General features: G+C 35.2%; 4 protein-coding genes, 2 long non-coding RNA genes and 1 pseudogene across 19 annotated transcripts in view; 2 read left to right on the top strand and 5 right to left on the bottom strand.

The window, feature by feature from the left end:
* The first annotated feature begins 305 nt into the window (after positions 1–305).
* LOC137709347 (cinnamoyl-CoA reductase 1) lies at positions 306–2843 on the top strand. Its single transcript, XM_088688665.1, has 4 exons — positions 306–572; positions 852–1006; positions 1668–1853; positions 2487–2843. The coding sequence occupies exons 1-4, from the start codon at positions 434–436 to the stop codon at positions 2841–2843; spliced, it is 837 nt and encodes a 278-aa protein (XP_088544791.1). The 5' UTR covers positions 306–433.
* Positions 2844–15309: 12466 nt separating this feature from the next.
* Positions 15310–25341, top strand: LOC137709348 (cinnamoyl-CoA reductase 1-like). Of its 2 annotated transcripts, XM_068448434.2 has the most exons (5): positions 15310–15667; positions 15947–16101; positions 16326–16511; positions 17204–17556; positions 25040–25341. In XM_068448434.2, exons 1-5 carry the CDS (start codon positions 15529–15531, stop codon positions 25230–25232), a joined length of 1026 nt encoding a protein of 341 aa, XP_068304535.2. In that variant the 5' UTR covers positions 15310–15528; the 3' UTR covers positions 25233–25341. The 2 variants fall into 2 exon arrangements, with proteins under 2 accessions (XP_068304535.2, XP_088544788.1); XM_088688662.1 differs by lacking the exon at positions 25040–25341 and having other exon boundaries at positions 15388–15667; positions 17204–17560.
* An 845-nt stretch (positions 25342–26186) lies between these two features.
* Positions 26187–27476, bottom strand: LOC137708348 (uncharacterized). Its single transcript, XR_015958346.1, has 3 exons — positions 27321–27476; positions 26558–26709; positions 26187–26308 (listed from the first exon to the last, which is right to left on the bottom strand). It is a non-coding gene; the product is annotated as an uncharacterized LOC137708348 (long non-coding RNA).
* A 1250-nt stretch (positions 27477–28726) lies between these two features.
* Positions 28727–35432, bottom strand: LOC137708604 (metal transporter Nramp1). Of its 5 annotated transcripts, none has more exons than XM_068447722.2 (14): positions 35296–35432; positions 34867–35012; positions 33752–33830; positions 33623–33663; positions 33241–33319; positions 33048–33152; positions 32247–32356; positions 31969–32150; positions 31814–31883; positions 31374–31547; positions 31170–31274; positions 30648–30779; positions 29478–29573; positions 28727–29232 (listed from the first exon to the last, which is right to left on the bottom strand). In XM_068447722.2, the coding sequence occupies exons 2-14, from the start codon at positions 34984–34986 to the stop codon at positions 28888–28890; spliced, it is 1638 nt and encodes a 545-aa protein (XP_068303823.2). In that variant the 5' UTR covers positions 34987–35012; positions 35296–35432; the 3' UTR covers positions 28727–28887. The 5 variants fall into 5 exon arrangements, with proteins under 5 accessions (XP_068303823.2, XP_068303820.2, XP_068303824.2 ...); XM_068447719.2 differs by having other exon boundaries at positions 35270–35428; XM_068447723.2 differs by having other exon boundaries at positions 34867–35009; positions 35270–35393.
* A 6982-nt stretch (positions 35433–42414) lies between these two features.
* On the bottom strand, positions 42415–50459 carry LOC148689639 (uncharacterized). The gene is made up of 4 exons (XR_015958167.1): positions 50338–50459; positions 45236–45328; positions 43692–43742; positions 42415–43012 (listed from the first exon to the last, which is right to left on the bottom strand). It is a non-coding gene; the product is annotated as an uncharacterized LOC148689639 (long non-coding RNA).
* An 11450-nt stretch (positions 50460–61909) lies between these two features.
* Positions 61910–63930, bottom strand: LOC137709392 (CBL-interacting serine/threonine-protein kinase 5 pseudogene; annotated as a pseudogene). Its single transcript, XR_015958498.1, has one exon. The product of XR_015958498.1 is annotated as a CBL-interacting serine/threonine-protein kinase 5 pseudogene (transcript).
* Positions 63931–65334: 1404 nt separating this feature from the next.
* Positions 65335–72089, bottom strand: part of LOC137734893 (uncharacterized) — an 8703-nt gene continuing 1948 nt past the window's right edge. For 5 of the 8 annotated variants that reach the window (XM_088689290.1, XM_088689286.1, XM_088689287.1 and 2 more), the window contains 11 exons: positions 72020–72083; positions 71594–71772; positions 71349–71472; positions 71133–71205; positions 69948–70142; positions 69245–69323; positions 69061–69135; positions 68914–68994; positions 66571–68719; positions 66272–66386; positions 65335–65992 (listed from right to left, as the gene is read on the bottom strand). In XM_088689290.1, the coding sequence (XP_088545416.1) occupies positions 69132–69135; positions 69245–69323; positions 69948–70142; positions 71133–71178 (324 nt within the window). In that variant the 5' untranslated portion in view covers positions 71179–71205; positions 71349–71472; positions 71594–71772; positions 72020–72083 and the 3' untranslated portion in view covers positions 65335–65992; positions 66272–66386; positions 66571–68719; positions 68914–68994; positions 69061–69131. The remainder of the gene's footprint in view (positions 65993–66271; positions 66387–66570; positions 68720–68913; positions 68995–69060; positions 69136–69244; positions 69324–69947; positions 70143–71132; positions 71206–71348; positions 71473–71593; positions 71773–72019; positions 72084–72089) is intronic. The other 3 variants (XM_088689291.1, XM_088689292.1, XR_015958499.1) reach the window with 3 other exon arrangements.

Here is a 72089-nt window from a genome sequence, read left to right on the forward strand (position 1 = left end):
GAAATTACCGAACATAAAACATTGGTTTTTCAACTTTAAATTATTAATTATATGCATTATCCAACTTGTTCTTGTACAGTCCACAAACGCAGCACGATATCAAGGTGAATGATGCAATTTGTTCCATAAATTTCTAAACAAGTAATAGACAAGGACAAATGACATGTCCAATAGGCCAAGATGGAAAAGCTTCAACTTCTTACTCATGTCACATTTTTCCTTCGATCCGTTCCACTTGTAACGTAGTGCAAATGGTTAAATGCCATACAGGTGTGGTGAGTCTGGTGGGCTTTCTTCTCCTTATAAAACCACATTAATTAGCCGCTGTTCTTGTTTTTTGCCTCCCCTTATAAAATTATCTCTTTCGCTCCCAACAACCCCAAAAAAGAAAATCTGTATCGTATCTCATCCGGACACAAAGCTAATAACCAAGATGCGTGCCGATAGCTCATCAGTTTCCGGCCACGACCAAACTATTTGTGTCACTGGAGCTGGAGGCTTCATTGCTTCTTGGATGGTGAAGCTATTGCTCGAAAGAGGCTACACTGTTAGAGGAACCTTGAGAAACCCACGTAGTTCAAATCATTAACATCTTCTAGGCTTGCATTCACAATTTCACAGATAATTCGACATGTTATGCTGTTACGTTGTTATCAGACCGAATTATAATTATTGGTTACTTAATTATGTTTGCACGTGCAGTTCTTGTTTCAAAATATTCAGTAGATATAATTCGGAATTTGACAGCGTAACATGCCATCCATGTTGCAAGACGTGTGCATCAGTCATTGTTCTTTGTGCGTTTATCCTTTATTTTTTGTGTGGTTTTCTTATTTTGGTTTTGGTTATAGATGACCCAAAGAATGCTCATTTGAGAGAGCTTGAAGGAGCTGCAGAAAGACTAACTTTGTGCGGAGCTGATCTCCTTGATTATGAGAGCCTCAAAGAAGCCATTAACGGCTGTGATGGAGTTTTTCACACAGCATCACCTATCACGGATGATCCAGTGAGTTTTCTTTTCCCTTGACTTTCTCTTCTGCTTTTCTGTTTTTCTGTTTTTCTGTGTATAATAACAAGTACAAGAATTGTCTGCTCTCTCATTTTCGATGCCCTTCCGTGTTTTTCTGTTTGTGTGGTCACGGTTAAGTCATATCAACATTTTATATTACTATTTATTTTTGTCTTATTATCTCTATAAAAAAAATAATATAAAATATTGACGTGGCTTAACTGTGATCACATAAAACAGGAGGGCATCGGAAGTGGGAGGGCAGACAATCCTTGTCCTAATAACAAGGTGTTGAACTTGGACAAGGATTGTCTGCCCTTCCAATTTCGCTGCCCTTCCGTGCCCTCCTGTTTGTATGGTCACGATTAAGCCACGTCAACATTTTATATTACTATTCATTTTTGTCTTATTATCTATATAAAAATAATAATATAAAATGTTAACGTAGTTTAACCGTGATCACACAAAATAGAAGGGCACGGAAGGACTGGCAATCCTTGTCTGTTGAACTTAGACGTAACCCACAAAAGAAAGAAATCACTGTACTTTTTACTAGAAATAGAAAAATTTGACCTATTTTATTTTCTTTAGAAATAATATATGATTATGCAATCCCAAAAATAGTACTATTCAATTCTAGCCTAATATGTATGTACAGGAACAAATGGTGGAGCCCGCGGTGAACGGAACCAAGAATGTGATTCACGTAGCGGCGGAAGCCAGGGTGAAACGGGTGGTTTTCACGTCGTCAATCGGTGCGGTGTACATGGACCCCGCCAGGGGTCCTGATGTGGTGGTTGATGAGTCTTGTTGGAGTGATCTTGAATTTTGCAAGAACACCAAGGTTAGCAGAGCCATAATTATATATAATTTATTTTCTCATTAACAAAATAAAAAATCACTTATTAATATGAAGTAGTTATGTTTATCTACCAATAAAATACTTATTATATATTAGATAGAACACAACAGAGAATCATTGAAAAAAAAAAAAAAAAAAAAAAGAAGAAGAAGAAGAAGAAACAAATACTCTATTTACTATTATTAGAATAACAATGATGCTATAAATAAAAAATGGTGACAAAATATATATAACGCATTAGTCATCATTTTGATGTAACTACAACCTATTTTTTTGTCTCTTGTCACCATTTTCTCATTGGTGACATCATTATCCAACAAAAGCTACCAAAATAAACCAAAATAATTACTAAATGTAATAGTTGTTACTCACTTTTTTTGTAGTGAATGAAAATATACATATGCGTTGTGATCAAAAGCTGGAGAAAAATCTACTAGTTAAAAATAATTTTTTTGGTCAATTGGGATGCATGAGTATAGACTTGGTTGAACATGCAAAATCAATATAAAAGAAACAATTTGGAAAGAAAAATCAATATAGAAAAAAACCCAACATATAATTTATATTACTTTTGATAATTTGACAATGAATTAACAAATAAAAATTAAATTGCAGAACTGGTACTGCTATGGGAAAGCAGTGGCAGAGCAGGCAGCATGGGTTGAGGCCAAAGAGAAAGGGGTGGACTTGGTGGTGGTGAATCCAGTGCTGGTGCTCGAACCACTTCTGCAATCAACTGTCAATGCTAGCACCATTCACATCCTCAAGTACCTGACGGGCTCAACCCAGACATATGCCAATTCAGTTCAAGGCTACGTGCATGTTAGGGACGTCGCATTGGCTCACATTCTGGTCTATGAGACACCCTCTGCCTCTGGTAGATATATTTGTGTTGAGAGTGTGCTCCACCGTGGCGACGTGGTGGAAATCCTGGCCAAATTCTTCCCGAAATACCCTATTCCCAACAAGTAAGTGCAACATCATTATCCTTGTCAATTTTGGCACAAACCCTTTTACTGAGTAGTTGAGTATCCATAGTAAATTTTCTTGTTTTCACCACTGATATTAATGTTGTTATTAGGTTAGTTTTGTGACTTTTGTTTCTTATAAAGATAAAGATGTGGTTAGATTTTGGTAAAATGGAATGTTAATTACAGTCGTTCATGCATGCGTAGACAATTTCAAAACATTGATTTTTTTGTTTATGCATGCGTAGATGACTCTTAAGTCTTAAGTCATTGATCTAATGTAGGACGGGTGGACGTCCATAGAATTGGCCATGCAAGATCACAAATGTTTAGGCTTTATTTTCTGAGCATACTACAAATAGACATTCAACTTCAGAATTTTAGGGTTTTTAATTGTTAGTAAGACTTGTTGGGCTACTCTTATTTATATGTGTGTGTATATATATATATATATATATATATATATATATATATATATATATATATATATATAATCCAACGCATGTCGATATGAATATTTCTCCATTTCTAAATTTAAAATCTTAGGATTTATTTTATGATTCGACACCTGATTATGGAAGACGTGTAAGCTTTTGATTGCATGAGCTTTGTTGCGGTGTGGGCAGTTGTAGTTGTACCAGCTTTGACATGTCTACACAAAACAAAAGGCTCCACAAATTGAAAATTGAGCACCAAAAAAGTTGAAATAGTGATGTATAAATATACTTGTGGAGCTCATGAGTCCTTGCCTACCTCACCCTGACATTATCTTTAGTATTTATTATCCTTTGCAATATGTCGCTCTCCTTACCAACCAATATGTCCTTTGCAATATGTCGCTCTCTTTACATTATCTTTAGTGTTTATTATAGCTGCGGAATATTTGTAATTTGTACTTGTCATAAAAACTCCCCTTGACCAAAAAAAAAAAAAAAAAATTATCCCCTTTGATGGGCCACCATGCAAGTTCAATGATTTAGTGCTCTGAATGATCTTAGGAATATATACGATGCCAATATTTCACCATTACTAGGTCCCACTTCAGGAAATGAGGTCAACAAAAGTGGGTCAACAAAAATTCAGGAAATAATGTTGTCTTCTGCATGAAGACTAATTGGTGTTCTTAAACTATATTTCGGCGTTCAAAAAAAAAAAAAAAAAAAAAAAAACTATATTTCAATAAAAAGAAATAAATATTTGCTAATAATTGGTTTACTTCTTTTGTATATTTTGTTGAGCATATCTAAAACAGTGATTAGTGTCGTACTAATTGATAGCTTCTTCTGATATGTATTTGCATTTCGTTAGTTTACTTGGTGTTTTTGATTTTGTGTGATTAAATTAATATGTCAAATATATACTTTGCAGGTGTAAAGATAATGGAAAACCCAGAGCAGAACCATACAAGTTCACTAACCAGAAGCTACGAGACTTAGACCTGATTTGGTACTGAGGTGATTCTGAAAAAAGCTGCTATAAAAAAAAGCTGGGAGCTGTTTTTGTGTTTGGTAAACACTCAGCTTCAGCTTTTTTTCACAGTTTTGGATGAAAAAAAGCCAAAAACAAGAAGCTGCAAAACCTAGCTTTGAAAAACCAGCTTTTTTTCACATCTGTTTTACATAAAAGTTTACCAAACACTCTAATACTGTTTTTCTTTTCAAAAGCACTTTTACAAAAAAGTTTACCAAACACTCTGCTGCTTTATTTCACAGCTGCTTATTCTCACAGCACAGCAGAAGCAGCTTTTTTTCAAAGCACAGCAATACCAAACCAGCCCTTAGGGTTAGAGTTCACCCCAGTCAAACATACCCTGTATGAAACTGTCAAGAGCTTGCAGGAGAAGGGCCACCTTCCAGTCCCTACAAAACAAGAACAAGATTCCATTAAAATTCAATCTTAAACTTATAATTATATAAAAAGAAAAGAAGCATGAATATGTTCAAGTCCTTACTTGTTTGTTTGTTAAATACTTATCTTATTTTGGTCCCTATAATAAAGCTGCAATGGTATTTTTAATACTAGCTTCTAGGAAGGGCACGGTTTTCAGGAAAGATGTTGTTTGCAGTCCCATTTCTGAATTCTGAGAACCAAAGAAATTTTTGTAATGAAGTCAATAACTCTTAAGCCAAAGTATCTTTTATCTTTGGAAACGGTTAATTTTCTGACTTCTGTTCGTAATTTCCAACTAATTCTAGATTTGCATGGTATAAGTTGAGGAAAACATCCCCATGATAAGGAAAGATTTTTAGTGTATCAGGAACATACCTTCATATATCAAGTGTTATTATACACGTAGATAAATACTTGAAAAAATAATAATTTCTCACTTATTTTATAACACTTGAGTACCGAGTCGTATTCACAGTACACTGCAAAATCTCTTCATATAAGCAAATGGATAAAAAGAAATTTAAAAGGAAAGCAAATCCTATTGTGGAAAATTGTTTTAACAGTTTGGAATTTTCAATGTACTATTAATACGAAGGTGTGATCTTTTATCTCAAAATACTTCAATACAATTTAGGAATTTACCACTTAATATGTAATATTATAGAACGACAATTACTTTTTCTGACGTGCGACAATTGTATTTGATTCACAATTCCTAACAACGTTCTCTCTATCACATAAGTGAGAATATTTGTTCAGTTTAGACGGAATCGGATCCCCTCCGGATCCCAATAATTTGAGCCTAAGGATCAAATGATCTGGACCGTTGAAATTTGATTCAACGGTTACAAACAGGGAGTCTCTCTAAAGTTATAATAATTGTAACAGTTTGATTAAATTTCAATGGCCTAGATCAAATGATTATTGAGCTCAAATTATTGGAATCCGATGAGGCAACGTGCCAACTCTAACTACAACTTCATTTAAGAGTTTAATTATTTGAACTGGTTTAGGACTTTGAGGCCTCAAATTCCTCCTAATATGGAATTGGATGCCATTGTAGGGCGGCTAATTGGATGACTCAAAAAGGGGTGGAATGATAGAAGGGAAAGATATATACAAGGAACCTGCCGACCAAGGAACAATTGGTTGGTTACTTGGCGAAGCACGTGCGGCGCGAATTAAGTTGGTCGATTATGTTGTTAAACAGTCACAAATATTCAATTGTAATGCTGACCCTTTCAAAGGAAACTCCACTATATGAGGACCAAACAAAACCCATGATGCCATGCGTACGTATTTCGTAAGCCTGCATGAGCATTATACCATATAAATATTAATATGGAAAGAGTTTTCAGTCACTTTTGCGTTACACACTTCTCTGGTTAATACTAACTCTTTATTTCATTTTATTATTTAATTCGATGATCAAAAATTCAGAAAGTTGTGTTAAAAGTTAAAATAAGTATATGAAAATTACTTTCCTATATATATATATATATGTATATATGTATGTGTGTGTGTGTGTGTGTGTGTGTGTGTGTGTGTGTGTGTAATAAATATAGGTAAAGGCAGTGACAAATCCAAGATTTAAACCTTGGGGATCCTAGTGTTAAATACAAGTTTTTTAGATAGGAAAAGAGAGTGAAGCACTCCCAATAAAAAATAAAAAATAAAAATCAATTTATTCACTTGGTGGACTTGTTATGCATATGTCAACAAATATCGGCATGCATCGAAGCAATCTGATGAGTAATATAGAGAGAACTTGTCGAGTATTGTCAACGCAACATGTCAAAATATGCCTAGCATGCATTGCACTGAACATTTAATAGGCACAAATGAACCCGTAATAAGGTTCGGAAGGTCATCGGAAAACCTTCACATGTATATTTTTCAAACTCGGATGGTCCTGGGACCACTTTGGTCCCTACTTCCATCCACCCCAGGGTATAGGGAAGAACATATTATAAATAGTGTGCATATTTGACCGTATGTATTGGCCATATAGGAAGGGTTGAAAAGGTACCATAATGTCGCTGCTGTTAAACAAACATCCCATACTGCCATTAAAAAAGGGGGTATTTTTTCTTCGAAGTTTCACCCATGTAATGTACGTACTCAAGTTCAATTCTAACCCCCACCAACTGTATTTAATTTTATAGTTGCGTAGACTCGTAAGTCCAATCTCCAATATTACAAGCAATTTTCTCCTCCGTCTCTAGACTTTCCTTTATATTTTCCCCCCTTTTCTGCAGTATGCATTGTGATGAAGAAAAGTTAGCCATTTATGCCGAATGGAAAGCTTTTGTAGAACAATACCAATTTGAAATATCTTTCTTTGATTTCATCGAAAACCATTATGAAACCAAAAACAAACTTACGGTTGTTACCAAAGAGAATTGGGTTAAGGAAGACAAAACTTTGGTCTCTTCCAATCATCCTCCCAAAGAAACTATTTTAATTTCCACTGGCAATACCAATATTTCAGCAACTCCTTTCAAAATTCCAAAAGAAGATGCAGGTTTTAAATCTGTCATTGAACAGAACAATTTTACAAACCAGAGTCTTCATACTATTGGAAAACAGTTAGACAAAATTGAAACCAAAATTGACAAATTGTCTCAGCCAAAATCTTTTCAAAAAGAAAAACCATTAGTGAAATTCACTGATACTTCTTCAAGTTCTACTTCTTTAAAGTCTATGACTACTATGCAAAAAATAGATCAAATGCTCAATGAGCTCAAAAAAGAGAAAGTTGTTAATGTTTTGCAAAATCATGATGTTTCTGTCGAAGAAGAAAAAACATCTATTTCAGACTCTTCTCAGGACACAGAAACTGATAGCTTTATTCAAAAAATTGCAAATGCTTTTCAAAACATTGATCTTCACTCAACTTTTGATCTTAAGCGTATTCGCACTCATCCAGTCAATCCCACTTCTCTTACCAAAAACTGGTATCCTAGACCAACACCCCCAGATCTTCAATTTGAAGAAATAAACATCCAAAATCAATTTTCAGTCTCTGCTGACAAACTCTATGAATGGAATGTAGATGGATTGACAGAACAGGAACTCATCAACAAACTCCAACACATGTCTATGGTTGCTAATAGCTACATTTCTAATCACAGTTTTACACAAACACAAATCGTTGACCTCTTAGTCACTGGTTTCACGGGAATGCTTCATTCCTGGTGGGAGAAGCACTTAACTTCTCAATCCAGAGACGAGATACGCCATGCGGTTAAGAAAGATGAGGAAGGGCTTCCCATCTTTGACGAAACAATAGGACAAGGAATACCTGACAGAGTAAACACATTACTCTACACAATCATAGAACACTTCATAGGAACACCTAGCAACGTCACTACTCGAATCCACGACCAACTGAGTAATTTAAGGTGTCCAACCTTAAGTGAATTCAGATGGTATAAAGATGTTTTTCTATCCAGAGTTATGCTTTGCGAAGATAGTAATCAATCGTTTTGGAAAGAAAAGTTTATCAATGGTTTACCAAATCTTTTTGCTCACAAAATTCGAAATGTTTTAGTAAACGAAGAAGGTGTCATACCTTATCATACCCTTACTTATGGGAACATAGTTAATGTTATCCAGAAGGAAGGATTGAAAATGTGTATTGACATGAAGATTTCAAAACAAGTCAACAAAGACAAATCTATTGCCAAATATGAACTTGGAACGTTTTGTGAACAATATGGTTTACCTCCCATAGCCCCTTCGCACAAGAAAAAGAAAGCTCAGCACACGAGCAAGTTTTCCAAACCCCATTCCAAGTTTTACAAAAACAAAAGGTCTTCCACCAAACCTTTTCAAGCCAACAAATTTTATGAAAAACCTTTTCGAAACCCCAAAAAGAAAAGTTTTCAAAAAACTGACAAAAATTTTCAAAATAAAAAAGGAAAATGCTACAAGTGTGGCAAATTTGGTCATTTTGCAAATGAATGTAAGGTTAAGAAAGCGATTAATCAGCTGAAAATCTCTGATGAAGAGAAAGTACAGCTTATCCAGGTTTTAGAACTCAGAAACACCGACTCTAGTCAATCAGCTAAGGATTTGGAATTATCCTCTTCTGACCATAGCAATTCTAGTGAAGTTTCTTCACCAAACATTAAGTTTGGATGCACAGACACCTGTTGTAACAAAATTTCAGTGCTTAATAAGCAAGAAGAACAAGAAGAGTTTTTAATGGAATTAATAAGTAAAGTTGATGATCCCGATTTGAAATCTTTTTATTTAAAAAAACTCAAAAATTTGATTTATCTTCAAGAACCCGGCACTAGCCAAACTCCACCCCAAAAGATTTCTCTCAGTACCACTTTGGAAAGGTTCAATAAATCTAAAAAGGAAATCACCATTAAAGATTTGCAAAAAGAAGTCAATCAGATCAAATCGGAAATTAGGTTTCTCAAGTCCGAAAACACGAAAATTCGTTCACAGCCCAGTAGAATCCGTACTCAAACTCTTGTGGAAGAACAAGATAGTTCTTCTTCAGGACACGATTCTGATGCTCAATCGAGCAAAGCTTCTTCAAAAGATTTAGTTTTAAGTCTTTTAGATAAGATAAGAATTAGAAAATGGTATTCTAAAATCAAGATAATAATCGAAGATTTTCATTTAGAAACTATAACATTAATTGATTCGGGTGCAGACTTGAATTGCATTCAAGAAGGGTTAATTCCTACTAGGTATTATCACAAGTCTACTGAAATACTTAGTGCTGCAAATCAATCCCCGATGAAGTTAAAATACGAAATTCCCAAAGCCCATGTTTGTCAACAAAATGTTTGTTTTAAAACTCCATTTGTTTTAATCAAAAATATTTCTGATCCAGTTATATTGGGACTCCCTTTTATTACTTTGATTTATCCTTTTAAAGTTCATCATAATTGTATTACAACCAAGGATTTTGGCCAAAAAATTACTTTTGAATTTTGCATGGAAACAGATCTCGAAAAATTAAAACAACTCCAAAAAGACAGTGTTTCCAAAACCTTCAACCAGATCAACGCAAAATCTCAACAGATTAATTTCTTACAAGAAGAAATTAAACACAAAAGAGTTGAAGAACAACTAACAAATAAGTCTTTGTTAGAATCTATTAGCCAGTTTTCTAATAAACTTGCTAAGGAAATCTGTTCAGATCTCCCCAATGTTTTTTGGCATCGAAAACAACATATTGTTAAACTCCCTTATATTAAAGGTTTTATTGAGTTACAAATTCCCACAAAAGCACAACCTATTCAGATGAATCAGGAAGTTTTAGAGTTTTGTAAAACAGAAATCAACCAGCTTTTACAAAAGGGAATTATCCGAAAAAGTAAATCTCCATAGTCTTGCCCTGCTTTTTATGTTAAAAAAAAATGCTGAATTGGAACGAGGTGTTCCAAGATTAGTTATTAACTATAAACCTTTGAATGATGTTTTGGAATGGATTCGATATCCAATCCCCAACAAAAGAGATTTGATAAAGAGAGTTTCTCAAGCAACTTTTTTTTCTAAATTTGATATGAAATCAGGTTTTTGGCAGATTCAAATTCATGAATCTGATAAATACAAAACTGCTTTTGTAACTCCTTTCGGACACTATGAATGGAATGTAATGCCTTTCGGCTTGAAAAATGCACCAAGTGAATTTCAAAACATTATGAATGAGATTTTTAATCAATATAGTCATTTTTCAATTGTTTACATTGATGATGTGTTAATTTTTTCAAAATCAATAGATGAACATTGGAAGCATTTGCATTCATTTGCTAGAATCATTAAGAACAATGGGTTAGTTGTCTCAGCTACCAAAATTAAGTTGTTCCAAACCAAGGTTAGATTTTTAGGTTATCATATCTATAGATCTACCATTCAACCAATAGATTGAGTCATCCAATTTGCTGATAAATTCCTAGATCAAATTATTGATAAAACCCAACTTCAGCGATTTCTTGGATCTCTCAACTATGTTTCTGAATTTTATCCTCATCTTTGTCAACAATGCAAACCTTTGTTTGATCGTCTTAAGGAATCCTCCATCATGGTCTCAAAATCATACTTCAATTGTAAAACAGATCAAAAATCATGTCAAGACATTGCCTTGCCTTGGCATTCCAACTCCCGACTCATTCAAAATAGTCGAAACCGATGCATTCGATATCAGTTATGGAGGTATCCTCAAGCAGAAAACTTCTTCCGAAGCTCCTGAACAAATTGTTCGTTTCCATTCAGGAGTTTGGAATCCGGCTCAACATAATTACAGTACTATTAAAAAAGAGATATTATCTATTGTATTATGCATTAGCAAATTTCAAGATGATTTATTAAATCAAAAATTTTTAGTTCGAGTTGATTGCAAATCTGCAAAACATGTTTTACAAAAAGATGTTCAAAACATTGCATCAAAACAGATTTTTGCACGCTGGCAAGCCATATTAAGTATTTTTGATTTTGAAATTGAATACATTAAAGACAGCCAAAATTGCATCCCAGATTTTCTAACAAGAGAATTTTTGTAGGGGAAGAATGGGTACTAATCAACAACGAAGGCTTCCAACCACTCTTACCCAAACCCCAGCACCAGTAAAACAGAAATCTATTCCTGATTCCTCATCGGCCTTAGTCATCACAAACAGATTCACTCCCCTAGGATCAACTATAGGAAATATCCGCCCAAACTACCAAACAACATTAGCTACCCCATATGATCCTTACTCATCAATTCGATCTCCATCCCCTTCAGTTCCAAAAACACCTAGTTATGCTAAATCATCACCCTATGTCCAGATTCCCAATCCTGAAAAGCTTTTTAGCATCCCTCTTCACATTGATAAAAACCAACCCCCAGCACGCATTGCCAAACTTCTCATTCCTCCAAATTTCCACTTTCTCCCAACATAATCCTACAAAAGCCTCAAATATTACCAGGCCATTCTCTCTGAGACCGAAAGTATTGCTATTAAGCCCATTTACAACACCACTCACCAGAACAAAATATTGTACCATTCCCTTCATATTGGAAAATTTCTCACTGAGCAAGAATGGGGAATTCCCCTTTACCACACCAAACCACTTCATACCCAACATGTTCTCATCCCGAACAACCATTATAATTATTATGACTATATCCAGGCTTGGACTAATATTTTTCTCCATCAAACAGATGATTTTAGTCACTCATGGTTTGTAACCTTTGAAAAAAGTTTCAAGTTAAGATTTCCAGCTTGGTTTCCAGATTGGTGGGCTACTCATGGCCCAAATATCTCTCTTATCCCAGATGACCTTCGTCAGATATTAAGCAATAGCTTCAAGAACAGTTTTGATCGTAGTCGCTTCAACAGCAGGGTTTCCCTCTTTTCTTTGTTCATGGCCAAGCACAAGGTCCCGTGGATATTAAAATGGAACTTCGAAGCAGACAATGGTGGAATTTACAGAACCGGATGGGTGAAATGGTGGGACAAATTCAACCACCAAAAGATCATTGATTTAGTTACTTCAGAGTTTCCCCATAGTCCAACTCCATCAATTCCTGCACCTTCTTCACAGGCTTTGCCAGATGCCCAGCAATTTCCTGAATTACCAAAAGCTCAGGAACCAGTTCAGTCTCTATCGGACATTAGTCCATCGTCCTCTCTCAAAGGAAAATCCAAGACTTCTAGGTCAACCAGTTTGAAGAAAGAAAAATCTTCAAAGACTTCATAACTCCTAGATTTGGCCCAACAGCTTATGGCAGAAGCAGCAATGCTGCAGAAAAAAAGAAGTTCATATTCAGATGCTTCGTCTCAGCTTCCCGCCAAATGGGTAGATATCCCAGAACCAGATGCCCAAAATCCATTTGATTTTTGAATTTCCGTAGCGCATTATTTGCCCATGTGATCGTGTCCAGAACAACATCATCAGCAGTAGCTGTCATCATTTCAATCTTCAGACAAGTCACTATTCTCCAACAGTGAAAAACAAACAAATCACTATTCATTCAGCTTTTGTAAAAGAAACAGCGTGATTCCACAGTAAAAATCCATAATTTGCCAGCTTTCCCAGCCTTTAGCATGTGCAAGCGGGATTCCCGGATCTAGGTTCCCAGCCTCAATCATTCTCTCAGCAGCTTAAAAGAAGAGCTCGTTCTCAGATGAGGGGGACTTCGAGTCGAAAACATTTCTCTGCGTATTCAAAAGAACAGAGAACATTTTCAGTGAAATATCAAACACTTGTAATACATATTAGAATCAAGGATGCCTGCGAGCTCCACTATGTTCATGTTCATCATCTGCCATTAGGCATAACAATTTGTAATCTGCATTGCAGTAAGTTTTAATAAAACCTATTTTCAAAATCTAGCTGCATCATTAATTTTAATTCATTATCTTCATGAATATATCACCTATGTTTAACTTGATCTTATGTCTTCATGTTATTATTGATCATCCATGGATATTCCGTTTCAATCAGCCTCAGCTCTTCCTGATATATTATATTGAAATGCTACTCTGTTTATGTCACATCTCGGCCCGGGACGGATCACTTCCCGGGCCCGCTCCACCACCGTAGCACGATATTGTCCGCTTTGGGTTTACCATTCCCTCATGGTTTTGTTTTTTGGGAACTCACGAGCAACTTCCCAGTGGGTCACCCATCATGGGATTGCTCTAGCCCCCTTCTCGCTTAACTTCGGAGTTCCTATGGAACCTGAAGCCAGTGAGCTCCCAAAAGGCCTCGTGCTAGGTAGGGATGGGAATATACATTTAAGGATCACTCCCCTGGGCGATGTGGGATGTCACAATCCACCCCCCTTAGGGGCCCGACGTCCTCGTCGGCACACACGCTACCAGGGTTAGGCTCTGATACCAAATTGTCACATCCCGGCCCGGGACGGATCACTTCCCGGGCCCGCTCCACCACCGTAGCACGATATTGTCCGTTTTGGGCTTACCATTCCCTCACGGTTTTGTTTTTTGGGAACTCACGAGCAACTTCCCAATGGGTCACCCATCATGGGATTGCTCTAGCCCCCTTCTCGCTTAACTTCGGAGTTCCTACGGAACCCGAAGCCAGTGAGCTCCCAAAAGGCCTCGTACTAGGTAGGGATGGGAATATACATTTAAGGATCACTCCCCTGGGCGATGTGGGATGTCACAGTTTATATGTATTTTACTTCCGCACTCTTGATTCTATGGAAGGTTTTACCTCCTACCAGTAGTTCCGCCCCATTTGGTGTATATATATATATATATATAATAGAAGATGAAAAGCACAATGAACATACATATAACAATGCACCCATACAGAGTACACATCCATTATATATAAAAAAAAAAATCAAAAAAATAAATAAATAAATAAATAAAAGGCAGAGAGACGATAGTGCAAGGAAGAGGTATGAGGCAATTAAAACCCTACAAAAAATTTGGGTTTGGGAGTTGAAAAAAGAAAAAGAAAAAGAAAAAGAAGCAGCCAAACAGAGACGCTTGGATGCCCTGAGGCGCGCCTCCGCCGCCTAGGCGGCTTCAGCAACGCCTACCGACCACTCCCTCAAAACAGAGGCTGCAATCCTCACGCCCAACCTCAGAGGCCTCCTAGGCGCGCCCTGAGGTGAGCCTTTTAAAACATTGGACAATAGTAAAGAAACAAAAGATAGAGAAGAGGGGAGGGGTATTGGTTTATGGACATGAAAATATATGTTTATTCTTTCATTTTAATTGATTTTGACGGAGTTTTACTTATGCACTAAATTGCTAACGGTCTTTGATCACAAGGGTGTAAGTTTTAATTTTTTTACAACGGAGGCCATTATCTGACTATCTTATAACTACGAGAACTGTTTTTCCACTTAAGCCAAAATACATTAAATACAATATGAGTGTAGAGTGAGATAATGTGTGTTCAAAAATTTTCCTTAGATAAATGGTGATATAATTTCCAACAAAAGAAAAACAGATCTATTTAATTTTGGGTGCACACCAAAATTAATTGGAATAAATCAAACATAGAACCTAATCCTAAGTGACTTAACCAAACCATCGAACCAATTTGATATCGAAAAATTCTCCCTACGAACAAAACCATAACACATTCTATGTCATGTTATGGAATTTCTTGATGTGCGACAGTAATATTACATGTCATGTTTACACTTATAATAAAGATCTGATATTATGTATGTATTTATGTAAATGAAGAGTAATTGTTAGGATATCACTTCTTCTTTTTTTACCACAGTAGTATAGCACAAATGAGAGTAAGTCCTTTGCTTTGTATGTAAATAGTAATTAACATGACATGTACATCATTTACCATATTAAACAGTACCACTACTGGTTTTAAAATGTGACGACCTCTTAACATTTTTCATAAATAAAATATTAAAAAAAAATTATGATTGCATTCATACGTAAGAATTCTAAAACTAGTCATTTTCAACCCCTATGATTGCATTCATACGTAAGAATTCTAAAACCAGTCATTTAAAACCCCACTAATAACACCAATTAAAATATAATTTTTCTACAAATTAAAGAAAAAAAATAAAAGGTCATGTTACTCATGTCACATTTTTGCTTCGATCAGTCCCACTTGTAACATAGTGGCGGTAGGTGAGTCTGGTGGGCTCTCTCCTCCTTATAAAACTACATCAATTAGTCGCTGTTCTTGTTTTTAGCCTCCCCATTCTTCCAGCACAAACGCACTTCAAACTTTCCTTTTCGTCTCTTCTCTTCTTATCTCTTTCGCTCCCAACAACCCCAAAAAAGAAAGTCTGTATCGTATCTCGTCCGGAAACAAAGCTAATAACCAAGATGCCTGCCGATAGCTCATCAATTTCCGGCCACGGCCAAACTATTTGTGTCACTGGAGCTGGAGGCTTCATTGCTTCTTGGATGGTGAAGCTATTACTCGAAAGCGGCTACACTGTTCGAGGAACCTTGAGAAACCCACGTAGTTCAAATCATTTACATCTTCTAGGCCTGCATTCACAATTTCACAGATAATTCGACATATTATATCGTTACGTTATTATCAGACCGAATTATAATTATTGGTTACTTAGTTATGTTTGCACGTGCAATTCTTGTTTCAAAATATTCGGTAGATATAATTCAGAATTTGACAGCGTAACATGCCATCCATGTTGCAAGACGTGTGCATCAGTCATTGTTCTTTGTGCTTTTATCCTTTATTTTTTGTGTGGTTTTCTTACTTTGGTTTTGGTTATAGATGACCCAAAGAATGCTTATTTGAGAGAGCTTGAAGGAGCTGCAGAGAGACTAACTTTGTGCAGAGCTGATCTCCTCGATTATGAGAGCCTCAAAGAAGCCATTAACGGCTGTGATGGAGTTTTTCACACAGCATCACCTGTCACGGATGATCCAGTGAGTTTTCCTTTCCCTTGACTTTCTCTTCTGCTTTTCTGCTTTTCTGTGTATAATAACATGGTGTTGAACATAGAGGTAACCCACGAAAGAAAGAAATCACTGTACTTTTTACTAGAAATAGAAAAATTTTGACCTATTTTATTTTCTTTAGAAATAATTATATATGATTATGCAATCCCAAAAATAGTACTATTCAATTCTAGCCTAATATGTATATACAGGAACAAATGGTGGAGCCCGCAGGGAACGGAACCAAGAATGTGATTCAGGCAGCGGCGGAAGCAAAGGTGAAACGGGTGGTTTTCACGTCGTCAATCGGTGCGGTGTACATGGACCCCACCAGGGATCCTGATGTGGTGGTTGATGAATCTTGTTGGAGTGATCTTGAATTTTGCAAGAACACCAAGGTTAGCAGAGCCATAATTATATATAATTTATTTTCTCATTAACCAAAAAAAAAATATCACTTACTAATATGAAGGAGTTATGTTTATCTACCGATAAAATACTTATTATATATTAGATAGAACACAGCAGAGAATCATTGCCGAAAAAAAAAAAGAAAAAGAAAAGAAGAAGCAACAAGTACTCTATTTAGTAACTATTTTTGTAACTATTATTAGAATAACAATAATTCTGTAAATAAAAAATGGTGACAATATATATATATATATATATATATATATATATATATATATATATATATATAACGCATTAGTCATCATTTTGATGTAACTATAACCTATTTTTTGGCTTTTGTCACTATTTTCTCATTGGCAACATCATTATCCAACAAAAGCTACAAAAATAATTACTAAATGTAATAGTTGTTGCTCACTTTTTTTGTGGTGAATGAAAATATACATATGCATTGTGATCAAAAGTTGGTGAAAAATCTACTAGTTAAAAATAAATTTTTTGGTCAATTGGGATGCATGATTATAGACTTGGTTGAACATGCAAAATCAATATAAAAGAAACAATTTGGAAAGAAAAACAATTTGGAAAGAAAAATCAATATAGAAAAAAAACCCAACATATAATTTATATTACTTTTGATAATTTGATAATGAATTAACAAATAAAAATTAAATTGCAGAACTGGTACTGCTACGGGAAAGCAGTGGCAGAGCAGGCAGCATGGGCTGAGGCCAAAGAGAAAGGGGTGGACTTGGTGGTGGTGAACCCAGTGCTGGTGCTCGGACCACTTCTGCAACCAACTGTCAACGCTAGCATCATTCATATCCTCAAGTACTTGAAGGGCTCAACCCAAACATATGCCAATTCAGTTCAGGCCTACGTGCATGTTAGGGACGTCGCACTAGCTCACATTCTGGTCTATGAGACACCCTCTGCCTCTGGCAGATATATTTGTGCTGAGAGTGTGCTCCATCGTGGCGATGTGGTGGAAATCCTGGCCAAATTCTTCCCGGAATACCCTATTCCCAACAAGTAAGTGCAACATCATTATCCTTGTCAATTTTGGTACAAACCCTTTTACTGAGTAGTTGAGTGTATATGGTAAATTTTCTTGTTTTTGTTAGATTAAAATGTAGAAATATAGAGAATAATCCAAATGATGACTTTGAGGTACGATTGAATCGTTTCCTTAAAGTGTTATTTGCCCCCACTCGAATGAGTTTGCTAGAGTGTTCTTGGCAAATCACTTGCAGGATACAACAAAGTATGAAATATTCGATTAGCAAAACCGAACTATATTCCCTTATAAATAACTAGAAAGAAATTGTATGAATGCGATGGAGAGAGAAGAGAGCAAGGAATGTAGAAACAAATTTTTGAAATTGTGTGTGAAACATTATGCCACAATAGGTATTTATAGGCATTAAGGTACCCATTCATCGAGTCATTTCATTTTAGTTGAAGATATACAACTCTTCTTAAAAGTGTTGATCCAAAAGACATGTCTTCTATTTAATATTTTCAGAAAATAAATATTGACTAATTACATGTTTTAATTCTACTCATACAATTTGAGTAAGCATCATGTCATTTAACCAAAAATTGCAATCATTCAACAAAATATACAACCGTAAAAGGTTGAATAAAACACAACCCTTTGTAAGGTTGTTGCACTTTCTGCGCGCACACACATGCTGCAGCTAAGTCATATATATATATATATATATATATATATATATATATATATATAATAATTTATATATTTATTATTGAAATCTCTAACAATCCTTCCCAATTTCAATAATATAATAACATTTCTCTCTTTATAATTAACCACAAACATATTGATATAATCATGTGTACAATAAAGGTGTCTTTCAAATTAAACATTTAATCAGTGTAAGTAATTCAAAGTTATAACGAATGCGATGGTGACCTAAGTTTAAACTGCCTATTCTTATGTTAAAACCGGAATCACTACATACGTGATTATGTCTTATTTCCTTAAAGAAATTTCTGAACTAATTAAGTACTATTATGGCCTTGTGCTTCATCCTACTTTCATGAACATTTACAAGAGAAAACCCAACTCTTGGTAGAAGCGGCACCACTTCTTATGTTCATATATGTGAGGTTCCTTCCCATGTCCCTGTTACTATAGACATAATTGCAAATAATCTCATTAAGTGATAAAACTCATCCTCCTAAACGTAGCAATCTTGCACTGATCATCTTGGAATGAGCTATATATTAATTTTCAGTGATTTCACAACCACTTAACAATAACTTGTTATTACCCATTAAACTTTTAAACTAGTGATGTTCTAGACAAAGTCTGGTTACCATTATTGGTGGCTAATTTTCAGTAAAGGGTTTTAGCCCCATTCCACTAGATGTACTAACTACCAAAGCTCTTGAAAGTGCTTTCGTTAACGGATCCGCCAAGTTATTACTTGATTTAACATAAATAATATTAATAACTCCATCAGTTATTAATTGCTTGACATATTCATGTCTCAAGCTAATATGTCTAGACTTTTCATTGTATACCTTATTGTATGCTCTAGACAAAGTAGGCTCACTATCACAGTATAAGGAAATGGATGGTATTGGTTGTGGCCACAACTCTATTTCCAATAACAAATTTCTAATCCATTTCGCTTCTTTACCTGCTACCGCTAATGCTATAAATTCAGATTCCATAGTTGAATGTGTTATACATGTTTGCTTCTTTGAAGCCCAAGAAATTGCTCATTTGGCAATTGTAAAAATCCACCATGATGTAGACTTATTATTATTAGCACTTATTATCCAACTTGCATCTGAATATCCTTCAAGTACTGCTAGAAACTCATAGTAAGTTAAATTCAGGTTCATAGTTCTTTTAAGATAACCAAAAATTCTATTTGTTGCTTTCCAATGAGCAGTACCTGGATGACTAGTGTATCTAGAAAGTTTGCTTACTGCAAATGCGATATCTAGCCTAGTACAATGCATGACATACATTAAACTTCCGATTACACTAGCATATTCAAGTTGTGCAACGGACCTACTAGAATTATTAAGCAAAGTTTCACTAGGGTCATAAGGGGTATTTGCTTCTTTTATTTGTAGATACTTAAACTTAAGAAGCAATTTTTCTATATAATGTGACTGACACAAAGCGTAACCCCTACTATGCTTCTTTACTTTAATTCCCAAGATAGTATCTACTTCATTCAAGTCCTTCATCTTAAATTTTGAATTTAGATACTTTTTAGTTTCAGATACACCTTTCATATTTGTACCAAAAATTAGCAAGTCATCGACATATAAACATATAACAACACCATAATCATTTGTGGATTTAGAGTATATGCATTTATCAGCACTGTTATGTCTAAATCGATATGATAAAATGACAAAATCAAACTTTTCATGCCATTATTTTGGTGCTTGCTTCAATCCATATAACGACTTGACTAATTTACAAACCTTCTTTTCATTCCCGGGGAGAACAAACCCTTCTGGTTGTTCCCTGCAGACTTCTTCATCCAAATCACCATTTAAAAATGTTGTTTTCACATCCATTTGATGCACATGTAAATTATATAAAGATGCCAACGCAAACAATATTCTAACTGATGTGAGCCTAGCTACTGGTGCAGATGTATCGAAATAGCCTATTCCCTTTTTTTGTTTAAAACCTTTGGCAACCAACCTGACTTTAAATGTCCGAATAGACCCATCTGTATTGTATTTTCTTCTAAATACCCACTTACAACCTATTGCTTTTGATTCTTGAGGCAAGTTTACTAAAACCCATGTCTGATTAAATATTAATGATTCAAATTCATCATATATAGCCTCTTTCTAAAAGGTTGCATCTCTTGAAGTTGCTTCGCTTAGACTTTTAGGATCATCCTCAACATTCAACAATATGGGTATCTTTTAATAACCTTTTTTCTATTTCCTTCGACTAAAAATACAATAGATTGAGACAAAATAAAATCAAAGCCTAGAGTCTTTTCTTTTCTTACCCTTTGGCTTTTCCTTTGTTCATTAACAATTTTAGACTGTTTTCTTTTCTCACCTTGAGAATGACTAGTAGCTGGATTAGAGAAAGGTGTTTAATCATTCTCTTTTCCAAACATTGAGTAGTCATTATAAAATTTATATCCAAACATTGAGTAGTCATTATAAAATTTATTTTCTATAAATTTGACATCTCTAGACTCAACTACTGGATTTGAGTTTAAATTAAGCAACTTATATGCCTTTGAATATTCTGCATATCCTACAAATATGCTTTTAATTCCTCTTGGACTCAACTTGGATCTCTTAGGGTCCAGTGCCTTGTAAAAGAATGCATAACCCCATATTCTCAAATATGACAAATTTGGTTTTCTTCATTTCCAAATTTCATATGGTGACACATGTGTCTTCGTAGATATAATTGTGTATATGACATGCAGTTAACAATGCTTCACCTCATAAATATTTAGGAGTATTAGCATTAATCATCATAGAGTTAATCATTTCAGTGAGTGTTCTATTTTTTCTTTCTACCAAACCATTTTGTTGTGGTGTATATGGTGCAGTTCTTTGATGTACAACACCATGCTCTTCACAAAAAATATCAAAATCATGTGAAAAATATTCACCACCTCTATCACTACGAAGGCATTTAATTTTCCTTCCTTTTTGGTTTTCAACTTCAGCCTTATAGCGCTTAAAACACTTAAAAGTTTCATCATTATTAGACAATAAATAAATATAAGTGAACTTAGAACAATTATCTATAAATGTGATAAAATATCTTTTTCCTCCTCTTGTTAAAACACCATTAAATTCACATATGTCAGAATGTATTAAGTCTAATAAATTTGTATTTCTTTCGGCAGTTGGAAAAGGTTTCTTAGTCATTTTTGCTTGAGTACATGTTTCACATTTATTATTGTCATCATCATTGCAAGCAATTAAACCAAGTATGCGCATGTATTTTAAAGATCTAAAATTTACTTGTGCTAAAAGTAAATGTCATAAATGAGAGGAAGATTCAACAATATAAGCAGAAGAATTCAATTTATTATTAATATTTAGTTTGAACATCCCATCACAAGAATACCCCTTCTCAACAAACATCTCATTTTTCAACATTATTAACTTGTCAGACTCTAGAACAGTCTTTATACCGTTTTTACAAAATAAATTTGCAGACACAAGATTCTTTCTAATTTATGGAACATGTAGTACATTAAGCAACATCAATTTCTTCCCTGAAGTAAATTGAAGTTCAACGGTTCCTTTTCCTAGAACTTTGGCAGAATTATGATTCTTCATTAAAACCTTTTGATTGTCCATTGATGCTTCATATGTCTTGAATTGTACCTTATCATTGTACATATGTACAATAGCCCCTGAGTCAAGCCACCAATCAGATAATTTTATTGCCGCTGCCATACTCAATTCGGTAATCATGCTAATATGCATCATTGATACCATTGCAACAATGTTATGAACTCTAGAATTTTCCACCATATTTGCCCTTTTGGTCTTATTGGCATACTCCTGACTTTCTTTTTTGTGTCTACAATCACGAATGTAATGGCCTTTCTTTCCACAATGGTAGCAAACAGCATTTGCATTCTTTTGATTGTTGTTGGAATTGGTCTTCTTAAACTTCATTTTGTCAATTTTGACTTTAAAGTTCTTTTTATATTTGTTTCCTTCGACAATGTGAACTTTAGAGTAATCTTGATTTGCAAAATTCTTATCATGATTTCGAGTTTCCTCTTCAATCTGAATACCCTTTTGTAAATCCTTCAAACTAATATCTTCTATCATGTGTAGAAGTTTCTTTCTATAGTTATTCCATGTTTGGGGTAATTTTACCATAATAGCCTCAACTATCATAGGATCCAAAAAAACTATTTTAAGTTCATGAAGCTTTGAGACCAAGACCAATAATTCATGAACTTGGTCTATGATGGGTTTTATCAAACATAGTGAATTCATAATATTTGAACATCAAAAATTTATCGGTACCTCTTTTCTCAGTTGTGTACTTGTGTTCAAGCGCTTCCCAAATTTCTTTTGGAGATTGAATGTGTGCGTATAAGTCATATAATCGATCAGATAATGTGCCCAAGATGTGTCCTCGACATACCAATTCATCTTCTTCCCGCTTCTTTCGATCAGCAATTATTTTGTCTGAGCTTTCGTCAGAGTTTTTGTCACTTGGTTCACAAATAGACTCCAATTTTGAGTTCATCACATATATGACATTTAGAACAATAATCATGAAACGCATCTTGTCATTCAATCGGGTGAAATTTGATCCATCAAATTTGTCTAGCTTGTAGACATCTTGATTGATAATCTTCAAAGTCATGTTATCAGATTTGTTCTCCATGAAGAAAATAACACTTTAAGATTGTTGGATTAAAATGTAGAAATATAGGGAATAATCCGAATGATGACTTGGAGGTACGACTTGAATCGTTTCCTTAAAGTGTTATTTGCCCCCACTCGAATGAGTTTGCTAAAATGTTCTTGGAAAATCACTTACAGGATACAACAAAATATGGAATATTCGATTAGCAAAACCAAACTATATTCCCTTAGAAATAACTAGAAAAAAATTGTATGAATGTGATGGAGAGAGAAGAGAGCAAGGAATGTAGAAACAAATTTATGAAATTATGTGTGAAACATTATGCCACAATAGGTATTTATAGGCATTAAGGCACATGTTCATCGAGTCCTTTCATTTTAGTTGAAAATATACAACTCTTCTTAAAAGTGTTGATCCAAAAGACATGTCTTCTATTTAATATTTTCAAAAAATAAATATTGACTAATTACATTTTTTAATTCTACTCATACAATTTGAGTAAGTATCATGTCTTTTAACCAAAAGTTGCAATTATTCAACAAAATATACAATCGTAAAAGGTTGAATAAAACACAACCCTTTATAAGGTTGCTGCCCTTTCTACGCGCGCACACATGCTGCACAATGCAGCCAAGTCATATATATATATATATAATAATAATAATAATAATAATTTATATATTTATTATTGAAATCTCTAACCGTTTTTACCACTGTTATTAATGTTGTTATTAGGTTAGTTTTGTGACTTTTGTTTCTTATAAAGATAAAGATGTCTGATTAGATTTTGGTAAAATGAAATATTAATTACGGTCGTTCATGAATGCGTAAACAATTTCAAAACATTGATTTTTTTGTTTATGCATACATAGATGACTCGGTCTTAAGTCATTGATCTAATGTAGACGGGTGGACGTCCATAGAATTGGCCATGCAAGATCACAAATGTTTAGGCTTCATTTTCTTGAGTAACTTCTGAGCATACTACAAATAGACATTCAACTTTAGAATTTTAGGGTTTTTCATTGTTAGTAAGACTTGTTGGGCTACTCTTATATATATATATATATATATATATATATATATATATATATATATATATATATATATATAATCCAACGCATGTCGATATGAATATTTCTCCACTTCTAAATTTAAAATCTGAGGATTTATTTTATGATTCGACACCTGATTATGGAAGACATGTGTAAGCTTTTGATCGCATGAGCTTTGTTGCGGTGTGGGGCAGTTGTGGTTGTACCAGCTTTGACATGTCTACACAAAACAAAAGACTCCCCAAATTGAAAATTGAGCACCAAAAAAGAGTTGAAATAGTGATGTATAAATATACTTGTGGAGCTAATGAGTCCTTACCTACTACAAGACTCCACCTCACCCTGACATTATCTTTAGCGTTTATTATCCTTTGCAATATGTCACTCTCTTTACCTACCAATATGTCATGTCTGTACCGATATTTTTTGGGGGGCTGTTTTATGGAATAGGATTTTCTTCTTTTTTTTTTTTTCTTTTTTTTTTCTTTTTATTTGAACGGTCACAATTAAATCACGTCAACATCTTATATTAATTTTTAATAACAAAAAAAAGACAAAATAAGATAATGTGAGAGGAGAGAATGGAAGGGATGAGAAGAGGAAGGAAAAGAATCATAATTCCTGTTTTATTTCTTGCTTTTAGCTATGGAATCTTTGTAATTTGTACTTGTTATAAAAATTCCCTTTGACCAAAAAAAAAATAAAAAATTATCCCCTTTGTTAGGCGGTGCAAGTTCAATGATATAGTGCTCTCAATGATCTTAGGAATATATACGATGCCAATATTTCACCATTACTAGGTCCCACTTCAGGAAATGAAATGGGTCAACAAAAATTCAGGAAATAATACTGTCTTCTGCATGAAGAATAATTGGTGTTCTTAAACTATATTTCAATAAGAATAAATAAATATTTGCGAATCATTGGTTTACTTCTTTTGTATATTTTGTTGAGCATATCTAAAAGAGTGATTAGCATCATACTAATTGATAGCTTCTTCTGATATGTATTTGCATTTTGTTAGTTTACTTGGTGTTTTTTATTTTGCGTGATTAAACTAATATGTCAAATATATACTTTGCAGGTGTAAAGATAATGGGAAACCCAGAGCAGAATCATACAAGTTCACAAACCAGAAGCTACGAGATTTAGGGTTGGAGTTCACCCCAGTCAAACATACCCTGTATGAAACTGTCAAGAGCTTGCAGGAGAAGGGCCACCTTCCAGTCCCTACAAAACAAGAACAAGATTCCATTAAAATTCGATCTTGCTTATAATTGTATAAACAGAAAAGAAGCATGAATATGTTCAAGTCCTTGATTGTTTGTTCGTTTAAATACTTATCTTATTTTGGTCCCTATAATAAAGCTGCAACGGTATTTTTAATACTAGCTTCTAGTGGAGGAGGGCACAGTTTTCAGGAAAGATGTTGTTTGCAGTCCCATTTCTGAATTCTGAGAACCAAAGAAATTTTTGTAGAGTCAATAACTCTTAAGCCAAAGTATCTTATATTTTTGGAAACGGTTAATTTTCTGACTTCTGTTCGTAATTTCCAACTAATTATTTGCATGGTATAAGATTAGGAAAACATCCCCATGATAAGGAAAGATTTTTAGTGTATCAGGAACATACCTTCATATATAAAGTATTATTATACAAGTGGATGAACACTTCAAAAAAAAAAAAAAAAAAAAAATTTCTCACTTATTTTATAACACTTGAGTACGGAGCCGTATTTATAGTACACGGTAAAATCTCTCCATATAAGCAAATGGATAAAAAGAAATTTAAAAGGAAAGCAAATACTATTGTGCAAAATTGTTTTAACAGTTTGGAATTTTCAATGTACTATTAATACGAAGGTGTGATCTTTTATCTTAAAATACTTCAATACAATTTAGGAAGTTACCACTTAATATGTAATATTATACAAGGATAATTACTTTTTCTGACGTGTGACAATTGTATTTGATTCACAATTCCTAACAACACTTTCTCTATCACATAAGTGAGAACATTTGTTCAATTCAGACGAAACCGATCCCCTTCGGAACCCAATAATATGAGCCTAAGGATCAAATGATCCGTGCCGTTGAAATTTGATCTAACGGCTACAAATAGGAAGTCTTTTTAAAAGTTATAATAATTGTAGCAGTTGTATCAAATTTCAACGGTCCGGATTAAATGATCATTGGGCTCAGATTATTGGGATTCTGAGAGGATCCGGTTCCAGTTCAGACAACGTGCCAACTCTATCTGCAAATTCAATTAAGAATTTAATTATTTGAATTGGTTTAGGACTTTGAGGCCTCAATTCTCCAACTCCCCAATTAGCACATCACAATGTGTTCATCTACAACACACAATTACAATTTTACAGAGTCATCAAAAACTGACCTCGAATCCTCTTCAAAATTGCATGAAACAGAAGATGAAAGCCTTAAATAGTTAGCCAACAACGAAATCCTTAGAGATTGTTGTTGCAGAACTATAACTCCAACTAATACAGCAAAGCCTTTCAAATTTAGGAAGCAAATTCTTTCCACCAAATCTAAAGCATTTAAGCAAAAAAAGAAAGCCTTCGCTTATCGCATTCTCTCACCTTTGCTTCAAATCCGCTCCAAAAAACATCTAACCCAAAATATTATCACACTATATAAGAATCAAAACAAAATGGATCTGCAGACTCGCTCATTCTGAAGACTCGACGATTTGCAGCTCCAGCAGCATCACATCCAACTCAATCAATTGCTTCTGAAATAGTGAAAAAAACATGACAATGTGCATTGCTTCTGAAATAGTGAAAAAACCATGACAATGTGCAATCACTAAATACCCAATTCTCACAAAACAAGAACAACCAAATTCTCGAAATCACAAAAGAAGAACAACCCAATTGATAAATTGATGAAATTTTGCAGAATACCCAGTTTCAGAAGCCAAAATTGCATGAATGGAACAGTGCTTGCATCAGAAAATAAAGGGAAAAAAAAAAACCAAAATATCCAACACAAAAGCTCCAATTTAAGAGCAACCCAGAAACTCAAATTCAAAAAATTATCAAAAATTTTGAAGTACTAAAATTCAACTTAGAAAGAATAAAAGGAGGAAGACCCAGATTAAAGAACCAGCTTTTTCCATCATACAAAGCCAAGCTCACAACTGAACCCACTAAATCGCACAGCTCGGTACCAGATTCAATTCTTTACAAACCAGAATCGTAATAAACCTTAAAAATCAGACTTTGTTCTTTTTCCCAAGTACAAGTTAAACTAGAGAAACCAAGAAAACTAACTTATTTTCTCATAAGCATCCTATTTTCCCAGAAAATTGAAAATTTTCCTGGAAAAATCAAGAAAACGAACCTGGAGATGCAGCGGCTACGGGAGAAGATCGAGATCGAACCTGGAGATGCAGCGGCTACGGGAGAGGATGAGGAGGAAGGCTACGGGAAAAGTCAGCGGCAGGCAGAGAAGATGGAGCGAAGAAGATAGAATTTTAGGGTTTGTTTTTTGGATGGTGTAAATATTGATAAAGATAAGGGGTATTTTTGTCTTAAAATGTTATAATTTCACGAATGTAGAACGAGTCGTTGCAGGGGGTGAGGTGGAACCAAAATTTACCCAAAACTCGTCCCGCAGCGTGTTCCACCCATTTTAGGCGCACCAAACATGGGATAGAACGGCTTGTCCTACTTCTTTCCGTCCCGTCCCATCTCATGTACCAAACGGTACCTATGTATTGACCGTATGGGAAGGGTTGAAAAGATACCATAATGTTGATGTTGCTCAACAAACATCCCATCCCGCCATTAAAAAAGGGGGTATTTTTCCTTCAGAAGTTTCACCCATGTAATGTACGAAATCAAGTTCAATTCTAATCCCCACCAACTGTATTTTATTTTATAGTTGCGTAGACTCGTAACTCCAATCTCATATTACAAGCAATTTTCTCCTCCGTCTCCAGACTTTCCTTTATATTTTCCCCCCTTTTCTATAGTATGCACTGAGCAGATAGATTGACGCCGACGGTGTAATATATTCTACGTTTAGAACGAGTCATCTTCTACGTACGATAAAACCTTCTATATATATTATATAGCTATAAATTTGAGACCGAACCAATTTTATTACTATTACTTAATAGAGGTGTAATTAAAAAATATATGTATTCTTTTACTTAGCTATTCTTAATGAAAGTTGAATAAATACAAAGAACTTCGTGTAGTGAAGGATGTTAATTTTCAAGTTGTACCATTAGAAAAGTAGACACCTAATTATTCAAGAGAGACCTTTTTTCATGCAAAATGCTGTGTTTAAAAAATCACTCAAGAAATATGAAGCATTTGATAGATTGCTATGAGTCTGGTCTGGTAAACAAATGATTCGCTAGAGAATAAGTATTAAATTATGATCTATTTTGTCAATGTGAAACATTTGTCCCATGAACAATATACGATTTTTCTACATGTTATATACTTGTTTGGATTATAAATGAAAGACATGAGACTTTGTACCATATGGTTGGACTTACATTTGAAACCTTCCCTACACTCCCCCAATGTCATGTGAGCTCAGATGCAACTGGTTGCATACCATTCTTATATCTCCAATCATTTGACAATAGATAAATTGTATGTAAAGCGTTACATATGTTCTCTTTGGTGTTTGAGGGCCGTCAAGGAAGACTTTCTCGTATGCATGTTTTAAGGGGTTGTTTGGTATTCAATTTGAGACTAAAAGATGGAAAATGAAAAACTAGTGGAAGTAGCTTATGGGGGAAATACAAATTATATTTGATTTATGTCAAAACACAACGACAAGAGTAAATTAAAAGATGTGTTATTGATCTAGTTTAGACAACTATTTTCCTTTCAGGGTGCCTAATGTCCGAGAAAAACTCCGTTATTAATCTATCTTGTGCAACTACTCATCAGTCTATATCTTCGGTAGACCTCTTCTGAGGCAGCTGCATGCTCATAATGTCTTCTCTTTCGAGATGATACATCGATCCAGGACCCTGCTGCCCAGTTTCCGTTTGCCTACTTTCAGGCGTTGTTAGGGCCAAAAGATGCGTAGCCTCCTTGTTTTTACGGAACACCAGATACGCGATGCCAGCCAAATACAATCCCATACCCGAGAATCCTAATATTCCAAGAAAGACAATGCCCACAACTTTGAAGTGGCTGTGAAGAAGCAACTTGATAAATCTACTCATCAGGTAGTATAAATTTATGGCCATCATCAGAGAACCAATGATCCAAGTGAGAGCTGAAATCTGCAATCGGAGACATATAACATGGCTGATAAAAACGATTTCCCAAGCTATGGAGCATACAACAGTTTCAGTTTGGCTTAGTGGAAAAAAACAATTTTTCGGGAAATTCATAAGTGCTTTATCTATGCAATGCTGAAGTATGTTAAGCAATTGACGCTCCAGAAAGCTTCTAGAAATAAAACTAAAGGACTTGCAAACAAATTTATTACAAATGACTAGCAACATATGTCAGTTGTAAATATTACCGCAGTAGAGTTGGCATGTGTCCCCATCTTCGTCTTGCAACTTGTGAACTTAAGAAGTGGAATAAGAGCGAAAGGCAGCGCAAATGATAAAATCATCTATAAACACAAAATCATAAGATTTGTAGTTAGTGACATGAGTCAATTTTAAAATATTACTTATATGCATAATCCAGCTTGTTCTTGTATATATGCAATTTGAAACGAATAATAACAATTCAAAAGTTTCTTATCAGTACAGCACAGTCCTCAAACGCAGCACGATATCAAGGCAAAATGATGCAACATGTTCCATGAACCTCTAAACAAGTGATAGACACGGACAAATGACATGTCCAGTAGGCCAATATGGAAAAGCTTCAACTTGTCCGTTGATTTCAGGGCCCTCCAAATGGACAGAACAGATCCAAATAAAATTATACAATTGTCAGTTCATTTTGAGATCAAATTAATGACCTTTTGCTAGTAAAGAGCTTTGCGCTTTAAAAAACACATCTTCGCTACCAAATAGTCACTCAACCATTACAGAAAACATAACAACTTACGAAAAATATAAAACTTTAGTAATACTCTGATTCCTGGACCGGAATATTGGTAAATGGGTACAGTTACAAAACTCGCTTTGCATGATATAATGTCACTAAATTTAAGAGAAAATTTTAATGTGTTTTCCAACAAAAAGGTAACTTTATGAACTCCAATAACGTTATGAACTCCAATCATTAATTCAGAAACAATGTGGTAAAATTCCACTTGTGCATCTGTCAACAGAATCAGCCCTATCTGTTAAGATAGATTTCCTAAATGGTGCTTGAGTAAGGTTCTCAGAGTATAAAAGCTTGACCTTACGGAGGGTTACTTGCTTAGTGTGAAATGCTAAGTCACTATTAAGGAGGCTTTTGGCAGAGATAACGGGTGAAGCAAATCCTTTAATTGACTATACCGGTGGCATAAACAAAGCTACTAAGAAGCCCCCATAATAAGGTCTCTCAAGCATGTAATACATTCCATCGGAACAAACTCACAACTCAACGGGATAATTTTCTTACAACAACCATAACTCAATCCGTTCAAACAATTTAGTAAAATGTGTTCGAAAAAAAACACAGCAGTTTTCAGAGAAGGACAACGCATGATTTGGAAGTAAAATATAGTATAAGGAGTTTATCTTACTGATGCAATAATAATCAGCTGTCCAGCCCCCGCAGAACCGCCAATGACTGCAACAATCAAACTAGGGACTATTGCCAAGCATCTGGTTAAAAAGTTTCGAAGCCATGGCTTCAGTCGTAAATCAAGAAACCCCTTCAACAGAAAATAAAGGAATATAAAGTTAAAAACACGATGAGACACATGAAATTTAATTTTGCTTTTTCAATTAACCAGTGGTACAGAGAAATGTATTTCTTAGATACAAAGCAGCCATATATAAGTTAAAAAACATTATTACGCCTTGAACACTAAATTTGTATACTAAAAGTTGAGTTAGAAACAAGAATTAGGAAGGTGATCTAGGAATCACTCATCGATGACCAGTACAAAAAATGCTAATACATTAGTACAGTTTTACTTGTTGACTTGTATCAAGGAAGACCAGGACAGAGAAGTAACAGCTTATACCCGACAACACTAACTATATTTGAACTCCGAGCGTGTGTATTAAAGGGAACGAATGTTATTTTTCCAGCAAGATACCTGCATAACATATTGCCCCGCATATGTTCCTGTTATAGTAGAACTTTGACCTGATGCAAGCAATGCTACAGCAAAAAGCTTGGAACTCCATCTACCTAAAACATTCTGTAAATAAAAATTATAAAACATCAGGATGAAAGTGACCTCTTAATTTGGGATATAACAAATTTTAACATAACATATGATAACCAATGCAGGACGTACTCTTAGTAAAAAGGAGGCTTTATTCAAATCCAAGTCCTGGCAGTTCATCTTATTTTCAGCATTCAAATCTGGGGAATTGCAAACTGCACCACTTACAGAAATAATGGATACATTTATTAGGAATGCCACCATGAGAGCAAAGCCACTTTCTATCATATAAAATCTGCATGCTTCCTGCAAACAAAATATTTTGTCAGATATAATTTCTTAGTATGTTCAGCCATATTCTAAGAACATTATGCTAGGGGACAACAAATCGAGAGAATCTTGCCTACATAAGTCTTTTTAGAGGTGATTTCAATAAATTATCCAAGAACCCATAAAGTAAAGGAGGAAGAAAGAGAAGTCCTAACTTTTGTTTTTTTTTTCAACAAAGTATGCAACAAACTTCTCATAAGTCATAACGCAAGAAATTAAAACCAGTAACGGAAATTAATTACTCTGATGCCACGGACAGATCGTGGTATTTTCCTAGAAAGCACCAATGCAGAGTGGAGGAAGAGATTGTGCCTGTAGCAAGTAGCTAAAGCTGCTGAGCAGAAAGAACTAAACAAAACAAACCAGTAATGAATATATGAAGACACTAGAAACCTACGGCATAACCATAGCACCAAGAAGAGAAATTGCAAGACCAGTAGCACCATTTCCTTTGAGTTGGGGAACAAAAAGCCCATCCAAAATTTCAGTAGCGTCAGGTTTTGCGTAGCCAAGCTCAGCCAAGAAGCATCCAGCAATTGTGAGTACAAGAAATGCAATCAAGAATTCAAGTTTCCTAACCTGTAAATGAAAAAAATCTTTGGGTAGCTTATTTTAAATTGTAGGCATGGAAACCAAAGATCTCCAAGACTCCAGAAATATAAAAAACATATTTACCCCATATTGCTGTAATGCCAGAAGAATCAATGTACTAAGTCCTGTCAGAAGTACGCCAATCCATATGGGTATGTTGAAGAGCATGTTCAATGCAAAGGCAGTTCCAATCACTGGTAAGGAAGATCAGTCGGAACGAAATGAATAAGCATATATCTTATCAACTCACCACTATTAATGGACAGATGTGATACCTCATTATCTTCATATCTTATCAAAATAATCAAAGTTATTTATGAACAAGGAAATCATGGATGTACATATGTGGATCCACAAACATATATATTTTTCTGTTAATAATCCCGAATCTGAATTCTTATATCCAAAATAAATAAATAAAAACAAATTTATTGGCTCCTAAAAAGCACAAGTAAGCAAAAGTACTACAGAGCAAAATCACTTCCTATAGGCGCGTGAGACAGCTAAACTAGTTATACCTTTAACATTTATCAAAACCTTCTAAACATACAAAATAAAACATAATTAGAAAACTTAACTGCTTCTATTCTGACTGAATTTATACCAACAAATTTTTTGTGAAGAAGAAACAATTTTTTATTGCAAAGAAACAATAAAAATACAAGAGCGGACAAGAAGTCTGCAAAGGCACAAACAAAACAAGATAAATAGCACCATCACCCTGACATTTAGAAACTACAAAAACAACACAAAACTAACTAACAGCCACATTCCAGTTATACCAAATTTCTGAAAAAGACAAATCTTTAAATTCTTTAGTAACCAAAGCCCACAGAAATGACAATAACCGAACTTTATACCAACATCTGAGAAGCAAAAAATTACCTTCAGGAATGTCACATGCAACTACAGAAATCTCAGCAAGAACCCAAAGAATGAAGTTCGTTACTCTAGGATATTCCGCTCTACAGTGCTCTGCTAAATGCTTTCCTACAAATTAGAAAAGCATTTTATAAGAAATGCAGAGAAAAAATATTGTCAGAAGAATTTACAAAAAAATACTTATAAAATCACATGCCTGTGACTACCCCGAGATTGGCTGCAAGGGACTGAATGACGAGAGCAGCACATGAAGCAACTAATATTATCCAGAGTAGCTACAAAAAGAGATTTTCTCAGAACTGTTACCATCAATTTTTATGGCTTACTTCACTCTTTAGTTACAAGAAAATAATTTGGAAACTAAGCCAGTGAGTAGATGATATCTGTAACTAGTATGTAGTTTTTAGATTGATGAGGTGGCTCATAGGATAGAATGAAAACATTACATTCCAGAGAATCAGGACTTGATATAAAACTTAACAAAATGCCATTTCAAAATGTTCTGTTCCGGATCCTCTCGAAGATGCTAAAATTATCTAATTTCAAAGGCAAAAACACTGCATTAATGATATACACACCCCATACTTGTACTGCGCCCCTGACTGCAAATCTGTCTCAACTGTAAACCAACCACAAAACATGAGGTTATGTTCAAGAGAACAAAACAAATGTAGAAGCATGAAGTAAATAATAAGTTATGATCTCACAATTCCCAGGATCTATATACGCAATTGAAACAAGAAACCCTGGACCCATGTAGGCAAAGAGATTTTTCCAGCTTGTCTTCTGTATGAACAAAATGTTGATGGTCATCTATCAAGGAATTCAGTTTGAACATTTATTATCCCAAACATGCCTCCCATCAGAAATAAATCAAGAAAAATAAATTAATAAATAGACCATGTCAGACAAGCATATAAGCAGAAATTCAGTTGGCATAGACTGACCTGTTCATATGGACAATATAGAGTACAGTAAGAGTAACTCTTTCAGTCTATCATCCACCTGAAGCACCATCTTCAGGTGAACTTCGCATTTTATATGAATCCACGCGCCATTTACCACACAAATTTCAATTTTTTAATTACAGGGATCTCCTAATCTAACTAACGTAGCTTGGTTGTCTATGGTCAGCATCAGGATACGCTGATGATTCTTTCAGCTGATGTAACCATGCATTGCTTATTCAAACGACAGAGTTGCTTATAGTTTGACAAAATATTTTTTTTGTATTTTCAGTAGCACCATGGTCAAGGATTTCTACAAGGTTTACACTGTTAATGACCCACTTCCTCAGACACCTCTCCAATTTCACCCAGTAGCAGTGCACAATTAACAGAGGGAGAAGCAACCCCAACATGCTCTGCATTCCTCTCCACTTAGATGGTGATGTATCGATAAAAAACTCCCATGCTTGTCATTCTTCATTTCCAAACACAACACGAAACATCCCTTCTCTGCTTGGAGCAAATCCCATTTTGACCTTATGGTTTGTTCAGCGTAGTTAAATAATTAGCAAACACAACATGAAACATGCTTTGTTCAGCGGAGTTATACAATTACCAAGAAAGCACAAAAAACAAATTCCCCTACAGATAATGGAATTTCATATAATAATAGAATCATAGATAGAAGTCAAGTGTTTAGTTTCAGCCAATGCTTATTGCAACCAATTTGGAGTTGCTTATAGCCTTATACCCATCTTGTTTTACTTTGAAATTAATAACAAATTGCTGTGCTTATGGAATGCAATAAACAACAACAATATACACTAAGATCAAAACAAAATGCATAGATATGACAACTAGAACATGAAACTCACATCAGGAACAACAATTTGTTCAGTATCCGTGTCCTCAATGAGCGGTGCATTAGAGAAGCTTCGGTTTCCAGTGCTTGCAATGAACTGTGGCTGCGCAGAAGCCGTACTGGCCGCAGCCATTTTTTCCACCCTTTACTTTACCACTACTGTAACAAAGGAAAAAAAGCTTCCATCATGGTGAAGCAAATTCATATTACAGCATTTCTAAGTTCCAACCTAAAGAATTGGGTTAACTTGCAGATAAAATATGACTTACAGCAAATTCAAGATTTCTTCGAATACTTGGTGGGCAACCAAAGAAAACAGATAAAAATAGCAATATCCTGGATTGGAGTCTTTGTTTCTGGAGAATGACTGGAAACAACAGGTCACAGCATATAGAGCAGAACCCTAATGGACTTACTTAAGTTGCAGGAACAGAAACTCAACTGTTTCTGTCAACTGGGAGAAAATGGGGTCAGTAGCAGCAGCTGAAAAGCTCTATCCCCGGAGAGCTCTTCTTAAAGGACACATTTGATACTCTCTTTCTCTCTCTCTAAATATCGCTGTCACTCGGAGCGTTGGACTCTTTCTGTTTTGACAAAGGGTGTTTTGTATCGGATCCCACCAATAGGAGAAAAGTGGCTACGTGTTGCGGGAGAAAAACCATAACTCGGGCGTGATTTTGGCATCAGATTTGACTTCACTGTTAAAAAATATTGTTGCAATTTTTTTTTACCGTTATTGTTTATTTGAATATTTTGACATTTCTTTTAGAAATATTCTTAAACAAACTATTTCAAACTAGACTAATTTCTAAGACTAAGCTGAACTGAATTGGCTTGAACTAAATATGATAAAAATATTGAAGTGTTTGCTGATGTACTGAACTAAACTACATATTGAAATATTTTTAGGACTTAAATTATTTTTTATTACTATGGTGGAAAGGAGTTGAGCCATTGCATGATAACGTGAGTTCAAACTCCGTCGATGACTAATCTAACAAAATCTATCGTTAGACAAAAAAAAAAAAAAAAAATTATCATTTTTAATTTTCTTTTGCCTTTAAGAACAAAAATTAAATGGTAAAAATATTATTTTGTAATTTTCTGCAATTCCATTAAAAAATCTAATTTCTTCCATTAAAAAAAACCCAACTCAACCCATGCTAAATGTGTGGGCTAAAAGCTAAAAGTCAAACAAAAGCCAAATTCCTCCCAGGATTTAGCCCAGAAATGGTGTGGGCACCACCGGCGGGACCCCACCCACATGGGCATGTCTCCCAGGATTTACTGAATTCAACGGCTGAGATCGAATATGATCAAATCTAACGACCCAAATTTAAATCCAACAACTAAAATAATTAAAAAAAATTATTTAACTCAAAATTCATCCAAATTTAGTTATTTTTCAATATTTATCGGAATTTAAATATTTTTAGGTTAAAATGTTCATAAAATTAAATTATGATAGCGTACATATATTTTTTTTTTTAAATTACTCTAAAAGAAAAAATTAGCCTAAATTTATTCTTTAATAATCTTATACTAAAAAATTTAGGCCAAAAGGGTTGGAGCAGAAAAGTTGTTTCTTAGCTAAAAATTTTAGGTTAGAGCAGAAAAGCTGTTTCTGGGCTAAAACCTAAAGGTTCGATGCATTTCCCTTCCCGTCTTTTCTCGCTATGCAGAACCGACTCAATTTTTCATTCAGTCTCTCCCTGCCTCCCTCATCCTTCCACAACTTCATCGACTGCAAATCTTCAAAATCAAACCACAGAGCAAGAAAGAGATTAAAAATTTAAGAATTGGGAGCCAGTTGCATATGTGATTGGCTCAAAGGTAAAAGATGGGGGTTGGATCTGGTTTGGATTTTCTAGGATTTTGGTTCGAATTTTGGGGTTGGATCTGGTTTTGAAAATGGAACGATTGCAGATTTTTCTGCTATTTTGTTTCAATTTTTTCGGATCTGGGCTTGAAAATGGTTGTGGTTGCAGAGGCTCCATGGAGGGATTATGGAGCCTTCTCTCATGGCTTCGCAAGTACAATCAGAAGAAGATGATTTGTAGAAAGTGCTATACCGTCTGCATCCAAAGGCACTAAACTACAGGAAGAAGAAGTGTGGGACGAGGCGAGCAGGTTTTCTGGGATGCTAGCTAAGAATCTCTAGGGACATCCTCACGGTTGGACAACGGAAATAAATTGAAATTTGAATAACAATTAGAATTTATAAATTGACATGCAACAATAATATAGAAATTTAATTTCCAAGTGGAAAAATAATTGAACTTTGAGACCTTCAATTCTCAAGTTTAAATTTCGTGCAAATAGGTGTCATTTCTTAATTTATATGATTGAGAGTTTAAAAATACAAATTTTGTATTCAATTCTATTGTTCTTTTAGGTTAATCAAACAAGAAAATTCACAAATTCTAGAAAATAAAATTCAATCATTTTCAAATTTCTTAGTAATCTTAAATTTTTTTCATCCATACATAGTATTAATCTAGGCGTGTCACGCTTAATCTTATTAATTTTAGTCTTGCTTAATCTCGTTAATGTTAGTTCTGCATGATAACAAATGTTGGACTACAGTAACAATTAGTCAAGTTTAACCTAACGAAACTTAGAGAAGCCAAACAAACGGCCTCTCCCGTTATTGAAAAACGACTAGTTACAAAGAATTCAATTTGAACCTTCCAATCTTTTGTAAAGAAATATAAAAAAGAAAAGAAGCCTTTGTCTAAGAAACAAAAAAAGTCTTTGGTTGTGATGATGGTAAAGAACATAGAGGTTGAAATAAAATGAGAGAGAAAATAAATTAACTTAATCAAAGAATGGATAAACAACAAATGTAACATATTATTCTGGATTTTATGGGTGTGTTGGTTTGGACTCACTATCTTTCACTAGACTAGACTGGACTAAGTTTTAGTCCAGTCTTGTGTTTGTTCCTTACCCGGACTAAGTTTAGTGGGATTAGCAAGGACTCGCCTCGATTAAGTCCCTCGCTAACAGGTATCAGCGAGACCCCCAAATTCGGAGAGGATTGCTAAGCCGCCCTCTAATCTTGTCATCTATCTTCTCCTTCGTACTTTTGCACATCAACCACAGCAGCTGCAGCTTACTCCCTCGTCGCCTTCGCACCTTCACCCTTTCCTTTCTCCTTCCTTGTCGCACCACATCGTAACCGTCCTACATATAAACAATTGATGACGAACCTATATCGCTGGCGATGGTTTTTATTTGGTGCTTTCTGTTGTGTCGTGAAATCGAAGTCCCAGCAACAGAAGGAAAAGAAGACGAACAAGTTTGTGTTGGATTTGGGTGCCCTACTTTCTAATTTCTAAATTCGTTTGAATTTTATGGTCCTTCATGTCGATCTCTGTTGAATTGTAGTTGGGTAAAGATGCTTGGCGGACTCAGAGGTGTTTGAACTCTAAATACCTTTTCTACATAATATTGATTTCTAAATACCTTTTCGGAATATCTTCTGTTTCCTTTTTTTCGTGTTGAATTTCAGTGAATTTCCTTCATATTTGGAAAATTTCCTTTAGATTTGGGAAATTTCCACCTTGTCATTCGTTTCTTTGATCTTTGAAGAGTTTTTTTTTATTGATATGATGCTGGTATGAATCTTTGGAGCATAAAAGTTTGTGTGAATTTATTGATTTTGATGTTGAAATAAATCTTTGAAGGATTTTTTCTGATAACTTACTTATGTTGGTTTTTTGGTAAGAGCAAAATTGTAATTCTGATATGGTCGATACATACTTATGCTGGCATTCAATTAACATAATCACTAACCTTCATGCACACGCTCATGCACGTGCATAAGATATTTTTTGAATCACGACATGCTATGCGCGACGTAAACGATTTAAATGTATTTATACGCTTAAATTGACAAAGGGAAAGTCAAATATTTGAAGTAAATGAATAATTTTAGATCATGTTAGAAGAAAACCCTCATAAACCAATTAAAACAGCTGAATTCACATAATAAAATCAGTCTTTATAAAATTTACATTAAGAATAGAGAAAATAATATTTAATAAACAATTGATTGAATCACATTATTGCTAACCCATTATGAGGTTAAGCCCACCGCTTCTCCATTAGTGTAGATAATCTCGTTTGTTAAAAAAAATAAAAAATCATTTGATAACTAATTTAATCACATTATTATCCGCGTGCGAAAGACCTTTTTTATAACAAGCATTACACGCCTCTTAAGATGTTTTGAACTTGTTTAAAAATAGAGAAAATAATATTTAATAAACAACTGATTGAATAACATTATTGATAGCCTATTGTGAGGCTAAGCCCACCCTCCTCCCCCTTAGTGTAGATAATATCGTTTGTTATATAAAAAAAGCAATCATTTGACAACTAATTTAATGTAATTTAATCACATTATTATCCGCGTGTGAAAAACTTTTTTTTATAATCAACATTACACGCCTCTTAAGAAGTTTTGAATGTGTTTAAAAATATAGAAAATAATATTTAATAAACATTTGACTCAATCACATTATTGCTAGCCCATTGTGAGGCTAAGCCTACCCCTTCCCCTTAGTGTAGATAATATCGTTTGTTAAAAAAAATAATCATTTGATAACTAATTTAATCACATTATTATCCGTGTGCGAAATACTTTTTTTATAATTGGTATTACACGCCTCTTAAGATGTTTTGAACGTGTTTAAAATATAGAAAATAATATTTAGTCAACAACTGATTGAATCACATTATTACTAGTTCATTGTGAGGCTAAGTCTACCCCATCCTCCTTAGTGTAGATAATATCGTTTGTTAAAAAAAAAAAAAAACTCCTTTGACAACTAATTTAATTACATTATTATTTGTGTGCGAATGACCTTTTTTATAACCGGCATTACACACCTCTTACAATGTTTTGAACGTGTTTAAAAATAGAGAAATTGAATCACATTATTGCTTGCCAAATGTGAGGTACTAATTAAAAAAAAATTAATTATTAAAAAATATATTGTTAAAATGACGAAAATATCCCTGCCTTATTGATCCATTATTTTGGGATGTCTTCGAAGTTTTTTTGTTTTGGGGGCATTTTTGTCCAAATATGGTGACACCAAAATCACTATTCATGTTAAAATAGAGAAAGTGAATCACATTATTGTTAGCTACTTTGAGGTATTAATTAAAAAAAAACAACACAAAAAAACTAATTAAAATGACGAAGACATTTTTTGAATCACGATATGCTACGCGCAACTTACACGTTTTAAATGTATTTATATGTGTAAATTGACAAAGGGAACGTTAAATATTTGAAGCAGACGAATAATCTTAGATCATGTTAGAAGAAACCCCTCATAAACCAATTAAAGCAGCTGAATTCACATAATAAAATTGGTCTCGATAGAATTTACATTAAGAATAGAGAAAATAATATTGAATAAACAATTGATTGAAACACATTATTGCTAGCCCAATGTGAAACTAAGCCCACCCCTCCCTCTTAGTGTAGATAATATCAAGTGTTAAAAAAAAAAAAAACAAACATTTGATAACTAATTTAATCACATCATTATCCACATGTGAAAGACCTTTTTTATAACCGGCATTACACGCCTATTAAGATGTTTTGAACGTGTTTAAAAATAGAGAAAATAATATTTAATAAATAACTGATTCAGTCACATTATTGCTAGATCATTGTGAGGCTATGCCCACCCTCTCCCCCTTAGTGTAGATAATATGGTTTGTTAAAAAAAAAAAAATCATTTCACAATTAATTTAATCACATTATTATCCGCGTGCGAAAGACTTTTTTTATAATCTGCATCACATGCCTCTTAAGATGTTTTGAACGTGTTTAAAATAGAGAAAATAATATTTTATAAACAATTGATTGAATCACATTATTGCTAGCCCATTGTGAGGCTAAGCCCACCCCTCCCTCTTAATGTAGATAATATCGTTTGTAATAAAAAAATAAAAAAAACAATCATTTGACAACTAATTTAATCACATTATTATCAGCATGTGAATGACATTTTTTTATAACCGGCATTACACGTCTCTTAAGATGTTTTGAACGTGTTTAAAAATAGAAAAAATGAATCACATTATTGCTAGTCTATTATGAGGTACTAATTAAAAAAAACCACAAAAAAATTAATTATTAAAAAAATATTGTTAAACTGATGAAAATGCCCCTGCCTTATTTGATTCATTATTTTGGGATGTCTTTGAAATTTTTTTTTCTTCAGGGCATTTTTGTCCAAAAGTTTTTGTTGAAGCTTGGTGACACCAAAATCACTATTCACCTTTTCCATTGGCTTTATATATAGACTAGCCTTCATGCACATGCTCACACGCGTGCATAAGGCATTTTTTGAATCATAGCATGCTACACACGACCTACACGTTTTAAATGTATTTATATGCGTAAATTGACAAAACGGAAAGTCAAATATTTGAAGTAAATAAATAATTTTAGATCACTCTAGAAGAAACCCGTCAAACCAATTAAACCAGCTGAATTCACATAATAAAATCGGTCTCTGTAGAATTTACATTAAGAATTGAGAAAATAATATTTAATAAACAATTGATTGAATCACATTATTGCTAGCCCATTGTGAGACTAAACTCACTCCCTCCCCCTTAGTGTAGATAATATCGTTTGTCAAAAAAAAAAAAAAAAAATCATTTGACAACTAATTTAATCACATTATTATCTGCATGCGAAAGACCTTTTTTATAACCGGCATTACACACCTCTTAAGATGTTTTGAACGTGTTTAAAAATAGAGAAAATAATATTTAATACATAACTGATTGAATCACATTATTGTTAGCTCATTGTGAGGCTAGGCACATCCCTTTTCCTTTAGTGTAGATAATATCATTTGTTAAAAATAAAAAAATAATCATTTGACAACTAATTTAATCACTATTATCTGCGTGCGAAAAACCTTTTTTATACCCGTCATTACACGCCTCTTAAGAACATGCACCATATTCTTAGCATTGTACGTATTCCCTCATTTAAAAATATTAAAAAAAAAGAAAAAAAAAACCCAAACTTACTATCCTCATCCTTATTGTAGATAATATCGTTTGTTTAAAAAAAAAAAAAAAAATCATTTGACAACTTATTTAATCACGTATTATCTGCAAAAGACCTTTTTTTTTTTTTTTATAACTGCCATTACACACCTCTTAAGATATTTTGAACGTGTTTAAAAATAGAGAAATTGAATCACATTATTGCTAACCCATTGTGAGACACTAATTTTTTTTTTTTTTTTTTTTAAAGCGCAAAAAAATTAATTATTAAAAAACTATTGTTCGAATGACGAAAATGCCCTGCCTTATTTGATGCATTATTTTGGAATGCCTTTGAAATTTTTTGTCTTGGAGCACTTTTGTCCAAATTTTTTGTTGAAGCTTGGTGACACAAAAATCACTATTAACTTTTCCATTCTCTTTGTATATGGATATTACTAGAAAATGTGCCCACGCGTTTCTGCGGACACTGAATGTAATATTTAGAATAAGCATGACTAATTTCCACACATAGTAAGCAGAAAGGTGGTAGGATCGAAATGCCATTCTCAAATGCAACGATGGAGATAACAAATATTTGACCTAAGTAAATTCACAAAATCATGAATCAACACAGCAATCTTCAAATAATTTAAATAAGCAACATATGGGTGAACTAGGCTGTTAAATTCAGCAACTTGGTTTTCATATAAATTCAATTCAGCTTACATGAAGATGATTATATAATTGTTCACACCTATTATACCATCTTATATTTTACTTACACCCAACAAATTATTCATTTTTTTATGCACCTACATGTGGTTCAACAACGGAAAAGTTCAAAGTTTCAATAGTGGCTAAAAATGGAATGAAATCATATTATTAGTCAATTATATATATGAGATTACAATTTTATTTGTCAAATACATAATACACAAACTCACTTTGGTTGGGTGGATGATTTGAAAAACCATTGAACATTAATAGTTTCCAGTGTGAATAAAATTTGCAATGATTGAAGCTTTAAAAAAATTTGAGAGTGTGATATGATGGCTTACCTCAACTTTGGTGTCTTCAATATCTAAGTCAGCAGAAATGATTTTGGATCCTTGACTGATGTTGTAGACCTGGATGACTAAAACAATGTAAATTATTGAAACAATTACAGTATAATCTTGTGAGCTGAATTTCACCTAGGTTTGATCTAGATTTGATGTATATGCTGGTGATGGTATACAATAGAAATTGGTTTGAATGTCATGTGTTGGTGGATTTTGAATTTTTGAGACAACTATGCCTATTATATTTGTAGTAATGAATGAATATTCATGTATAAAATAAAATAAAATAAAAAAAGGTTCAGTTTTTATGTGCCAATGTAGCAATAGCAACCAGTGGCATAGCTTGGTTTCAAAGGTAAAATGTGTGTGCAAAAATTTAAAAGAAAATGCACTTTGGTTTGGTGTTGAAAATTTTAGTACTGATACATAAAATTTATTAAGTATAAGTTTAATTTTAAGTTGGAAGCCGATCTCAAGACATTTTACAAATATGCAAAACATTTATGTGAATGTGAGTTTTAACATTTTCAAAGGTCATTATGTTAACTTCAAATTGACACTATAATTTGTGACTTTTTTTTTAAATGATTGTTAAGTTTTGTACATTGATACTTAAGATGTAAGAAAGGTTTAAGCCAAATAATATTATGCTGAAATAAGAAATAATATCATAATTGCTAAAAACTAAAACGGCTGACAAATAATTTTATCAAAGCTAACAAAACATAGTGTTATAATGGTATACCTTATAATCAACGATTATTTGACACAATGTTGTATGTGACAATTTGTTAGTCTGTTTATTGAAGAGTGAATGTGTGAAAAAATAGGCTGCAAAATAAGAGTAAATGAAGCAAAAGTTGAAACAGAATTTTTGGTTGCAAATGAGCTTAAGTGTCTCAAATTCCTTGAACCCCAATTTTTTAGGAAAAAAATCTCAAGTTTTCAATCAAACATTAAAAGAAACAAAGTAAAAATCTAACAACATAGATTAAAAAAATAAATAAATAAAAAAAGGTAATTGACAGAAGACTATTTGACAACGAAAGCACAAAGGTAATCGTAGCTATTACCTTTCTTGTCAAGTATCTCTATAAGTATTTTAACCATAGCTCCAAACAACAAACAAAGCAACTGAAAGAATCAAAGAAACAAAAAACCACACGATGACATAAAACGAAACAGAGTTTGATGTATAAATTAAATAGTCCATAAAAGCCTTTAACAATTTTATATTTTACCAATACGTTTTCAATCATTTTTTTTTTTGTTTTTCTGTTTAAGCTTAGCTATGTCATTTATCTATCTCTTGGAATGCATTTACAGTCAGATTTACCAAGGGACACTATAAAATTAATTCTTAATACTCACCATATTGAATTATGATTCATGATTGGACAAAAATTTGATTGAACTACTGTATAAAATATCAATCCCTATAATTTGGATTGAAATCCTAAATTAGCATCATTGAGATAAGTTGACCAACATCCATACAGGATAACAATCCAAGTAATATACTAAGTCGTGTTCAAAATGATACTTACTTTGACCACCCCAGAGAAGAAAGTTTGGAGTTGGGACCGGGCCAGATACACACTGTAAGCCAAATGTCATGCACTTGTTGCATGGCAGCATTGAAAATTAAACATCCGTAAGTTATAAAGAGGGTCCACTTTTACCAGTCAATCGAACGGTTAATACAGAAACAGATATAGTTGTTGCGTAGCGGCGTTGCAAGCTATAATGCACCCAACGTGACGCCAAAAGTTTATGAAACACCAAAATTAAATACCAATTTTCTAATATCCCCATCAATTGAACAACAACTATCAATTCTAAATAGGCATGTAATTTTTTTTTTTTTTTAAATTGTACTGATGGATTAGGCGGAATTAGCTATTCGTCAACAGTCGTGTGCGAGGCACCAACCCTCTCCCGAAGGAGAAAGAACCGTTGCACCCAAAAACCCCCCGTCCGTCCCCTCTCTACTAGATTTTATTAAGAAGAAAAAAGGAAAAGAAATACAAGCAGGGAACTAGGTCAATACCCACTAAAAACAACTTTTGAAGTCAAATCCTAACAAAAAGTAGAAAAGTGCTTGAGACACGAAAACCCAGTTAAAACCCAACCTAACAAAATTGATAATTGGGGCGAAGATTCAATCAAACTTTCTATCAAAATAAAATTACACAAAGTTAAATACAAAAAACAAAAACACAAACTACACCGATCTGAATAAGAAATGCATATAGAATTGTAAAAAAACTGAAGGCAAGGAGAGCATACCCAAACCAACAGTAATGCTCCAGCTTCTACGAATTCTCAGACTTCTTAGTGGAGGAAGCCAAACGTTTTAGCTGGCAAATTCTCAACAAACCACTACAAATCAACACAAAATAAATTGTTAGGGTTTCTTTCAAATGAACACAAATTCGAAACAGAAAATCACACACAGTTATTTTAGAATATACCTGTTGACCCTAAAAATTACAAAGCCTACGTGGCGCGCAGGCCGAGTAACTAATAAGCTAACTACGTCCTTCGGTCGAATGCGGGGCGTGCCAACTCGTCGGCCGAGCTCGGCCGAGGAGTAAAATTTGTTGATGTTGCGTTGAGCGCGTCGGTGACTTCTCTATCTTGCAACTGCGGCCGAGGAAGGAACAAATCTCGGCCTTTGGATTCTCGAGCCTGAAGACAAGGCTGCTAGTTCTACGAAGTTCAATATCAAATTCGGCTCCCAAGGTGCCGAATGTAGTAACCTGGTAACACCTCACTTCGCCGAGAAGGCTAATGAGATGACCTCTGCCAATAAGGATTTGAAAATCCTTCTCGACCGAGACTTGGATAGATAACCAGTCGGCCTCGACGCAATGCTGTTTATCCAAACTGAAGGTGCTTAGGGAACGGCTGATTCTACGGCAACAGTGCTGTTTATCCAAACTGAAGATGTTCGCCGGTTGCCTTCACAGTGCTGTTTATCCAAACTGAAGATGTGTCGGCGGAAAAAAGAAAATAAAATAATCTCAAGATGTTTGAGAGGTTTTGTGCAGGGCAGTTGGGTGTTGATTTGGAGATCCCCTGAATGGTGTTCGCAGCCTTGTATTTATAGAAGCAGATGTGTGGTGCGGCTTCACTTGTGTAGAATTTGATTTTAATTCAAACTCATCAGCTAGAGTCTAGGTCAAAGACTTCCCAAGGTAAGCAACAACCTATCTTTTAGATATCATCATTATCTCTTTACTTCATGCAAACAATTAGCATGCATTAGCCAATTTGATAAGCTTCACGGCACTGCCAAAATCCTTCAAATTCCAAAGGTGCAGGCCATCATGACTCGTGGGTTGCCTTCCACATGGAGAGCATCAAAATGGTTCCCTTTCTCATGTCGTCTTATCCATGCAAACCATTTGCAAATCAATTGCAAATCCTTTTCTGCCATTATCACAAATTGTTGTTGATCACGATCACCATCATTGCGCTATTTCACCTTTATCTGATACCAACCCGCTGGATATAGCCAATATTAGGCTTAGATAATCCAATATATATTAAGAGATAATATTATGATTAAAACCACAATATTATTCTTTAATAATAATTGAAAAATATCTCAACCACTTCATCATCCAACGGTCTAGAACTTTACTCATCTAACGGCCTTGATTGTATGGGCCGATAGCGTAAATTTGGATCCAAACATTGCCCCCCAGTTTCCTTGAGCTTCGACCTTTAAGCCGAATGGTTAAGGAAATTAGCGCAGCCAAAGAACCCCTCGTATTGCCAAAAACGAAGTGATTCGGTTAAGTAAAGAACTCTCCAATGTACATTCCCTGACCGCTGAAAAAAATAAAAAAAAATAAAAAAATAAGCATTCATCACCGAATAAAAATTCACTCGGTAGAATGTTGTTTCAAATTTACCCCGCGTGGTGTAGCCTCGGCGAGTTTGGCCGAGCTCGGCCGAAAAAAAAAAAACCCAATGACGTTAAAACCAAGGTTTGAAATGAATTGTCGGCCATGCATTTCTATCACATTCTACTACCAAGAAGGGATGTAGCTTGCATACACCAAATGGCCACCAAAAGTGGGTCATTTTCTATATCTCGAACCTCATTATGGGGTCCCAACCTGGTCTTCATTAATGAGTGGACTGCCTGACACTTTTCCTCCTCTTGTCTCAATCAAGTGACCAAATGTCCCAAATGTGTGTATAGGCCGAATGGAACTACTAAACTGCTATAGCCGAGCACCAGTACTACAATTCTCATGACTTTTTAAATGGTCAAAAGTCTTTAATGGCCGAATAACCTAGCCGACTGGAAAAACTGAACTCCTATAGCCACTACCACATTTTTTGACTGAGTCACCATTATTCTTCACCTCTTATATATATATATATATTTCTCGACCAAGGCTTGGTGGAAGCAGGCCGAAGTCATTTGGAAGTTCTTCGACCGATCCCTAAAAATTATCCAAGAGTTGCCTGGGTGTCTTTATTAAGGATGCATTGGTAATGATATAAATTTAATATATTTTCCATGTGGTTGGGCAAACACATGTTCCTGGCAAACAAGTCAGCATGCTCCCATATTTCTCTTCCTTCACGCAGGCACATTGCTTTGTCTACCTCCCCCCCCCCCCCCCCATTTTTTAAAGTATCGGCCGAAAGGCCGAATGATTAAGAAAATACTTTCTTTTTTTTTTTTTTTGTTTTTTTTTTTGGATGCCAACGCTATGGTTAGCATCTTCTTGATTTTCTTTGGCCTCGGCTTAGACAGCCGAGAGTTGTCTCTTTTTTTTTTTTTTTTTTTTTTTTTTTTTTTTGTCCCATGGCTCAATGCTCGTTGTCCCCCCGTATTTTCTTAAGTATCGGCCAAAAGGCCGAATGGTTAAGAAAGTAATTTAGCAAATGGAAATAAAAGTGGCCGAACCATAAATAGGAGGAGGCCAACAATGCTTTATTCCAAGCCGAGATCTTTTAATATCAAAATTCTCAAATTGATTTCGCTCTAGGCCGAATGAAGAACTTTCTCCAAATATTTTTGACTTAGTGATATATTTTTCATTTTCGGCCGTCGAATGTGTTAAACAATTATTATGTCCCCCAGACATAATTATTTCGTTAACTTCGGCTTTTAACTCGAGCAACTTGGCCGAATTGGATTGCTCCATGTCGGCTTTATTACCAATAATCATATCGATTGGCGCAGTTTGTTCAACTGAAACCATGTCTCCAATTACCATATCAATTGATGTGGTTTTATGGTCTGAAGTTGTGTGTTGGTCTTATTCATCATTGGAACTCTCCTCTGATGAATCATCTCCTGAGTCAATCTTTGGCTCAAAAATTTGAACATTTTCTTCTAGGCCTACCACACTTTCGGTCTCGACCGAAAAAATAGGTGGCCTTTGTTCTTCGGCCAAAGTAACAATTTTCTTAGGCCGATGTCTAATTACGGCCGGAGCGGAAAATTGCCCCCCGGTCTTTTCAACCAACCATTCTTCAAATGGAATTGATTTGTAGTCGAAAACGTAAGGAAAATATTTTCCATCTAGCCAGGTATTAAATCGAGCCCTATCCTCATTTACCCATTGTTCTTGCAGGATAAGGGGAGCTTTTATTCTCAACATGTAAGCGAATGACTTTTGCATCTCTGTATGGCCACGAAGAATTTTTTCCACTTCCAAAGATATTTTTCGCTTCTCATTGTCTTTTTTCAATTCCTCTAGGAGCCTGTACAATCGGCTATGTGGAGCCGGATTGGAATCTTGATATATCATATAAACTTCGTAGTTTTAGCACTGGGTCCCACTGGGCGTGCCAAAATGTTGACCCTAAAAATTACAAAGCCTACGTGGCGCGCAGGCCGAGTAACTAATAAGCTAACTACGTCCTTCGGTCGAATACGGGGCGTGCCAACTCGTCGGCCGAGCTCGGCCGAGGAGTAAAATTTGTTGATGTTGCGTTGAGCGCGTCGGTGACTTCTCTATCTTGCGACTGCGGCCGAGGAAGGAACAAATCTCGGCCTTTGGATTCTCGAGCCTGAAGACAAGGCTGCTAGTTCTACGAAGTTCAATATCAAATTCGGCTCCCAAGGTGCCGAATGTAGTAACCTGGTAACACCTCACTTCGCCGAGAAGGCTAATGAGATGACCTCTGCCAATAAGGATTTGAAAATCCTTCTCGACCGAGACTTGGATAGATAACCAGTCGGCCTCGACGCAGTGCTGTTTATCCAAACTGAAGGTGCTTCGGGAACGGCTGATTCTACGGCAACAGTGCTGTTTATCCAAACTGAAGATGTTCGCCGGTTGCCTTCACAGTGCTGTTTATCCAAACTGAAGATGTGTCGGCGGAAAAAAGAAAATAAAAAAAATCTCAAGATGTTTGAGAGGTTTTGCGCAGGGCAGTTGGGTGTTGATTTGGAGATCCCCTGAATGGTGTTCGCAGCCTTGTATTTATAGAAGCAGATGTGTGGTGCGGCTTCACTTGTGTAGAATTTGATTTTAATTCAAACTCATCAGCTAGAGTCTAGGTCAAAGACTTCCCAAGGTAAGCAACAACCTATCTTTTAGATATCATCATTATCTCTTTACTTCATGCAAACAATTAGCATGCATTAGCCAATTTGATAAGCTTCACGGCACTGCCAAAATCCTTCAAATTCCAAAGGTGCAGGCCATCATGACTCGTGGGTTGCCTTCCACATGGAGAGCATCAAAATGGTTCCCTTTCTCATGTCTTCTTATCCATGCAAACCATTTGCAAATCAATTGCAAATCCTTTTCTGCCATTATCACAAATTGTTGTTGATCACGATCACCATCATTGCGCTATTTCACCTTTATCTGATACCAACCCGCTGGATATAGCCAATATTAGGCTTAGATAATCCAATATATATTAAGAGATAATATTATGATTAAAACCACAATATTATTCTTTAATAATAATTGAAAAATATCTCAACCACTTCATCATCCAACGGTCTAGAACTTTACTCATCTAACGGCCTTGATTGTATGGGCCGATAGCGTAAATTTGGGTCCAAACAATACCTAAGCTTAATACAATTTGTCAGACGATAATTCGAAGAAAGGGTGCGCTCAGAGTGGGCTAACAATTTGTAAAAAAGCTGGTCCCAACGATTGCAAGATGAGGATAAAATGTTCGAATAAGACAAAAATTACTATATTTTAACATCTCACATACAACCCTAAGATTAATATAATTTCTTTATCAATAATTTGAAGAGGTAACACATGATGTCCAAATTAACAAAAAAAAATTCCTAACCTGCAGATTCTTAAAAAAAACAGAAAGAAAGAGCTAAAATTTCTTACCCTAGAGATGAAGAAATAAAGATAAAACATTGAAAACAAACTGACCTTAAAATTTTGATGTCGACGATGGCAAGATCAGAGCAAAATGCTGACCAACAAAGGGTTCGTCACTGGAGAAGACTGGAGAAACTGAGTTTTAGTATATGTATAATTTGTTGTGTGTTTGTGTACAATGTGAAGAATATATTTAGGTTTCGATATGACCGATACATACATATGTATAGTCATTTTCCCCAATCAAACTATATAGTGTCTATTATAAAAATAATGGGTATTTTGCAATTTAGGATTTAATTGTGGGCTAGTTAATATACCATGTTGTTGTATAAAATTCCTTTTTCTGTGATTATTCAAGTTCATTTTTTACGAATTTTCGTTATCCTGCTTCTTAGTCCAACACTTCACCCAACGTTTCACTAAGTTAGTCCAGATTAGTCTAGTCTAAGCCAGTCCAGCTTAATCCTTGAAACTAGTTCAATCCGAGATACTTCGGTACAGCAAACGCACCCTATGAATGTAAAACAGTAGAATATTTTCCTTTTTTATTTTTTTTTATATCGATCGATTAGTATTGTAAAGGCCTTTTTTCATAAAAATGCTTTACTTTAAATTTAGCAATAAAAAATATTTAACTTAAACCTAGCAATAAAAATAGTTTTACTCTAAAGGCCTTTTTCATTAACCTTTGCTTTCTTGTTGACGTGATTACTAGAGATGAGCACTCTATTCATGATACTTATATTTAGGATAGGTCTTTACATACTATTGCTAAAAATGCTTTTCTCCTTGACTATACAGGAAAACGATTGTACTCGAGCTTTCTCTCTTTAAATAAATTTATTTCTTCATAAAAAAATAAAAAATGTTCAACAAAAATAAAACATTCTAATTATTTAAAAAAATGATTTTTAGACAACAACTTTTATAATAAAAACAAGCAGAGTTTAACCAGCCTTACACCCTATGCCTCCACAATTGTTGTTGCTATCATCACCACCATAGTTAATGTCGCCGCCCCTACTACTATTGGTACCTTTACACCCCTACCTAGCACACCACACTAGTTACCCAACACGTTTACATTTCTTTGTATACTCAAATTATTGACAGTTTATTTTACACTTGATTATTTTGAAAACATTTACACTTCTTAAAGTAGATTCGATTAGGGTTTGATCCAATGTGAATTTGAGGTTTATCGTACATAAACAGACAAGTTAAATTTGATGATCCAAATATGATCCGAATCCATTACTCCAATTACAAACGGATCCGAATATTGATAAAGTTTGATTCGATTTGAATCCAACCCAAAAACACGTCCAATATTGAAAATTAAATTATAATATAATTAAATACACACAATTTGTTTTTTCATTTAATAAAGCAGGAGACTAGGAATGAGCCCATAGTAAAGCCATTGATTTTTTTTATGAACAAACCTTGGCTGCTGCATATATAGTAGGAAGTCCTGCTATATAGCCCATGTACATTTTAATATGAACGATATTTGCTTACTCAAAAGAGTAGGAGTTTTGTGGAAAATATGGAAGAGAATGCTTTTTTTCATTATATTTCTCTACAAGATTACAAGGATATATATACATGATACAAGTGTGTAGGTAGGACAAGGTAGGACGGCTTGACGGCTGTAGGACGGCTAGTGTGTAGGTAGGACAAGGTAGGACGGCTGTAGGACGGCTTGACGGCTGTAGGACGGCTAGTGTGTAGGTCGGACAAGGTAGGACAGCTGTAGGACGGCTTGACGGCTGTAGAACGGCTTATTCTTCCAATACTCCCCCTCAAGCTGGATCAAGGAGGTTAATTGATCCAAGCTTGGATAGCAGACTTTGAAACTGAGGAGAAGCAAGAGACTTCGTGAAAATATCAGCAAGTTGATCTTGGCTTCGAGTGAATGTGGTTTGAATTACCTTGGACTGGACTTGTTCCCGAATGTAGTGACAGTCAACTTCAATGTGTTTGGTGCGTTCATGGAACACCGGATTGGAGGCAATATGCATAGCTGCTTGATTGTCACAGAAAAGAGACATAGGTGTGTTGATTGAGAACCCCAAGTCCAAGAGAAGGCCCTTTAGCCAAATGAGTTCACATGCAGTGGAAGCCATGGCTCTATACTCAGCTTCGGCACTTGAGCGAGCAGTTACATTTTGTTTTTTGCTCTTCCATGTCACGAGGTTCCCTCCAACCAACGTGCAGTAGCCAGTAGTGGATTTTCTATCAATAGCATTCCCTGCCCAGTCAGCATCGGTGTAGGCAATGATTTGAGTATGACCATTGTTTTTCATGACGATTCCCCGACCAATGGAGCCTTTGAGGTATCTGAGAATTCTTTTAACAACATTTAAATGAGCTTCAGTGGGTGCATGCATGAATTGGCTTACAAGACTGACGGCGTAAGTTATATCCGGTCTGGTGATGGTGAGATATATAAGCTTACCCACCAATCGTTGGTAGTAACTGATATCACTGAGAGGTTCTCCTGTCAAGTCCAACTTCAATTTGCTATCAAGAGGAGTACGAGTTGGTTTGCAATCCATCATCTTCACTTCTTGAAGTAAGTCAATCACATATTTCCTTTGACTCAAAAAAAGTCCCTTGGGGGAAGTGGCCAGTTCAATCCCAATGAAGTATTTTAAAACTCCTAAGTCTTTAATGGCAAATTGTTGATGAAGAGAATGTTTAAGAGTGTGAATCTCATCAATGTTATCACCTGTGATGATGATATCATCAACATAGATTAGTACAACTAATTTGCCAACTGATCCTATTCGAACAAACAGGGAGGAATCAGCATGACTTATCTTGAACCCAAAATTTTCAAGTACCGAGCTCAGTTTGGCATACCAGGCACAAGGAGATTGTTTCAAGCCATAGATTGACTTATGAAGCTTGCAAGCCATACCTGAATTCTGTGCTTGTGGATGACCCGGGGGTAGTTGCATGTAGACTTCCTCTTCGAGATCTCCATGTAAAAAAGCATTTTTTACATCCATTTGGTACAATGGCCATTCATGGTTCACTGCAACAGATAACAAAACCCTTATTGTGCTCATCTTAGCCACGGGAGCAAATGTCTCCTTATAGTCCACTCCAAAAGTTTGAGTAAAACCGCAAGCCACCAATCTTGCCTTGTGTCGTTCAATTGAGCCATCAGAATTAAACTTGATTTTATAGACCTATCGATTGCCTACCACCTTCTTGCCTTTGGGAAGTTGAACTACACTCCAGGTTTTATTTTCATTCAAGGCTTTGAGTTCTTCTTCCATGGCTAGCCTCCACACAACTTGACGATTGGCTTCTTGAAAGTTCCTTGGTTCACTTTCATAGGACAGTTTACTGAGGAAGACTGCATGAGAGTGAGAGACTTTGGAGTAATTTACAAACTTGTGAATAGGGTACCTGGCATGGTAAGTTTCATAGTCTTGCAGCCTTGATGGTGGATGTCAATCTCGAGTCGGATTCCTGCGGGGTTGAGCTGGGATCACAATAGGTTTAGCTCCACCCTCTTGTATAGATGTTGTGTTATGGTCATGGGGAACTACTTGTGCTTCTGAGGCTTCAGTGTCGTCTCCAATAAGCAGGTTGTCATTAAGAGTTGCATGAGAGTCCCGGTTGTGAGGTAGTGAATGGACACAGTCACTTGGTTCGACTGGATTTGGCAATGGGAAGAGATCTAGGAAATGCTCCCCCTGACGATTTTGATCTGATGATTTGTTGAAATATGGTTGGTTTTCATCAAACTGTACATCTCTTGAGACAAACATCTTCCTGGAGCACGGATTGTAGCATTTGTACCCTTTTTGGGTGGAGGAGTATCCCATGAAAACACACTTGACAGCTTTGGGATCAAGCTTGTCTCGGTGATGGGATTGAATATGAACATAACAGGTACATCCAAAGATTCTCAGATGGGAAAGATTAATTTTTTTTGTTTTGCATAACCTCAGATGGTGATTTTGTATCCAGAACACGACTAGGCAGTCTGTTGATAAGGTAGGTGGCTGCAAGAACTCCTTGAGACCAAAACCTCTTAGGCACATTCATTAGCAACATTAGCGCCCTGGTTTTTTCAAGTAGGTCCCGATTCTTCCTTTCGGCAATTCCATTTTGTTGAGGAGTACCTACACAACTTGTTTGATGTATAATTCCATGGGTGCTCAAATAGTTAGTCATATTTTTGGATGTATATTCAGTGCCATTATCAGACCTTAGTATGTGGATTTGGGACGAAAAATGGTTCATGACAAGATTATGAAAGTCCTTGAAAGCATCCATAACTTCACTTTTGAATTTTAGGAGGTACAACCAAGTGGCTCTTGAGAAATCATCAACAAAGATAACGTAGTACCTATAACCAACAAAAGACTCTAGAGGTGCAGGTCCCCAAACATCGGAGTGCACCATCTCAAACAACTTGCTAGTCCTAGACATGGAAGAATTGAATGGGAGTCTAGTAGATTTTGACAAATGACAAATTTCACATACAAGGGAGGATTTGCATAAACTAGGGAACATCGTAGACAACACAGATTCTGAGGGATGTGCTAGGCGTTGATGCCACAACCGATGTTCTAGGTTTGAGCTGACTTGGAACCCCTTTGGAACATTGAGGTCCTCTGAAAAATAGTACAGCCCATTTAGGTAATGACCTTCACCAATCAGCTTCTTGGTGGCTAGATCTTGAAAAACAACATTGTGGGGGGAAAAAATTGCACGACAGTTTAGAGAGTTTGTAATCCTTCCTACGGACAATAATTGAAAAGGAAAAGATGGAACATATAACGCTGTGGACTCAACAGTTTCTGAGATCAGTTTAACTTTCCCTCTACCTAGAACTGGCACACCTCTACCATTTGCTACAGAAACTAGTGATGGTTTAGTGTGGCTTTCAAAATCGTATAGCTTAGAATATTGATTTGTCATGTGATCTGTGGCACCTGAGTCTATAATCCAAAAATCATGAGAGTGACTAACATTTAGAGCAGTTGAAAGAGCACACATGATACCTGGAATGTCTCATTGAGGTACATGACCAGATTCAGCTAAGAACCCTGCAAACTGTCCAAGAAGAGCAGTTTGACTTTCCCCAGTCGACGTTTCACCTGTGCTTCCTTTTCTGGTTTGAAGGTAGGTTGAGAACTCATTCAACAAGTCAGCTGGATTGGCTGTAAAGTTCATCGACCCACCGATGGATGTAGCAGCAGCAGCATGGTACTTGTTTGTATGTGGTCTAGCGTGTGAGCCCTTATGATCTCTTAAAGGCTTGTTCTCAAACCTTGGCTTCAACTCAGGGTGCAATATCCAGCATCGATCTATTAGATGTCCAACATTATTACAATGTAGACACTTCAGATCTGGCCTTTTTCCCTTGTATACTTTATCTCCAAATGACTTGTGATTTGTCACAAAAGCTCTAGCCTCAAACACACTAGGTTTTACGTTAACATTCATGACTTTTCTGCGTACTTCTTCTCGCTGGATAGTAGTGCAAACACTTGCAAATGATGGAAGTTCGGGATTCATTAGAATATGGCTTTTAAGATCTTCATATTCAGAACCCAAACTTGCAAGCAAATGAAAGATTTTGTCTTCCTCGGACATTTTTAACAGTACGGCAGCATCGATAGTGTGTGGTCGATACATTTCTAGTTCGTTCCACATGTTTTTCATGCAACCGAGATGATGAACAAAGGATTTATCACCTTGTTGAAGACTTGCAAGATTCCTCTTAAGCTGGAACACTCGAGCAGCATTGTTTTGATTTCCATACATGTCCTTGACTGCCTTCCAAAGAGCACTAGAGGATTCTGAAAAACTGAAAATTTCAGACAGCTTAGGATCCATGGAGTTGAGTAGCCACGACATGACCAGCTGGTCTTTGCACAGCCATGCTTCATACTCCGGCGATGCGACGTCAGGTGCTTCAATACTTCCATTGACGAATCCAAGTTTGGATCTTCCTCCAAGGGCAAGAGATATTGATCTGGACCATGAAAAATAGTTAAACTCATTTAACAACACAGAACACAAACGTTGGTTTGGGTTGACTTTAGCTTCTGGAAAACTAGGGCGAGGAGCTGTGAAGCTTTCAGCTTCTGAGTCAAAAAGATTATCTTCTGCCATTATCGAAACAAATGTGCAGAAGAAGAGAAGAGACAACAATGGAGTCAGGCCGGTTAAGGTTCCGGCTCTGATACCATGTGGAAAATATGGAAGAGAATGCTTTTTTTCATTATATTTCTCTACAACATTACAAGGATATATATACATGATACAAGTGTGTAGGTAGGACAAGGTAGCCGTCCTAGTGTGTAGGTAGGACAAGGTAGGACGGCTGTAGGACGGCTTGACGGCTGTAGGACGGCTAGTGTGTAGGTAGGACAAGGTAGGACGGTTGTAGGACGGCTTGATGGCTGTAGGACGGCTAGTGTGTAGGTAGGACAAGGTAGGACGGCTGTAGGACGGCTGTAGAACGGCTTATTCTTCCAATAAGTTTCTACTCAAAATTATTCGTTGTCAAATTATAAAACTCCGTTTTTATAATCATAACCATTTATATTATAAATCACTATATAAAGATCTCCTCTGTAAAAAATCAATTAAAACTAAAGTTATTTAGTCTGTATAAAAACATATGAATGAAATTGGTAAAAACATTATGAACCGTTTATGTATTTACTAGAATAAATTAACTAAATGACCTTAGTTTTAATTCATTTTTTATAGAGATGAGATGATCTTTACAGCGTGATATATAATATGAATGGTTATAATCAGAAGCATAAAGCGTTGTGATTCGAATATGAAGAGTTTTGAGTAGAAGTTTCTACTCATCTTTGAGTAGCAAAACATTGTTCTTTTAATATTGCATAAAATTTTTAGAAAAAAAAAAGAAAAAGAAAATCATTGGCTTAAACTAGTGAGCAGCCATATGAGCTATTTAGCACGACTTCTTGCTATATATGCAGCAACCAAGCTTTGTTCTTGTTTATTGTTCTCTCACGTCCCACACGCTAATCCACATAAATTTCATATTGCAAGAGAGAATCTTTTGTTGGGGTAAATGCTAAGAAGATCATCAATTTAAATTAAATTTTGTAAAAACTAGATAACGTGGTTGTTGATGATATGGTTATTTTTAAGTGTTGATTAACGTGTTTAATTTATATTAGTAAACACAACATAGTTTGTAAATTTGAAATGAAAAATTGATCTATTTAGCAGTACTCATTTTGATAAAAACATAATACATCTAATTAGACAAACACTGACGAATCCTGACCGTTGCCCATACATATTCCGACTATTAGTATTTGGTGTAGTGGTACTGTGGTAATACTAGAGATATCAAATTTCTAAACTAAAATTGGTAAACCAAATAATGTGAATATTGATGATTAGATAATTATTTAAGTATTAATAAATGTATTTATCTCTTATTACTAGCAAATTTTTTAATCTGTAAATATAATTTAAAATTTTAATCTATCTAGCATTTTTTTTATATTAAAATTAAAAAGTAGTCAATTAATTTGTATAACCCACAGTTTCATTTTATACATATTATAAAGTCTCACAAATTCTGGCAAGAACCAAAGTTCCAAATTTGATATAGGATGACTTTAGCAGTTCTTCATTCATTCCCATCCAATGGGGTTTTTGATTGAATAAGTTGATTTTTTTTTTATCCTGTTGGTGTGAAAAAGGGTCGTTATTCTTGATTGAGCTCCCATAACGACAAAGGCCCGAGCTCGCGGCCATCGTAAGTTGTACGCACTTGGCCGGTGGTTGATATTAAAATAAAAAAGATGCATGCGGGGATAGTGAGACCCACAAATAATCGTTTGTTTAAGTCAAAGGTTCCACCGTGAGCGAATGCAATGAAATGGACAATTGAACGATAAGCTTGTAAAAAGGCATGGTGGGGGCCTACGAATAGCATCGTGCATCTGTACTTCGGTGTGTGGTGTGGCCTTGAAGTTACAACTTTAGATTTTTTGCCGGGACGAGTTGGAGAACTAATCAACGGTTGGTATTGTCCGTGAGTGACATAACAGGTATATTCTTCATTTCACGTACATATTGTCCTATTCACTATTAATCAACTAATATTCTTCATTTAATGTACAGCTACTTTTGCCCAAAAAAGAAAAGGTGTACAGCTACTATTTTTCAGTGATTTTATTTTCAAATGCATTTTGCCCACTATCATTTAATGTGCTGGATGTTTACTATCTTATTTATTACTGTTAAATTAATTTAAATTTTAAAATTTATGTCTATCTACTATACTAATTTTAAAATTTAAATTCATCTAACGGTGATAAATAGGATGATGAGCATATACCATACTAAATAGTGGTGAGAAAATTACTCCCTTTATTTTCGTATCTATTTTTTGTTTTATTCGCTCTTTTCTATTTTTACCTTTATTCGCGAACCATGACAATGTGTGTGCTAGGGGGCATCAATTAGATTAGTATCTATAGTATATATGCTTCTTTCGATGCAAAGAACTTAGGCCATCTCTAGTTAAGGGATGTAGGTTATTTTAGCTTGAATTTGTGCAGAATCTGTTATTAAGGCCATCTCTAATCAAAAGGGTTAAATATAGCCCAATTCAGAACTATAACCATGGATAAAAATTATTTTAAATTGAACATATTCATATAGTATCTTCAATTAAAATGACTAAATATAGCCCATTCAATAATTTATTATTTTAAGTTTATATCTTAAATTTATTGGTTAATTTAATTAAATTACTATTAGATGTTTTCAAACCTAGCCATTGAATTTAAATCAATTATTGTAGTAGATGAGATGTACCCCAAAAAACAGTCTAAGATACATTTGGCCAGTTTGATGTCCCTTTGGCCAAATAATAACTTTGGTGGACTTTATAGAATTATAACCCAACTATCCATTGGAAATAGATATTCGGACAAATCAGACAATTTTTTTGCTTTGGATCTCTAACCTCTTCTATTGGAGATGACCTAACTAAGGGTCAAGATGAACATGCAAGAAAGAGTCCGAACTAAATTTAGTCATGGGCTGACTGCATACAACAAGCCCTCAAACCCTTGGAAGACCCAACATGTGCATCCCAATCCACGATGGAAAGATTCAACCCTGCATGACTGGAGGAAAAATTTAACCGTACAAATATTCTTTAAAATTTAATTTTTCAGAAGACAAAATAAAGCTAAGGGATACATTTAGCCCTTCAACACTAGAGTTGGCCTTACCCAGTAGCGGAGCCAATGAGGGGCATAAGTCAGATGAAATAAGGAACTTTAATCAATATTTTTTTAAATTTACACAAACTAAACTACATCATTTTTTTCTGTTTTAATTAAAAAATAAAAATAACTTGAGCACGCTAACTTCTTTCACACGCTGAAGGCTTTGTCAAACACGCACAAGGCATTCTCCACGCCAGGCTCTGTGACTCCTCCACCTCCATGACAGACTCCATATCCTCGATCCCAATTCCAAGTTTCTCCACTGTTCGAGTTCGATCGGGCACACCCGTTGTAGTTAATTGTACTCTTAGGGAATCCTAATTCCCAATCATCGTTATTTTTCTCATCTTAGATTTTTTGGGGTTCATTCAATTCCATTAGTTAAGTTAGTTTGACTCTATACTGGAACTTTTCAACTGGAGTTATATGTAGTCATTATAATTTGCTTTATATGGTTCATGATCATCCGATTTAGATTGCTTGAATACTTAGCTTTATATGAATATGATAATGAACTGAAGATTGAAGTGTCGAATTAAGTTCTTTTTTAATTTCTTTTATTTTTTGGTTGAGTCTGTGGTTGTTAATTTGATCAAACTTGTATTATGTTGACTCTTTTTCTTTTGTATTATTTAAAATAGTTATTGAGAGGTATTTGACGATAGATTCAACAGAAGATACTCCTTCATCCTCTACAATGAATATTCTTAAAAGTTAAAATGAAAGTGACATAGAAAGTATACTGGCAAATCTTTCTAAAGATCTTGGGCTTCGACTTCGGAAATCGGAATATGAAGAAGTTTTCACAGAGGGAGTTATCAATTCCATGTTTGTCATTTGCAGGAGTATAACGAGCTATACTTCTGATATGCATTTGCATAATGAATTTTCTAGACTAAAAGGAATTAGTGGTCTTGCACAAAAGTTGGTGGAGAAAAAGAGGGATAGACAGTAACCCTTGGTGAACTTACTCATCAAATTAGTAGTAATTTTATCTATTGCGACCACTTCCATTGAAAGAGCTTTTTTGGTGATGAAGATTGTGAAGAATCCACTTCGTAATAGGATTGGAAATCCGTAGTCGAATGACAGCTTGATTGTATACATTGAGAAATATGAGAATACGTCACGGACAATTACAAATGAAAATACTATCTATTTCTGAAAGCTATTTTTTTATTTTATCGTTGTAAATTCTTGAGTCTGCCACTAACCTAATTATATTTAAAAAGTTCTTAATTATTAGAAAGTTAAAAAAGAAACATAGGACCAAATTGATTAAACTGAATTAAAAAAGAACGAATTAAAGTGTTTTGGGGCCAACATAAGAAACAAGATGTGTAAGTTTCATAAAATATAAGAGACTATACACTTCGTCTGCCCAAACGTTATTGCATTGGGAAACCTAATTGGTTTATAGTTCAAGCCAAGTAGCTAGCTAGTTAGTTGACAGGTTGGGCACTAGACCACAAGTTCCTCTTTGTCCCTTCTTTCCCACTGTTTCCAGGTTTAGATGACTGGACTTCCCTTTCTTTTTTAAATCCTAGAACGAATGATGCAAGGTTATGCAACTCCTCCCATGCCAATCAAATACAAGGTAAAAGGGTGGAAGGTTGAGAACCAACCATACCCAATCTCAGTATATTCACTGGTCCACAAATCAACAAAGGTATTGAGGAAAGTTATGAACCTATGATATGATATGATATGATGCATTTCTACAGGTTACAGTTGCATGCACAAACCACAGCGCACTCTACTTAATTTTATTTTTTTGTAAATGAGGAGCGAACAAAGTATTTCTATTCTACAAGTTGAAACCTTTTCATAAAATATAGGTTATTAAAATTAAACTATTTCTACATGTTCTATCATCCTTACTTTTTAATTAGTAGTAAGGAAAATTTTTGCAGTTCGGCATCTGGATCACGTGTTTGTACCGTCTCAAAGACAGAAAACACCACATACCTCACCTCCCCCTGTTTTGAGGCCCAGCACATCCCCCACCTTATCACACCCTCTCTCTCACATTCACCCCACTCGGTTCCCGTACAAAAGAACCTCATTCCAGACTCCTAAGACTCAACAAGCATTGACGCCCAATATCAATCGTGCGCCCTTTAGAAGAATTAAACTTAAACCTTCATATACTGTATTCCCATGCAAGTTGAATGTTTCAGCTTTAACTCATTAGCGTGTTTGAAATCTATTTATGGTGGTTAAATTTTTGTATGACTTATCTCAAATCTTCATCACTTGAGAATAAAATCTCATCGCATAACAGAAGAAAAAAAGTCGTTCACCCCTTCAAAATGCATGTATTTACCTTGCTCAGTAACCTCACAATGTGTTCCAATACTCAAAAGTCCGATGAATTAGAAAGAAAAAAAAATTATTACACATGCACTATATACATCCATTCCAAGCCCCTAAAATTCTTGCAGCAGGACGTAGTTATAACACAAAATATTACATCAGAATGTCCAAATATACCAGAAAAAAAGGTTAAAACCTATTTCGGATGAGGGATCTCATCAAGTGGTTTTCCTAGATAGTAAACATTAACTCCACGTAGCTTCAAGGGAATGCCCATATAGTTAATGGCAGTTATGTTTTGCAACTTTCTTTTGTGAACATTCATTTTCCTCACCTTGCCAAGTCCAAACAATGTCCTTCAGTGCTGGCCTCACATCCTCCTCACAAAACTTGGTGTATTCAAGAGTGTCCCCAGCCAATTGTGAAAACTCCACCACCGCCACCTCCGCCGCCACCTGATACAACTCCGCTGTCACCGCCAACTTCCCCTTCCTCCCCTCCTTTTTCCCCTGCAACTTCACAGTAAATTCCTTTTCACATGCCACTCTGAAATTCAACCTCTCAGCTACCACCCGCAGCTTCGCCATGATCGTGGAGGCGGAGCACTTGGACGTAAACATGGACCCTGATTTCCTCTTGGTCTCAAACATGTTCGACAAGTCGAATCCCTCTGACATTGATGATATGAACTCGAATGCATTTAAAAATGGCGGAGTAGGAATATTACCACTTCTTGTCCTACCCAAATTTCCAATTTTCTCGCCCTTTCCATTTTCATCATCTTCAATGGAATTTGAAGATGCAATTGACTTAGCAAAATTGGAACCCTTTCGAAACCAAGGGTTCCTCATTATTTGCTGGAAGGAAATCCTTCTTCCCGGGTCAACAACCAAAAGCTTTTTGATCAAACACCTTGCGTCCATAGAAATCCATGGCGGAAATTCATAATCTGCCTTGAAAACCTTGCTATAAGTTCTCATCAAATTCTCATCCTGAAATGGTAAGTACCCGGCAAGAAAAACGAAGAGAACAACCCCACAAGACCATATATCAGCCTTGGCTCCATCATATCCTTTTTTCCTCAAAATCTCAGGTGCCACGTAAGCCGGCGTGCCACATTGCGTGTGGAGCATACCATCACTCCAAAGCTGCTCTGGCAACGCTGACAACCCGAAATCGGAGACTTTTAAGTCTCCATTTTCGTCCAAAAGAAGATTTTCAGGCTTCAGGTCGCGATGTGATACGCCACGACTATGGCAAAATTCAACAGCGCTTACGAGTTGTCGAAAGTACTTTCTTGCCATGTCCTCCTTGAGCTTTCCTTTAGATACCTTGGCAAACAGTTCACCTCCTTTTACATGCTCCATGACGAAGAAGATCTTTGTTTTTGTGGCCATGACTTCTTTTAATTGGACAATGTGGGGATGCCGGACTAAGTGCATGATATAAATTTCGCGCTTTATTTGCTCCATTAGGCCTTCTTTCTTGATGTGGTCTTTGTTTATCACTTTGATGGCTACATTTTCTTTCGTGGCGAGGTTTTTGCCATGGTAGACTTTGGCAAAGGTGCCTTGGCCTAGAAGCCTTCCCATCTCATACTTGTCAAATAGAATGTTTCTTTGTGACTTGGGACTCAACTGCTTTTGCTCGTCTCCGTACTCCTTTCCCAGCATATTTTCAAATCTGAATTTTCTATTGAGAATATAAATGAGAAAGAAATTTTAGGGACTCAGTTTATGCCACGAAACACTAGCGTATCATCCAGAGATGGCGAAGACCCCAGGTCCAGAAAAATGCAAGTGATTTTCCTGGTAAACGGTGAGGGATCGATGATTGGAAGAAAATAATTGAGAAACTGAATTTAGGAGAAGGGACATTTTGTTAATGCTGAAAATGGTCAGAACCCCAGTTTAGGAAATGTAGACCTGCACCTGAAAATCCAAAAAAAAAAAAAAATTATATATATATAAACAACAACTGAGATAAAGGAAAGGAAAGACGAGATTTTTCCGGAAAAACGGTGCAATAATCGGAGGTAATTGTGGTTGTTGTTGGATGATTACAAAGGGTGGTGGATGAGGGAAGGTGGAACACTGGATGAGAAAAAAAGGAAAAAAAAAAAAAAAAAAATATATATATATATATATATTTGGCCAACAGATAATTGGAAATTAAATCCAACTTGGGTTGGAAACGTGTAAAGCATTTGGGGACTGAAGCCAGTGCCTAAAATAACTTGTGAAGTTTTTGGTTGGCTGTTTTTTGCTGTAGTGAAGCTTCATCTATGGATTTGTACAACTAGAGCCCATATTCGAGTGAGCAAACTAACTACACATTCGTGAGGCTGTACATATATACTGCGATATATATTTTAGGAGTTGGAAAGAAAACTTGATTGCCATATATATGATGGCACACTGTATACTGCCATATATATTTTAGGAGTTGGAGAGAAAAATTTGCATTCAACGGATTCATGTAAATCTTTCCGTTTCTTTCGCCAATGGAAGGCCAAAAAAGAACGTGAATGAGAGATAGGAAGAAAGTGAGTGTAAGAATCTGCGATAGCTAATGTTATATGCAAGCCAAGTCTAACACCATTGCCTCCAACAATTGTCGATGAGACCTTACTACAATATGGCTTTATATATAGGAACGGTTTCATTGGGGACTTCTTGACACAGTGTCTCTATAAATGATCATTTGGGACTGATAGACATATGAGTCTTTTTAGTAATGAGATACTCTACCAAATCCCACCATTTATCGCAGTATAGTCAGCGGGTTCTAATACCTCACTTGGCCTAACTTCGCTTTTTCTGTTACTCAAGTGTGTCAATCTAATGATCTATGCGCGTTGTCCTTGCACTAATCATTTTCAAAGTGTAAAATGCATTTATCGCTACATAAAAGGCACCAGACATACATACGCATGTGTGGATTATTGTTGGAAAGAGAAGTCATACTGGCAATGTGGTACTAAAACTACTATCAAATTCACTTATTTAAAACACTTGCATGAATTAATAAGATGAAGGCTACAAATTAAGTGAACTATAAGCATGACCAAAGTGGACAAGCAAGCCAAAAATCCAGACGTGAAGTAATCACACCACCATATTGCTTTATGCAAAGATTCCCAAAACCCACAGCACTTTTCGGGCAAATCACATATATATGGATACAGTACTTTGATTTGGCATAACAAGAATCAAGCATTATTCAGTCCTATATAGAGTTCAAATGGATAGATCATATCACATTTTTGGGTTCTATTAATAAAGACGAAAAACATATAAACTCACCAAACTACTAAAACAGCAAAGAAAATAAAAATTTACTAGAAAATATGCCCGCGCGTTGCTGCGGGACTTGAATGCACCAACTTTAACTGCATGAATAAGACACATTTAACCCGAATAAATTAAACATAATTATGAATGAATAGAAGGATAGATGAGTGAAAATAGTCGGTAAGATAAGCATCTTGATTTTTGTATACATTCAACATAACTGATATGAAAAGACATTGTACAATTAACAGAACGTTCTTGATTACAAAAGAAGTGATTGCAAAAAATTGTCTGTTTCCATAAGAAACAGAAAAACGTACAGTTCACACATATATTGCCTCTGAAGTTAAGATGGCAAAATATATGTCCTGTAGGCCAGCGGCCTATTTCGGCAGTTAACAAAAAACATTAAAAGTGTTCTGTTTTTGTTTCAGCAGCTAAGCTTTCAAGCACTAATGTTCAAAGAAAAAAAATGCAGGATGCCTATTTCCGTAAGAAACAAAAGCAAGATGTAGTCCAGACATATTTTACCCTGCAGTTAAGGTAGCAAAATATATGGCCTGTAGGCCTAGCACCTGTTTCAGCAGTTAACAAAAAACAAAATAACTGTTCCATTGTTGTTTCAGCAAGTTTTCAAGCACACAGTAACTCCAAGAAAACAGAATGTTGGAAGATATAAAAACAGGGCTAATTTCAAGCATAAACTATCTCTGAAAAATTAATACCTCAAGTTTGTTTTCCCAATCCACACCATAAATATTACTTAAAATTGAACCAGCCTTGACAACAAACTGAGGAAGCTCCTTGAAAAAATATACGGTGCTGTAAAACACCCCAATAAGAAGAATAAAATAAGATGCCAAGAATTCATGAGCAGCTAATTATAAGCTAAAGGAAAGATGATCTAGTGCCTAAGAACCAACTAAGTGAAACTTTGCTTGCTATATATGGATATGCATGCTATAAGAAAGATTTATTCCCCCATGTAGTAGGCTGTTCTCTGTAATCTTAAGCTAACCCAAGTAGACTAATTATAATGATGCAAAATATATGTAAATCTGACTCTTTTTTTTTTTAACTGGGATTCGAAAGAATCAATACCTTGGCATATAACGGTCTTCAACAATTACTGCAAGATAATCCTTCTAGCTATGCAACAAATCCAAATTGAGCACCATCGCATAATCTTGGGCTTACATTGTGGAAAACAGAAGCACTGCCAGCGTTTAGAACAATCAACGTTACTTGCCAACATCATTAGAGAGTGAACAATTAGGACCATTTTTTCTGTCCAGCCATTTTAGTTGGCCAAACTCTATGTAATTGCTTCTAATAACAGAATATTCTGTTTGAAATGGAAAGCATAGTTCCTCTAAAAAAAAGGCTAGAATCATTCATACCTGCCAAACCAATAATAATCTGGTTCAAGATGTGAGAGACCATTTATTTCTGTGTAACCATCAGAAGTCTCACTCATCTGCCTCCCAATCCCCTCCAATCCTCCAACAGATGTATAAATGAAACAATGAAGATATATGGGAACTCAAAAGGGTTAGACAAAATAGTACTTCTCTCTTAAAAATGCGGTTATCAACCCTTTTTACACATTTTTGTTAAAGTGTAACCTAATTGTTCATTCAATTACAATATCTGAAAACACCTCAAGTCAAGCCACCTGATTTTGGCAGTTGGGTGAGAAGGGGATGCTAATATATATTTCGAAAACAACATCATGCTTTTCAATCATTTTCATGGTTCTTACCAAAATTTAAAATCTACAGACAGTGAGGCATTAAGACAGTCAGAAAATAAACAAATATTAGATATAATTCCACATTCTAAAATAGATATCAGCAAGTCAAAAGTAAAAACATGAAAAAAGTAAGAAATTTGATATTGCAGTTAAAGACCCATATAAGTAATCTACAACTAAAAAGCTAGATATTAAACCTAAAATCATGTAATTATGTATGAAGCAGAGAATAATGCAGAGAGATTGTTTTTTATAGTGCTGCCAATGACAATTACTTTCTCATGAAAACAAAGAAAAGAGAAACAGAGGTATAAAAGTATATTGTTTTTTATAGTTGCAAACATTATGAATTCTGAAAAGAAGAAAAAACTACAAATAACACTTCAATCACGGACCTAAGCATCTAAAACGCGGCGGCCAAGATACCATTCAAGATAGGACTCAGCATCATGGATGAACTAACCAATCTGTGTCCCTGAGCTCACTGCAAGTCATATACACCCGACCAACTGGGCATAGGAGCATAATGAGGAAAACTTCCCGTATCCTCACTTAGAAGAAAATAATGCACGCATAATAGCCACATGGACCTCACGTATATAAATTGTTGTGGCAATAATTTGCAATAGAAAACATAGTTATAAATAAGATATACGAAATACTAACATTGCAATGGTCTTTTTTTTTTTTTTTCATTCGATTGTACTGAAGCATGCATCTTAGTGGAGAACAATTAAGTACCACGTGAGGTCTATATAATGAAATGGGAGATTGAATACACTTGTAGAAACTGACAATTCAAATATGCACACTCCATAGTGTATCTTCACAACCAAAAGAAACGTTTATATATACGACATATGTTTGACATTGTTTTTCCCCGCTCAAATTGTCTTGAGAAAATTTGACTACATTGAGAATAAGCAAAAGAGTACTTTTTACTACCTAATTTACTAAGATCCACCAAATCTAAAAACTACAAAACTTTTATTAAAGAATCAAATAGAATAGCATGAGAAAGTTATTAGGACACCATATCTGAATTTTTTGCAGATAAAAACACCTGTATTTCACCTGATTTTCGAATGAAATACAGATGCTTGTATGTCACCTGTACATAGCTGCCTGACATTTATTGTCTTCTTTGGGTTCAAGTTCGTTATATTGTCTGATACGTGAAAGAATCAGAAATCGTATACAGTTTGATAAAGAAACACGTAATGTGATTATGTGACAACCATGCACTCGTCTGTCAGAGAGATAAACAAAGATACCAAAAACGGAGAGGCAATGTTAAGATAAACAGAGAGGCAATGTCACATTGTTTTGCATGATCTTGAAATCGGGGATAAGGTATTCGAAGTGCTAACAATGACGTGCAAATGGTATTGAAATGCTAAAAAGGGCATTTTGAATAATTATATGATGCGGCAACAAAAACACAATTGACTTTCAAACTACAGAAATAAATGATAAAAAACACATACTTGCACCCAATGCATTGCTTTTTTTTTTTTCTGTGCAGTATAAGAATAAAAAAGGATAACATTCCCCCGAAACCAAATTCATCCCCCAATTTCTTGCAACAAATTTCAGTAATGACGAACGCAACTAAATCTTAAATAAATAGAGCTGTTCAATTAGATTAAACTACATATAGGGAGGGGGAAAGAGAGAAAAGAGAGACCTAGAACTACCTGGATCCTCAATATTGACCGGAACATAATTCCGATTGGGTTTCCAAAGTGAAGTGTACATCAAATGCTATATCAGTGTTGTCGGATGCTGAAAAGTAACTGCAATCCAGGGAACAATTTCATTTATAAGTATAATAAAAATAGAAAGAATCAGGGAAAATCTGTGATGGTGGAAAACATCAAAGCCAAACCAAAACTCTAAACCTGTATTAGAGGTTTATTAAATCCAATGTTGAAAACCATTTAATAGTATCGTTTGAAACCTAAAAAAGGATTGAATAGTGATCACTGACCTCTTTGAATCGAATGATATTCGGATTCTTCAGTGATTTATGGTTTGTGATTTCCCCTTGAACATGTTCATCCATCTGCATCTGCATCACCAAAAATAAAAAATATTTAAAAAAAATACAAAATGAAAATAGTTTATGATCACTAACCTCTTTGGATCGAATGATATTCGGATGCTTCAGTGATCTATGGCTCATGATTTCCCTTCGAACATGTTCATCTATCTGCATCACCAAAAAATTAATAAATATTTTTAAAAAAAATGCAAAATTTAAAGGATAAGAATTGCGAAGATTCTTAGGTCTTAGTTCGGAATGAAATAGCTCATCTCACCTCCATATATTACCAAATCTTAGTCTATATAGAAAATATGCCCGCGTGTTGCAGCGGGAATCAACTATTTTAGACGTAACTGCATGAATAAAACACATTTAACCTGAATAAAATTTAAAACAATCATGAATGAACAGAGGGACACATGAGTGAATGAGGTCGATAAGATAAGCAGCTTGGCTTTTATATACATTCAACTGACATCTTTTGTCATTGTAGTCTCCAATATATATGTAAGGTATGTAAGCTGAACACAGAAAAAGAGGAAATGACACAAATGATGTTTTGAGGGGAATGCCAGAACTGAACCATGAAGGGAAACTTACATAGAAAATGACCAGATTTACTGTAATAGAAATTAAATTAATTTATGGTAAAGTCCAAGTCGTTCATTACATGAGGAATTATCAAACAATGATTGGTAGTTTTACATATTCCTAAAGCGAAGTGTTACCGACACTTCAAAAAGTTGATCATAATAAACTCCTTGATGTTCAATTTAATTTGTTCTTATATTTTTATAAATAAAAAAACTTAGAAATCTTGGACAACCAAAATGCAAATTGAAAAAAGACCCAGATCATGAAAACATAACAACAAATTACCCATATCAAAGAATGGAAAAGCGCCAAGAAAACACATGAAATCAGATAAAAAACATAATATTGGATAAAACATGAAGAGGGTGAGAAAGGGAACCGACATGTATGAAGATATTCGCATATGGTAGTGGCCTCATAGTAGTGCTTGTCGCTGAGATTGGAACATATCCATGTGTCTTGAGTTGTGTGCATAGAAATGCTGTTGGTAGACTGAATGTACGTAAACTTGTAATCGTATTTCCAGAACCATTGACACATTTGAACTATCATCTTCCATTGAGAAAAAGTGCCACTCACTGAGAATTGAGAAAAAAGGGAAAAAAGAACATAACCCAAAACCATCAACTTCTTGAAACCAAAATACAGCGAAAACACAGTACTTTATTCATGAACAAAACCAACCCCAGAGAACAATAAAATTATTAACTTCCATTGGCATATATATATATATATATATAGAATTTTGAAAGCGATGAGAGAGATAGGATAAACCCAAACCCCTAGCCACAATCCCTACCCCTCTCGCTCAAATCCCGATGGCCCCCGTGCTTTTCTCTGACTGTCCCCCCTCTCCCACTCATGAAATCGAGGATCTGCAACAATGGTGATGAGATCCCCACTCCCTCCCTCTCCCTCTCTCTCTATCACTCTTTCTCTGTCTGTCTCCCTCTCTCCCTCTCCCTCTCTATCCATCTCCCTCTCCTTCTCCCTTTCTGTCTCCCTCTATCTATCTCTATCTCTATCTCTATCTCTATCTCTATGACCTCCCATCCCTGAAACCCTCACCAAGCAATGAGCATTAACAAACAAACATGCACAAATCTCATAGGAAATTGGTAAGAACTAATCCTAATTGAGAAAAAAAATCAGAAAACCAGAGGACACAATTGGAGTCTAATTCTACAGAACCCATGACAAACAAATATCCAAAATTAACAAATTACATTAACAACATTCCAACAAAAGTAAGAAGACCAGAAAAATTATCTATTCTAAAGTAACTTAGTTACATCATGCATAAATCAAGGGAGTCATGGAAGGCCAGTATCTAGGTAATCCAACATATTACAACATCCAAACACAGACTCAGAATTACAAAACGCATGAAAATTCACATTCCAACGTGTTATGCAATCACCAATTTCAGATCAACCAAAACCAAATAAATTTATCAGTACGCATCAAACCCACCAAACCCAAAATCAAAAGAAGGTGATCAAATGTTTGATTTTGCTAAATATTACAAAATAAAATAAATAAGAATATGGACAAATCAGCATGCATACCTTGTAGTGGTACAGGGAACAGTAGCGTGAGCTGTATCAAGGGCATGTGTACTGGGAAAATTGCTACTGGCAGCTGCAATTAACAAAAACAAAACAAAAAAAAAATTGAAAAAAATCAAAATCGGGAATTTTTCCAAAAAAAATAAATAAAACAAATTATCAAGCTTTGTTGATGAAAGAGAGGTGGTGTTCTTGAGAAGTCAGAGCGTTTGGAACCTTTGGAACAGTTCCGGAGCTTCTCTGAGAAGTCGGAGCCTTTGGAAAAGTTCGGGAGCTTTTCTGAAAGGCTGAAGCTTCAGCTGTCCGGGAAGCGTGCTTGCAATGGGCGTATCAGAACCTCCTACATTAAATCAGTAGAAGGAAAAACATTGCCAAGAAATGAAAATCAAACAAAATGGGCAACTCAGGTGTTAAAAAAGAACACAATTATCTAATATTCCCGAACTCCTTCAAACACATACATTTTCTAGACTAAAAGAGAAATGATACTTAGAAATTTGTATCATGTAATTGGGGATGTACACGGGCTGCATTTTGTACAACGTCGTGTTGTGCAGAAGCAATACTGGAATCCTTCATGTTTACAGTGGCTACACTTGCCTTGGCTCCTCCTTGTGCATTGTTAATATGCTTCTTAAAACTGAATATTTGAAATAAAAATCATCAAACCCTAAAATTTCCAACAATCTCAAAAATTCCAAAACAAACGTATTAAAAACCTCAATTTGAAATCCTAATCCAAAGCAATATAAGTGCATAGATTGTTAAAAATGATGGAAAACTGATCAGGAACAAACCCTACAAAGACACATATGCAAATAAGTAGATTTGACAGATATATATATATATATATATATATATATATATATATATATATATATATGCACCTGCGGTTGGAGGAGATGGAAGGGCCAAGCCCACCGGCGCGGGTGCCCATAGGGTGAGTGGGTCCTGTGA

The sequence above is a fragment of the Pyrus communis genome, chromosome 17 (assembly GCF_041283825.1).
Source record: "Pyrus communis isolate YQ-2024b chromosome 17, ASM4128382v1, whole genome shotgun sequence".
Classification (NCBI taxonomy): Eukaryota; Viridiplantae; Streptophyta; class Magnoliopsida; order Rosales; family Rosaceae; genus Pyrus; species Pyrus communis.

What these genes read in the sequence shown, in the direction of transcription:
- LOC137709348 (XM_068448434.2), top strand. Translation starts at nt 15,529, where the DNA reads ATGCCTGCCGATAGCTCATCAATTTCCGGCCACGGCCAAACTATTTGT. An exon ending in CACCTGTCACGGATGATCCA is followed by an intron (nt 16,102 to 16,325) that starts GTGAGTTTTCCT and finishes ATGTATATACAG; the next exon opens with GAACAAATGGTGGAGCCCGC. An exon ending in GAATACCCTATTCCCAACAA is followed by an intron (nt 17,557 to 25,039) that starts GTAAGTGCAACA and finishes TATACTTTGCAG; the next exon opens with GTGTAAAGATAATGGGAAAC.
- LOC137709347 (XM_088688665.1), top strand. Translation starts at nt 434, where the DNA reads ATGCGTGCCGATAGCTCATCAGTTTCCGGCCACGACCAAACTATTTGT. An exon ending in CACCTATCACGGATGATCCA is followed by an intron (nt 1,007 to 1,667) that starts GTGAGTTTTCTT and finishes ATGTATGTACAG; the next exon opens with GAACAAATGGTGGAGCCCGC. An exon ending in AATTTTGCAAGAACACCAAG is followed by an intron (nt 1,854 to 2,486) that starts GTTAGCAGAGCC and finishes ATTAAATTGCAG; the next exon opens with AACTGGTACTGCTATGGGAA.
- LOC137708604 (XM_068447722.2), bottom strand. Translation starts at nt 34,986, where the DNA reads ATGGCTGCGGCCAGTACGGCTTCTGCGCAGCCACAGTTCATTGCAAGC. An exon ending in TGGCATTACAGCAATATGGG is followed by an intron (nt 32,151 to 32,246) that starts GTAAATATGTTT and finishes TTTCATTTACAG; the next exon opens with GTTAGGAAACTTGAATTCTT. An exon ending in AGCTGATTATTATTGCATCA is followed by an intron (nt 29,574 to 30,647) that starts GTAAGATAAACT and finishes TTGTGTTTATAG; the next exon opens with ATGATTTTATCATTTGCGCT.